Raw genomic sequence first — 72,089 nt, 5'->3', positions numbered from 1 at the left:
TGAGAGTACTGCGCTCGTATCGGTAGCTGAAAGCATAATCAATTGAAGCAGAATATTTAATAAAAGAACACGCGAGGGGCAGGAATGAGTAGAAGATGATTTGTGGTTGACAGGCGTTGTAATTCGGCAGTAATCCACAGGGCTTTCCTCTAGTTTTCACGTGGACCAGCTAATGAATGGACATATCACACAGCATTGCTTTGACATCGCTTTAGGTTCTGGAATAATGAGTTTATCCCAGTGCTGGGATAATCCAGAAGTGTGGCATGGTTCAAGCAAGTAGTCAAGCTGGTTTAGAAAGATAACCACTAAGACATCCAGCTGAGAATGTTGTTAACCTATTAGACCAGGAGTGCAGTCCTCCAACACCATATAGTAACAGAATGAATTGTCTGTCACTTGTTTTTTTTTTGTTATTCATGGAATAATGGAAATAAAAATGCTGTTCTAATGGAACTACAGGGCACTAGAGGGCGCTGGTCAGACAGCTGGAATGTACAATAGGTGAGTGGGTGAATGAAGAAGAGATTCAGTTGTGGTAGAGGGAACGCATGGATCCTTGGAGCTACTTCAAACTGTTTGTATTGTGAAGTCCTAGTTGGGAAACCTTGCCTTTTAAAATCAGCCTAAGGACTTCCTTATTGGCCAGATAATTGAATGTTTGGAAAATGTATTGGTATGCTGTCTGAATAAGATTTGACGTTTTGGATACCATCATTATGAAGGTTCATTCTTCAATTATCTGCAAGTTGTTAAATCAATGCAAAAGATCAACATATTTCAACGCACTCAATGTTTTTTTTTACTCCGAATCAGTGACCAGTTTTGTGTGTATATATATATATATAATTTCTTAGATGGAAAATATGTTGAATTCATAGACTATAAAATATATGGAATATAGTATATAGTATCCGTATATAGTATATAGTATAATTTATAGTATCCGTGATGTCACCCATAGGTTTCTGAACACTGCAAAAGAAGCTACAAGTAGGCGTGGCCAACCGTCGCCATTTTGTTCGCACGTCATCGCACCCACGGTGGGATACCAAACAAGGGCAAAGAGGCGGAGAGTGAGCGGAGCTACAGACGCCTGCTGGCACTGAGCTTAGACCTGGAAGACAGACTTTACTTTGGGAGAAACGCTTGATACTTTATTATCTGCGACTCGTTTGTGTTCTGACCACATGTGCTTGGCTGTACACTATATCAATAAAGTGTTTAGTCTTTTAAAAACACTGTAGTAATACATTGAGCCACTAAACATTGTTTTTATGACGTTTTTCTACAGGAGGAAAACGTGAAATACTTCCAAACACTTCAAACATAGTCTGTGTTAGTAAATGCAAGACTATTGATGAAATCCAGGCATAACACTGTATGATAACGCTTCAGATGACTGTTCTAGAGCCTACAGCTAATCAATCTGTCACATTCTGGAGTGCTTTACGGGTCTAAAGAACATTATAAATGATAAATGATCTTAAATAAAACAAATACATTTATAGAGATGGTATACAAGTATATAACTTTACTCACATGGGAAACGGAGGCCACATATATGGTTTGTGAACACAATTAAGTGCACACAGCATCCCATATCATCTGATAATTGTAAGTAATAAGTCAGAAAGGCAGCTGACTGTGTAAAGCCACATAAAACAGAACAAAAATACGATGAATATGCCGAGATCAGTGGCTAATCTGCCGGATTCAGCTGAGGTGAAGTGACGGCGACCAGCGAGACCTAGCTGTCACTCAAGTGGCCACGCCCTTAATTATGCAAACTTAATATAACATAATATAAAGGAAATGGATGAGTTATAAAAAAATTCACCCCCCTCACAGTTGTCATGGAGGGTAATAATAGCTATATGAACCAAAATCGTTCTTTGTACCAGGCTGTAAACACCTTTTTTTCTGCTGTAAAGTTGGCCATTCTAACAGTGGGCTCAATTGCAATTTGCTCTATTATGGAGCCAGGACTAGCGGAATTTTGATGAATTGCAGTTTCAGTTACTTCCGTATTGGCTTCCTGAGGGAGAGCGGGAGGTTGCCGCTTGGTTGAATTAAGGAATAATGTACCCAAAATAAAGTTAAGGAACCCCTGTTGAATAATGGTCTTTTCCTTAAGTTAAGCATCAAAACAACAACAACAACAAAAAACTGGCACTAAGTTGTACTAAGTTTGGTGAACTGAACAATTTAAGTATAGTCTACAAAACCGTCAAATTACATAAACCTAAATACGCAAGTTTTGGGAGACTCCATTACTCAATTAAATTGAGGCAACAAGTTTACTCAATTAATTTAGTTCAGTCAACTTATTAGGGTTTTCAGTGTAGATCAGGGGTGCCCAAACTCGGTCCTGAAGGGCCGGTGTCCTAGAGAGTTTAGCTCCAACCCTAATCAAACACACCTGAACAAGCTAATTAAGCTCTTACTAGATATACTAGAAACCTCCAGACAGGTGTGTTGAAACAAATTGAAGCGAAATTTTGCAGGGCACCGTCTCTCCAGGATCGAGTTTGTGCCCCCCTGCACTAGATATTGCATACGGACCCTGAGCTTGCGTCAACACTGCCACCACATTTGTACAGTGCTCCCAGGACAAATGTCTTTCAACCGCACTAGTCAAGACTAAAGCCAATCTAAAGATGCTGGACTTTAGCGCTGCGTACTGGTGTAGTAATGAGCAAACAAAGAAATCTAAGAATAAAGGCAGAACATTTCACAGGTAAGATTTTGTTTTTACGATATTGTGTTACAAACGTTTGTGCTCAACAAGTAACGTTATTAATGATAATAGTCACTTACTGCACTGACCATAAGGCAAAGTAGCACCAACTTGCACTAAATTCTAGGCTTACGCTAGTTTTGTTGAACAAAATCAGCAATTAAGCGTAAATGAAATATGACAACAAGATGCTGCGGTGCCAGAAACTTATTATTGTCGGCTAAGTGAAGTAACGGCTAGTTTTTGAAGTGGCTCTGGATGACCACAGTGCTCCACTGCCCCTTGGCCCCACATTTATTTCAAAGGAGCGCTACCTTGTACAGAAATGGCGGCTCTATTGACGCATTCCTTCAAAAAGACAACAACAGGGTAGGCGACATCTAATGTAAATATCCATGAGATGCTTGTGAAAGTTGAGATAATTGGCAGGGGACGTAACTAAGCAACAAAACAGTATGTTAACGAGGAAGTAGTATGTCCCAAAGCTTGCATACTCTTTGGGTACACATCAAAAGTATGTACAGTTTCTTCGCCAAAGAAAGTACATACTTTTAGGAAGTAGCATAACTTTTGCTTTCAGAACTGCCTTAATCCTTTATGGCATAGATTCAACAAGGTACTGGAAATATTCCTCTCATTTTGCTCCGTATTGACATGATAGCATCACGCATTTCCTGCAGATTTGTCGACTGCACATCCATGATGCAAATCTCCCGTTCCACCACATCCCAGGTGCTCTATTGGATTGAGTTATGGTGACTGTGAGGCCATTTGAGAACAGTGAACTCATTGTCATGTTCAAGAAACCAGTCTGAGATGATTCACGTTTTATGACATGATGTGTTATCCTGCTGGAAGTAGCCATCAGAAGATGGAGACACTGTGGTCATAAAGGGATGGACATGGTCAGCAACAATACTCAGGTAGGCTGTGGTGTTGACACGATGCTTAATTGGTTTTAATGGGCCCAAAGTGTACCAAGAAAATATCCCCCACACTATTATACCACCACCACCTGCCTGAACCGTTGATACAAGGCAGGATGGAGTCATGTTTTTCCAATCTTCTATTGTCCAGTTTTGGTGAGCCTGTGTGAATTGTAGCCTCAGTTTCCTGTTCTTAGCTGACAGGAGCGGCACCCGGTGTGGTCTTTTGCTGCTGTAGCCCATCAGCCTCAACGTTGGACGTGTTGTGTGTTCAGAGATGCTCTTCTGCAGACCTCAGTGGTAACGAGTGCTTATTTGAGTTACTGTTGGCTTTCTATCTGCTGGAACCAGTCTGGCCATTCTCCTCTGACCTCTGGCATCATCAAGGCATTTGCGCCCACAGAACTGCCGCTCACTGGATATTTACTTTTTCTCTCGGACCATTCTCTGTAAACCCTAGAGATGGTTGTGCGTGAAAATCCCAGCAGATCAGCAGTTTCTGAAACACTCAGACCAACAACCATGCGACGTTCAAAGGCACTTAAATCCCCTTTCGTCTCCATTCTGATGCTCTGTTTGACCTGCAGCAGATCTGCCTAAATGTGTTGAGTTGCTGCCATGTGATTGGCTGATTAGAAATTTGCATTAACAAGCAGTTGAACAAGCAAGTGGCCGATCTATCTATCTATCTATCTATCTATCTATCTATCTATCTATCTATCTATCTATCTATCTATCTATCTATCTATCTATCTATATAGTCATGGAAATGATTGTGGGAGAAAAATAAAATGCTCTCCTCTAATAAATGCACAGCATGTGCACTGTTGGACATCCTTACTAGCGAGACTGTGGAAAAAAGTTTGGATTTTAGAAGTCCACAGGGCAAAAAGTCCCCATAGTTGAAGAAACACCAGAGTCCCTCAAGTCCCAAAGCAGAAAAGCGCGAGGGCTGATGAAATTTTCCATTAACACACACAGAAAGGTAAACTTTGCGCCAATTGTTCTCCCACGGTTGTGCTCGGCTCATTAGCGAATCTGAACCACAGATGAGGTCGCGGAGCCGTGCCACGCAGAGCCGTTTGATCACATGACAGTTCCTCAACATTATCTTCATGGTCTTGGCAACAAACCAGGCAGGGACAGGCAGTAGGCATTCTCTTTTATCATCTCTCTCTTTCAGCGAAAGCCTCTGTAAAATTATGAACGGGGGGAAATAATGAAGCCAGAATGCACACAACAGTCAAGTTCAGCGAATCTGAAAGGTGCAGGAGTTTCCCTTCACTTCCTCCTTCCTTCATTTCCCAGTTTGCTGCATTCCCTTCATCTGCAGCTTTGATCACTGCCCCTTTTCTAGGAGACATCCTCTGTCTTTCGCTCTATCTCTCTTTCTCTCTCTCTCTTTCCCTTCCTCGACTTTGATCAGAATCAGGCAGTCTTTCTCATCTCTGCCCTCATTCGCTGGCTTCCATCTCTGAGGCTTTTACAGTCAGAAGCTTTGCTGCTCGTGTTTACGTAATGTTGAATATGTTGTTTTTTTTCTTGCCAGATGCTTTCTTACACAAACCGAAAGTGTGCATGGTCTCAGGTTATTTCGATGGACCATTAGTCCTGTTTCCGCATGCTATTAGCATATGAACTCGACAACTAGGAATACAAGATACTGATGCAATGCCACATCGAGACTTTTAGACCAAACATACAACACAAAGAGAAATTATGTAGAGTGGAAGTCAGAATTATTAGCCCTCCTGTATGTTTATTTCCCCAATTTCTGTTTACACATTTCTAAACATAATAATTTTAATAACTACTTTCTAATAACTGATTTCTTTAAGCTCTTAAAAAATAAATAAACCCCAAAGAATATTGCAACTGAAAAAGGTCTGTCTCGCAAAAGTCTCTCAAAATTAACTACCTTTAATATAACTTCAATTCAATGAAGAAAAGGCAAGTATTTTGGTCATGTGTGGACAATTATCAATGACAAGTAGAGTTTAGATTCTCTGCCCGAGCCCAAACTTGACCCAATCGGCGGGCCGGGTTAAGGTTTTCGTTCTTGTTGCATTATTCATTAAGATGAATCTAAACTAATTTCTGTAGTTCAAACAACTCGGAATTGTAGTCGAGGACGTCTGCTAATGACCCACATATTAAAGAATATTCGGGTTTAAATCAGACTCGGGCTTATAATTACAGTTAATGTGTCGGACTGGGTCGGCATGGGCTTGTGTAGGGTTGGGTTTTTGGGCCCGAGCTAAACTTTAATGACAAGCTAACATTTTTTTCAGTTACTTTACACTTAGTGTAGATAACAATAAAGAAATACAAATAAAAAAATCACTTAAGTGTATAAACAGCCTTTAATTGAAAAAAAAGGAAAGAAAAACGTGAAAAATTACATTAAAATGAACACAGGTGTCAAAAAATAAGTCAATAATAAATTTCAGGCCAGTCCTTTAATCGATAATTGACATGTTTTTTTAATGCCAATGGTAAATGTAAATTTGACGTCGTTTTGATAATGTTAAAACCCATTGTAGGGATACAAAATTATGTACAGTGCAAATTTGTATTTAAAGCTTTCAATTGAATAAAACTCTTCATATAACACTTTTGTGTCATTATTTTGCCGGTCGAATGGGGATCAGTGTGTGGATGTCAAATAGACATCAATGTTTTGGCATCAAAACAAATTCAAAATCACATCTAACATTGGCATCAAAGGGCCACGTCATTCATCGATTTCAGGCCAGACATATAATCAATTATATTTGTTATTTTAACGCCTATGTTAGATGTCAGTTTGAACTCAAAATGATATAAAATTGACGTCTAACATTGGCGTCCAAAAAATTTTAAATACAGTGCAAATTTGTAACTGAAGCTTTCCGATGAATAAAACTTTTCTTATATTATAATACTTTTGTGTCGTTATTTTGGTGGTCAGAAGGGCATCGGTGTGTGGATGTCAAATAGACGCCAAGGTTTTGACATCAAATCAATTTTTCACTTTAACCAGTGAAAACAAATGGTCTAATAATGTTGTCAATGACAGATGACAAGCACATGTCTTAAACATAATAAATCAACTATATAATTATGAATAGTTATATTCAGATGTCAACATTTTACTGTGAATTAACAAACAGGACATATTGAAAGTCTGTCAAGTCCACCATAATGACTGTACAAAATTTAGCATTTTAACCAACAGTAGACCTACACACAGGCCTACTATTATTATTGTTGATTTACCATATGTTTGAGAATTAACAATAATAATAGGCTAATCATATTAACCTTTATTTTACATTTACAGAATCCTGAGAAAGTCGTGATCTTGATTTTAAGCAAAAAAAAAAAACGTAATTGACATTTTTGCCAGTATTGTATAGCCCTGCTAAAGATCCTAATTAGCATTCATGTTATTAGATTAGCCTGTTAAACTAAACGTCCTAAATGTGTGAGCATACTGTGCGTTTACAAGGATTGTGAAGCAAGTTTCCGAGCAAATATGTGGAAACACTTGCAAACAGGTGATCATGTAAAGGCACCTTGGCTCCGAGCAGCCGGTCGTCATAGAAACGGTAAGGAGAAAAGAGAGCAGGTAGGCAGACGCTGAGCAGCGGTGACAGGTCATTTCTGTGCAGGGCGAACCCTTTACTAAACGACAGCTCTATACGGTTGAGTAAAGACATTGCTCTGGCGCGGAGAAGGACATTTTCAGTAGCCAACTCTCTGGGGGAGCCATTTCTGGTAATGCGCAACAACGTGAGAGCTCGTACCGGCCAAATATGCTTGTAGCACATCTCTACTGTTTACTTAGTTGTATCCATATCTTGGACTGTGTATTGAGTCGAACCCGCTTAAGGCACAAACTGAACTGTGATCCTAAAATGCACCTAGTGACTTAGAAATGTGGTGGAAACAATTACCAAACTAACTTGGCAAAAAAAAGTTGTAGATCATGAACTACTACGAATATTTCAAATATGAAGTATATTTCATTATTAATGATCTAGAATCAACAAGACACTCATTGTAGAAAATGTGAAATATAAGAGTTTAAAACACTGAAGTAGTATTTTGTTATAAACAACAACCTAATCCTCCTAATAATCCGATTTGTTTACAAATTTGATCCATTTCCATTGAAGCTACTTATTAAAATAGGTAAACGAACTACTTTTTTATTTTCAAATAAGGCAACACATTGAAAATATACTTTTATTTTGCTTTATTAAATTCAGAACAATGTATTATTGTTGACTCAAAACAATTACTGTTAATCTAATGAATTTTAAAATTGTGGAAAATTTTAGCTTTCCCCATATTTCTAGCATGTTTGTCACATTTTAATGTTTCAGATCATCCAACAAATTTAAATATTAGTCAAGGATAACACAAGTGAACACATCCTGCAGTTTTTAATTAAAGGTTTTTATTATTAACGGAAACAAAATACCAAACTACATAGCCCTGTTTGAAAAAAAAAAAAAAGTGTTAGGACTGGCCTAGTCAAAGTGCTGACCTGAATCCAATTGAGATGCTGTGGCATGACCCTTAAAAGACAGATCTGAAATATTACAGTGTGGCAAACATACAAACAATAAGAAATCAGAAAGGGGACAACACTTTTTAACACCGCTGTGTTCATTTATTTTTCCTCAGACAAAAAACAAAAAAATTATTTCATTAATTTTTATTATGATTTTTTTATAACTCAGTTTTATATATATATATATATATATATATATATATATATATATATATATATATATATATATATATAGATAGATAGATAGATAGACGGATAGACGGATAGATGGATAGATAGATAGATAGATAGATAGATAGATAGATAGATAGATAGACAGATAGATAGACAGATAGATAGATAGATAGATAGATAGATAGATAGATAGACAGACAGACAGACAGACAGACAGACAGACAGACAGACAGACAGACAGACAGACAGACAGACAGACAGACAGACAGATAGATAGATAGATAGATAGATAATAAATAAAATTGTTTTTATTTATTATAATATTTTTTTTATTTCAGTTCATTTTTGTTTTATACATGAACATTTCATGTTATATATATATATTTTTCTTAAATTACTGCAAAATTGACTTGTGAAAAGATTTCTACACATTTTTTGTGTGTTTGTGTGTGTGTATATATAAAACTCCCCAATTTAATCCCATTTAATGCCATACTTTTTTTTTTTCATTGTAAAAAGGCAATGAAAGGACATCAAAGGACATCAAACATCTCTGTACGACTGAGAAAATCTGGCCATTCAACCCGTTTTCAGATCTTTTACTAATTACCAAATTATCTACTCTGCTTTTAACAACTTGTAATTAGCTGTGGAAGATGTAATTAAGAGTTTAACTACAGGAGGAGGCAGCGCTGTGGAAAAAAAAAAGATCTGAAGCCAGAAGGATTACGCTCTAATCTCAGCACAATTCTACAACGTCAACTCTAAACTCTACACTTTACAAATATATATATATATATATATATATATCTTTAAACTAGCAGTTTTCTGTATTTTGTAATTCAGGTTTTATTTATTTATGCTTTTAAATTGCATTATGGGACCTTAATATTTCTTCCAACAACTTCCAACAACTTATTTTAATCATGAAAAGTTAAAAAAGTGACTTTTATGAACATTTTTAATAGTTTAAAGTGCTATATTTTCTGGGTTAGTGTTGGATATTACGCTACAAAAACCATATACAATATATTATTTCAACCTAGCCTCCTAAAAGGTAAGAAATTCTCCGTTTTAAGTATGTATAGGGTTTTAAATGGATTTTGATTGTGATTTATGTGATGACATTGAATGTATTTGTGTTCACTGTTGTTTTTTTTTTTTTGGGGGGGGGGGGGGGGGCATTATACATCCCATAATGCAATTTTCAACCGTAAATAAATGGAAAACATACAAAATACGAAAATGGTTTAGTAACATTTTTCACGGTGTACTTTTAGTAAACGATGATATTAATAACAGTATTTTGTGAAATAATCGCCTAAAATAATTGTTTACATATTAGTTATCCGTAAATAAATGGAAAACATCACAATATACGAAAACTGTTAAAGGTGCAGTATGTAAGTTTGACACCCAGTGGTTGAACTAGGTATTGCACACCAGGTTCAAAACACACAAGCGCAGGTTGCCAGATTGACGACACCAACAGTAATGAGCCTGACTGTCGAGCCTAAAGGCTGATTTAAGGCTGGTTTAATTTGCGTTCCAAATAAAAGCAACGGCACGCGATTGAAGGAATATTTTCCATGTTAAAAGGAGTTTTTGTTCTTACCAACTCCTCGAATTGACATGTGAGAAACAGCATTTATTTCTTACAAGTGAACAACAGAAAACTGACAATGATCACCTTTTGTAAACCCCATGTGCTTTATTCAGTGTTAAATGCTAATAATGTGAGTCTGGATGCCATTTTACGTGACATTTATTGCCATACTACTGAAAGCAGCAGCAGATAGTTCACCTAAGATCTTGAAAATAAAATAAACCCTTTGTAATTAAACTTCAGAGCTGAGACTCAGTGCAAACCAACACATATCAGTGATTCAGCATCTACATTTAATAATGTTAAAGAGGTTTAATTGTATTAATTACATTATAAATCATACCAATTCGCTGGAGTGCAGTGAGTGCACTATTCTGTGCTTCTGAATGGCTGTATTTACATTTCTGTGGTGTTTTGTCTGGTGCAAACAGCCAAATTGCTTATCACTGCGTATCTCCTCACATAGCATGTTGTTATGACACAGATTTACAATGTAACCTGCTCAACTAATGTTTACTCTCGTAATATTTATATTATTTGCTGATTAATAACCAACTTATGTGGAACTCTGAATCTGCGTCTCATTTCGGAGTCTCCTACTGTCCACCAGAGGTCGCATTTCGGTCATGGACGAATGCTTTGAGAGCCTTTGTGATTGATGGAATGAAATATGCTGTTTCTCACCAATGCAACCTGAGGTGCTGAAATATAATAGGCTAAACTGGCACTGGGCGGGTTAAATAACCAAAACAAAGACAGACGTTCCAGCTCGTAACGCACATTTTCAAAGCAGAATATCAGACTTTGTTTTTTAGATAAACAAGTATGTTCTCTTAGCATGTTTCTTAAGTATCTGCAAACATCTTTTGGTATGTTTATGTTTTATAAGAGTCAAAAGCTTACATACAGCACCTTTAATTAACGGATATTTTTTAGATTGTAGAGCTACTGCCAATAACTGAACAATGTCCGACTTTCTCTCTTCACTTTAATATGAAAGCTCCAAACTCCAACTCAAGAGCAGAGAAGAGAAAGTAAAAGTTGTAGTTTTTAACGGAAGAGAAAACTTCCTAAGAGAGGAACACAGAAAGCGGTAAATGAGCGGTGAGATTTGCAGGGCAAAGCTAACTAGCTGTCAGCCGAGAGCCGCTTTGTGGTTTTGCTGTCCAAAATCCAGGCACAAGTTGGAGAGAATGGAGAAAGCTTCTATAGCGCCCAGGCCTTAATTATTTTCGCTTTACCTGAGCACTGGGGATTTTCAAGTAAACAACAGAAAACCGACTTTGTTGACACCAATTAGTGTAAAATCTTTCAAATGCCTGAGGTGTTTTTTTGTCATTGTTTTTCCCTTTAGTAATGATCATCAGTGCTCCTGAATTCATATTTCAGGTAATTATGCTCTTGCTGAGTAAATATTCACTAGATGATGTGATCTAAAAAGGAGCGTGCTTGATTTTATTTATTTTTTAAAGAAATAATGTAATCTTCATGTCATTGGGTAACATTGTAGTTTAATAGTGACAATTGTACATCAAAAATAAAAGATATTTTGACCAAAATAATTAATTTATAGATAATGTTTAATACCTTAATAACATTCATTCTTTCAACTTCCATCGGCTTAGTCCCTTTATTCATCAGAGGTCACCACAGCGGAATGAACCGCCAACCTATCCAGCATATGTTTTACACAGCAGATTGCTTTCCAGCTTCAACCCAGTAATGTGCATATACATATATATATATATATATATATATATATATATATATATATATATATATATATATATATATATATATATATATATATATACACACACACACACACACACTTTAAATGAATGTTTCGTTAATGTTTATGTATTTACTAACGTGATCATTCAATGAACAATACATTTACAGTATTTATTTATCTTTGCTAATATGAATGAAAATGAAGAACAGTGCATTAGTTGATGTTAAAAAACACAATGTAGGTTTTATTCATGTTGTAAATGTTAAACTATGATGAATAAACGTAGTGTACAAATGCATAAAAGTATTGTCTAAAATGAAGTAAACGTAAAAGTAAATTGTTGTTATTTTGTATTACTAAATGTATTAACTAACAATTACTCGGGCAACCTTATTATAAATGGTCAACAATAAGTGTTTATTTTCTTGTTTACTAAAAAAAAACTAATACATTTATTTATATGTATAAGGTATATTTATTTATTTGTGTGTTGGTTTGTGTGTTTATTTATTTAATTACTAAGTAATAAATTCATTTATTTAAAACTATATGCGTATGTCGTTTATTTATTTGTGTTCTTTTATTTAATAATTAATAAATACCTTTTTTTATTTAAAAATAGTATTCGGTACATGGTTTTGTCTTTGAAAATGTCAAAAGTAAATCACATGCCGGAAACATCTAGACTTTTGAGGGGGGAAAATCAGCAGTGCATTATATAGTTACTCATTGGAAGATGAATTTGTAAATCATGGACTTGCCATTTTATTTATTTTCTTATTTACAAAAAATAAAAAATAAAATACATTTATTATTTTTTTTTAAATGTATGGTATATTTCTTATGCGTGTTAGTTTGTGTGTTTATTTCTTTACTAAATTATTAATTAATTAATTAATTTAAAACTATATATGTATGCGTTTTATTTATTTGTGTATTTGTTTTTTTATTTAACAAATAATAAAAACCTTTATTTATTTAAAAATAGTATTCGGTACATGGTTTTGTCTTGGAAAAACGAATGTCAAAGTAAATCACATGGCGGAAACATCTAAACTTTCGAGGGGGGAAAATTCAGCAGTGCATTATATCGTTACTCATAGGAAGATGAATGTGTGAATCATGCACTTGCCATTATACACTGTACAAACTCTTATTTCTTTGAAGTACACTGGACGGTCCGGAAAGTTCAGTTGAGCGTTGAATGAATCACTGACTCAGATCTTTGTTTTGTCTTGCTGGTGATTCACTTTTCACCTGACTTCATAAACCAAAAGCACACAGCTGATCTGAAGCCTGTGACTAAATTCACTATAAAAACTATGCAGTCTGTGTGTCATTTCACTTCAGTAAAGGTTTTGGAGGAAGTGAGATCACGGTAATTGATGTAACGTGTGACGAGTCATGATGAAAATAAGTCAGACGTTAACACTGTGTTTGTTTTTATTAAAAATACCAAAAAACACCTGAAATACGGATTCATCAGAGTACAATACACGTTGCCACTATGTGATGGTCCATCCCAGATTCCTCAAAAACCAGAGAAGTCGATGACGCTTCAGGACACTGTTAACATAGGGCTTTCTTTAGGCACAGTACGGTTTTAACTGACATTTAAACAACTCGTAGATGTCAACACGGTGTGTGTTTTTATTAAAAATACCCGAAACAATGATTCATCTGACCACAGTACATGTTTCCACTGTGTGATCCCAAATGCCTCTAAGCCCATAGAAGTTGACAGTGCTTTTGGACACTGTTAACATAGGGCTTCATTTTTGCACAGTACAGTTTTAACTGGCATCCTCAACTACATATTATGGTACTACACAGCTGATCTGGAGCTTGTGACTAAATCCACAATAAAAGCTACGCAGTCTGTGTGTCATTTCACTTCAGTAAAGGTTTTGGAGGAAGTGAGATCACAGTAAATGATATAAAAACGTGGTGCGTCATGATGAAAACAACTCATAGATGTCAACACGGTGTGTGTTTTTATTAAAAACACCCAAAAAAATTACCAAAATACTGATTCATCTGACTACAGTACACATTTCCACTGTGTGTAGGTCCATCCCAGATGCCTCCGAGCCCAAAGTCAATGGCACTTCTGGACACTGTTAACATAGGGCTTCATTTTTGCACAGTACAGTTTTAACTGTCATTTGTAACAACAAATTGTGGTACTACACAGCTGATCTGAAGCCTGTGACTAACGCCACTATAAAAACTATGCAGTGTGTGTGTCATTTTCAGTAAAGGTTTTGGAGGAAGTGAGATCATGGTAAATGATATAATGTGTGACGAGTCATGATGAAAACAACTCGGTGTGTGTTTTTATTAAGAATACCAAAAAATACCTAAAATACTGATTCATCTGACTACAGTACACATTTGAACTGTGTGATGGTCCATCTCAGATGCCTCCGAGCCCAGACAAGTTGATGGCACTACTGGACACTGTTAACATATGGCTTCCTTTTTGCACAGTACAGATTTAACTGGCATTTCTGGCTATAACTACATATTGTGGTACTACTACACAGCTTATCTGAAGCCTCTGACTAAATCCACAATAAAAACTATGCAGTCAGAAGTGAAATCATGGTAACTGATATAATGTGTAATGAGTCATGATGAAAACAACTCACAGACGTCAACATGGTATGTGTTTTTATTAAAACGTGAACACAATTGAGACTATAGTTTTGTTATTTATTCACTCTCAAGTCATTGCAGACCTAAATTAATTTATTTCTTGCGTGGAGAGCAAAAATAGACATTTCGTAGAATGTTCATGCTGCTCTTTTCTTAACTTTTATGTTGTTAATTTATTAATTTATTAATGCTTTCATAACTTGAATAACAGGCTCATTCCAAACATTTCGTCACAAGATCCGTTGAATCACACTGAAAATATATTTCAGATTATTTGTGAGTGAGATGTATTGTATAATGCCATTGTGTACATTGTTTTAAACAAAAATAACATACCTTCACATACATTAAACACCATCATACCATGCAATCAGTAGGCCACGCTGATTGCAGGTATCCATTTAAGATCAGATATCAGGAGATAAATGTTAAACCAAACCAGAGTCAGTGAACTCTAAACGAAAGTTTGTTTCCTGTTATGACTGACTGTTCAAAACTAGTCACCATCTTGTGTTAACAGATCCGAAACCTGCCTGATGTTTAATGTCGTTTTTTTTTCTCGACTGTCTGGTGATCAGCCATGCTGTCATGACCTGCGGCGGAGCAGTGAATAATGACAGATCGAGCGGACTGACAGATATAGAGGCGTAAACTCTGAGACTCAAGCCAAAATACACACAGGTGAAGCACGCAAACACCAATACACATCTCAGAGATTCAACACATAATTTAATGTAAAACTTGCACTACAGATGAATCATATATATATATATATATATATATATATATATATATATATATATATATATATATATATATATATATATATATATATATATATATATATATATATATATATTAATATTATTTTTTTTTTCCAAATAAAAGCGTATAAAAATAGCATTTACATATTTAATCAAACATATGTCCAATAAATTTTCTAATAAAATGTCAAAATACGTAAATTGGAATTGACTCTAGTCTATTTAATTATTAGAAAATAACACACTCAAACACAAACATACACACAATTAAAAAATAAAGTATATAAATAAATAAATAAATAAAGTAAAGTAAATGTAGTATTTTTATATTGTATTATAAAATTATATTAGAATACCAAAATATATTTATATTATACAATAAAGCTTTTCATATTTTGAAATAGAAGTATTTACATATATTATTATATTATACTGTATTTCTATTTAATATAAAATACACATTTTCATAATTTTAACATTGTAGTGTTTATATTTCATTATATTATATTTATATTATATTATATTATATTTATATTTGTATTGATCATAAAATAAAACTTTTCACAATTGTAAAATTATATTATATTATATCATAAAAATATTCATATTTTATATTACATTATATTAATATTCCCCAAACCAGACAATATCACTTTAAACTATTGTAAATGTTTATACATGTAACTTTTTCAAATCACAACATATGGAAAACTGCTAATTTACATGATATAGTAAAACATGCCATTTTCTTCTAAATGGTTCCATTAATCGAGTTTGTTAAATATATCATTAAAGAGGGATCCAATTTACAAAATAATGCAAACTTGAGTGCTTCATTTCCCCTTTAAACTTCCTGCATCTTCTTTCATTCCCACTCTTATTCTTTTGTCAGGAGTGACGGCTCCCGGGGGACGTGTACTGCTTTAGGCTCTACAACATCAGATTTACTCTCTCTCTCTCTCTCTCCCTCTCTTTTTCTCTCTCTCTCTCTCTGTTTTTTTTTTTTTTTCTCTATGAATCGTTTTATTCACAGACCAAAATATAGCTGGGTTAGAAATAAGTTCATGTCTGAATCTGAATTGTCTATTTGGACAAGCTAAAATGGCGGCTTGATTACAATGTAAAAGTAAAATCATTGGTGTGGGGTCAAATGATGCTGAATTGACTTTAAAAGGTCTAATGCAATCAAGATTGAAAATTGAATTTGCCTTCTATAAATTAGAAGAGGATTTTGGAAACATTAACTAATACAGTATATGGTAAATTGATTATAGATCTCTTAAGATACTGTATACACTATAAAAAGAATGTTAAATTGTTTATTTAACCCAGTGGTTGATGTAAACATATTGAGTTGGGTAATTTTTAACCTCAATGGTCAACTACATCAACTGACAAAAAAACAGTTTGAAAGGGTTATACTAATATTGTTTAAAAAAGTATTCAATTCTCTTTTATTTTTTTAAATTGATATTTGTTTTTGATTTATCTATTTATATTTCCTTAAATCTTGTGATAATAATTATTGTGTGGGTTATTTTAAAACTTTATTGGCTTATTTATAATAACTCAACCAATTGGGTTTAAAATATTTGAATTTCAACGTTTACCTAATTTAACTGACCGTTTGAAAGTGTTCCGTTAATGTGGTTGAAATTATCCTTTTCGATTTTTTAAACACATGTATTGTTTTTGATTGATTTATTCATTTGTCCTGAAATTAATCATGTGATAATAATTAATGTTTGGGTTATTTTTAACCTTTATTGGCTTATACTAACACAAACAATTGAATTAAAATATTTGAATTTCAACGGTCATCTGATTTAACTGACAGAGCAGTTATTATGAGCAGTTAACATAAGCAGATAATATGGGGGAAAGTATATGATTTTCTTCCATTTTTTTTAGATTGATATTTGTTTTTGACTTATTAATTTGTCTTAAAGTAATTTTTGAATCTTTTGAAGAAAATTTTGAATTGTGTTTAAATATTTGAATTTCAACTGATTTAACTGACAGAGCAGTTTGAAGAATTCTGTTAATATGGTTAACAGTATACAATTCTCTTTCATTTTCTTTTAAATTGGCATTTATTTATTTATTTAGTTAGTTAGTTAGTTAGTTAGTTATTTGTCTTAAAAGTTGTGATCATTATTGTTTGGTTATTTTTTACTTTTATTGGCTTATAATAACTCAACCATTTGGATTAAAATATTTGAATTCGCACGATCAACTGATTCAACTGACACAGAGCAGTTTGAAAGTGTTCTGTTAACGATTCTTTTTCATTTTTTTAATTGGTATTTGTCTTTGATTTATTTGTTCTGAAGTTAACCTTGTGGCGATAATTATTGTTTGGGTTGTTTTTAACCTTTATTAGCTTATTTATAATAACTTAACCAACTGGGATACATTTTTTTTTTATTCATTCAAAGGTTTAACTGATACAAAGCAGTTTGAAAAAGTTTCGTTAATATGGTTGAAACTATACGATTCTTTGTCGGTTTTAACTGGCATTTTGTTTTTAATTAATTTTCACTGAAGGTATTGTGATGAGATAATTATTGTTTGTGCTTTCATATTTTTGTAATTGAAGTGACTGGGAAAAGTCAACGTCTCACACACACACACACGCAATGCTTTAATCAGTCTGACTGACGCGCTTTCAGTTTATTTCCGGTCGGCACAGAAAGTCCCTCAGTTAATATTTGATCAATTCGCTCACCTGTGATTCCTCATTTATTACTTCATCTGTCTCTGGTATTTTGCAAACAGCTTTTGTCGTCGCAACAGTAAAGCTTGTGAGTCTGGCAGCAGTGACAGAAACACACTAAAAATAGATCTGCCTTATTTCTGCTTTGAGCGTAAAAGATTCACTTCATGACAAGCGGATCAAACGAGCTGCTTTCTTTCTTAAAATCCCGACTCTCTCATGTTGTTCTTGCACAAAAGGAGAGTTTTAAAGGGACAATGTGTAAGGTTTACTCGTATAAATATTCAAAAACAACTAGAAATGTTATATACATGCAGCAACTCAATGCATTTAATCATGTAGACATGGTCAAGACGATCTGCTGCAGTTCAAACTGAGCATCAGAATGGAGATGAAAGGTGATTTAAGAGACTTTGAATGTGTTATGGTTGATGGTTGCAGAAATTTTGCCTCACCAAAATTGGACAATAAGATTGGAAAAAAGTTGCCTGATCTGATGAGTCTCAATTTCTGCTGCCACATTCGTACGGTAGGGTAAACAACATGAAAACATGGATCCATCCTTATTATTTTTTATTAATTAACATAAGCATATGCCAACTTCACATCAGATGCTATTTGTTATATAGTTATGTACCTATAGTATAGCCAACATTGAATTACATGTCATTTACTCTCTTAAATGTAATTTATTTGCATCTTAAATGTGTCATGTTTCATATTAAACGTATATTTATTTGCACTTTAAAGTGCACAGATAAAGAAACAGTGCTACAGGCACATGACTCTAGAGTTTTAATTTTATGCAAAAGTCAAACGATTACATTTTATTTAAATGATTAATAACTTACTTAGTAGGATAAATTATTACAAAAGCGGTGCAATGACATTTTTAAGCAGTTTTCAACAACTTTATCTAAAAATTGAAGCATTTTTCAAATAGTTGATTAAAATTCAATAATTATTTGAATTATTTCCAACACTTGTACAAACCCTATTAATGACATGTTTTCATTTCTATTAATTTAAAAAATCATTTTATTTTTATGAAAAAAAAAAGAAAAGAAAAACAAAACAAAACAATAAAATAAAATGAATAAATAAAAAACAATAAATAAAAACAACAATAAACAAATAAATAAAAACAACAATAAATGAAAAAAAATAAGAATAAACAAATAAATAAAAATAAAATCAAAACAACAATAAATAAAATATAATAAAAATAAGGCATAAATAAAATATAACAACAATGAATATAATAAAAATAACAACAATAATAAACAAATTAAATAAAAATAACAATAAACAAAAACAATAAAAAATTTTATAAAAATAATAATAAATAAATAAAATAAAAAGCGTCAATAAATAAATATAAATAAATATAAACAACAATAAATAAAAAAATAACAGTAAATTAATAAACAAAAAACAATAAAAATAAAAAAAACAATAAAAAAATTACAATAAATAAAAATAAAGAAAATTAACAATAAATACATATAAACAAAAAACAACAGTAAATAAATAAAATAAAAACAATAAAATAAAAATAACAATAAATAAATTACTTAAAAACAACAAATAATATAAGTAAAGATAAATAAATAAAAACAACAATAAATATAAATAAAAAACAACACGAAATATATATAAATAAATAAAAAACAATAAATAAATAAAAACAACAATAAATAATTTCAAAATGTTTTAATATATATTTATATGGTTTATAAATTAAATATAAATAATAATAATATTTCTATATAAAATACACAATTTTTACTTTTTTTGGTGTGAACTCTTCAAGCTGTAGCAAGAAACAACCAACTTAAAACTACCATAGTAATATAACCAGTTAAGCATCTACAATTCATACACTGTAAAAATGCAGGGTTCCACTTCATTTCTTAATGTTGTCCCAACACAAAGTGATTAAGTTCACATAATTAAGTTGCATGAACATAAAACTAATATGCAAATACCCCAAAAAACCTAATGAATCGTGTTAAATCAGCTGTTCATTAAATAAGTAGTTTAAACAAGCAGCAAAAATAACTCTTTTAGTGTATCTTCTCCCCTTTTCATTTTACAAGGACATTTTGTGGCTACAATAAAAAAAAGCTAGTAAAAAGCACACAAAACAGCAAGAGAAAGGTATAAATATATCAGACACCATTCCAGCAGAATCCTCTTCCTAGCATGAAAACATCTCTTTGCATGTGACATTTAACCGACCAGACAGAAAGAAACGGAGAGAAAACGTGTGGGCTGATATGAATCTTGCTACAAATGTAATGCAGGTATGTTTCATATCACCTCCGATCACACAAACACGTCTGAGTTCAGCAGAAAACGCTCTGATGAAAGCAACTACGGGCGGCGCTTTGACATCTCGGAACAGCCAGTTTCCCTCCATAATCTCCAGCCATTCATCCCAAACCAAAACACAATCTCACGCTGGACAACGCAACACTCTGGCCAGCTGTCTGCAAGTGCTGATAATGGTCATCCATAAAGTTTATTTGTGTGTGTATCATTATATTATTTAGGAGTAAAGTCTGTGCTAAAATTACATTTCTATACAACTGGAATAAAATATGAGAAAATTGCATCATTTTTAAAATATATTTCCAAATAAAATTGAGACTTTTAATCGACAAATTCGGAAATTTCACACTTCAGAGACAAAAGTGTGAGATATGTGGTACAAACGTGAAAACAGGTCAGTTCCAAATGCAGAGGATGGTCAGACAATAGAGGAAAATCAAAAGTGTAGTCTAAATTACAGGCGAAAGGAAGTCTTGACAGGTGAAAACCGATTAAAACAATATGAACACAGGTTCAAAACACAGAAGGCAAAACACAAAAGGCAGAGGGAGAACATCATTTAACAACTTCCCTAATCATTACCTAAACGATTAAACCCATTGATTTTAAAGCGATTAGTTAACTTTACTTTAAAAAAGTGAGTAAACCTGTTGCTTTAAAAGCGATTAGTTGACTTTAAAAAAGTGAGTAAACCTGTTGATTTTGAAGCGATTAGTTGACTTTACTTTTAAAAGGTGAGTAAACCTGTTGCTTTTGAAGCGATTAGTTGACTTTACTTAAAAAAAGTGAGTAGACCTGTTGCTTTAAAAGCGATTAGTTGACTTTAAAAAAGTGAGTAAACCTGTTGATTTTGAAGCGATTAGTTGACTTTACTTTAAAAAGGTGAGTAAACCTGTTGATTTTGAAGCGATTAGTTGACTTTACTTAAAAAAAGTGAGTAGACCTGTTGCTTTTGAAGCGATTAGTTGACTTTACTTTTAAAAGGTGAGTAAACCTGTTGCTTTTGAAGCGATTAGTTGACTTTACTTTAAAAAAAGTTAGTAAACCTGTTGATTTTGAAGCGATTAGTTGACTTTACTTTAAAAAAGTGAGTAAACCTGTTGATTTTGAAGCGATTAGTTGACTTTACTTTTAAAAGGTGAGTAAACCTGTTGCTTTTGAAGCGATTAGTTGACTTTACTTTAAAAAGGTGAGTAAACCTGTTGATTTTGAAGCGATTAGTTGACTTTACTTTAAAAAGGTGAGTAAACCTGTTGATTTTTAAGCGATTAGTTGACTTTACTTTAAAAAAGTGAGTAAACTTGTTGCTTTAAAAGCGATTAGTTGACTTTACTTAAAAAAGTGAGTAAACCTGTTGCTTTTAATGCGATTAGTTGACTTTACTTAAAAAAGTGAGTAAACCTGTTGCTTTTGAAGCGATTAGTTGACTTTACTTTAAAAAAGTGAGTAAACCTGTTGCTTTTGAAGCGATTAGTTGACTTTACTTTAAAAAAGTGAGTAAACCTGTTGATTTTGAAGCGGTTAGTTGACTTTACTTCAAAAGCAACAGGTTTACTCACTTTTTTAAAGCGATTAGTTCACTTTACTTAAAAACGTGAGTAAAGCTGTTATTTTTAAAACAATTAGTTGACCACTTTGACATTCATTATTTAGAGTATATTTTGTGTAATGTTTCAGATACAGATCTTTTTTCCTTCGGCTTACTCCCTTATTTATCAGGGGTCACAACAGCTGAATGAACCGCCAACTATTCAGTCATTTGTTTTGCGCAGCGGATGCCCTTCCAGCCGAAACCCAGAGGAAACCCACGCGATCAATAGGAGAACATGCAAACTACACACAGAAATGCCAACTGGCCTAGCCGGGGCTTGAACCAGCTAACTTCTTGCTGTGAGACGACAGTGCTAACCACTGAGCCACCGTGTCGCTTACGTTTTTATTATTAATAAATCAGATCAAAGAAAATGATATACGGCGCATTACTTTAACATGGACATGACCTTAAGAGGCAAGTTCTTTGAGCAAATGCAAAACTGAAACTTGAGACGTTCAAACACATAAATAATGTGCTTGATGGAAACCCAGCTCGTAAATACTTCTGGCTTTAACACTCATGTAGTCGTACTGTAGATATCTATCTATCTATCACTGCATGAAAAGATGCAGTCAGATGTAGTCAACAGTCATTTAGCTGTTGCTCCTTTCACCGGAATGCTAAATGTGCAGACATTATGGGGCGTAGTATAGACTTCACAGCGTGAATAGCTTTTCATCCTTGTTTAGGAGGACATAAAATGCCAGGCCGCCTTTGCGGAGACCCCATCAAAATGCTGCACAAACATAAGTCAGATTACTTTCCTCTCAAAAGGATGGATTGCTCGGCGTAGCAACTGAGTGTTTGTGCGCTAAGTGAACAACAAGGCATTTGGAACGGTGTCAGGGAAAGGACATGGTGTGATTAATACTTGATGTTGTTCTGGCAGCATTTCTTCCAAAAGACGGCAACTCCAGCTGGTAACGTTATGGGTGCGAAAGGGAGCATCGCTTTATTCGCCAACAGGGACACATAAATTACTCTTCTAAGAGACATTTTGATTTAGTATTTTTTTAGATAAACTCCTTGCAACCTTTCACAAATTTGACCCATTGCATTGTGAATGAATGCACCGTATATGAGCGTTTAGAGAAAAACGTTTCACAGTTTTGATCCACTTTGATTGACGACATTGCAGATAAATTTCAAATAAATGCAATTAAATATATACAAATATTTGATTATCATGAATTAAAAAGTGACCCCAATGGGTTTGGTAATATATGGTCTCGTGATGTATTTTGTTAAAATGATATTGCATATAAATAGTATTATTATTACAAAAACAACAACAACAAACACACTGGAAACATGTGCCTTAGCCTACATTCATGTAACACTTAAAATACATTGCTCCGGGTTTGTTTTGTTGCACGTTTCAGACAAGTCCACTAGAGGGCGCTGTTTACATTTTAGCGAATATGAAATTTATAATTTAGGGTATATTTTTGTATAATGCTTCAGATACACGTCTTTCTTGTACACATTCACTGACCTAAACTCTTGCCTAAACCCAACCAATCGTGTTTTCAGAAATAAACGTCAGAAAAACGTGTGTTTACACAACAACATTTTCAGGAGATTTTAATCTTCAAACAAACGCTTGAAAATTAGTTTCACAGTGTAGGATTTTGTAAAGCAATTAGTTGACTTTACCTAAAAGTGTGATTAAACCCATTTATTTTATAGCGATTAGTTGACTTTACTTAAAAACATGAGTAAAGCCATTGATTTTGAAATGATTAGTTGACTATTTAAAAAGGCGAGTAAACCTGTTGTTTTTAAAACAAGTAGTTGACCACTTTGAAATTCATTATTTAGAGTATATTTTGTGTAATGTTTCAGATACACGTCTTTCTTGTATACATCCACAGACCTAAACCCAACCAATAGTGTTTACTTTACCTAAAAGTGTTATTAAACTCATTTATTTTATAGCGATTGGTTGACTTTACCTAAAAATGTGAGTAAATCCATTGATTTTAAAGCGATTAGTTGACTTTACTTAAAGTGAGTAAACTTGTTTCTTTTGAAGCGATTAGTTGACTTAAAAATGTGAGTAAACTCATTGATTTTTAAAGTGATTAGCTGACTTTAAAAAAGTGAGTAAACCTGTTGGTTTTAAAGCAATTAGTTGACTTAACGTGAGTAAAGCCACTGATTTTAAAGCGAATAGTTGACTACCTAAAAAGGTGAGTAAAGCCGTTGTTTTTAAAGCGATTAGCCTCCAATTCCAGACTGTTTTGAAATCGGTTGCTGTAAATGTTCTAACTAGTCTAAATTTGATGATAAAAGCTTAAAGTCAGCATGAAATGGAAATTATGATTTCTTCTTCTCTATCGTGTCATACATCTACTTGAAACAATCCTAAAGGGAGAAAAAAAAAAGTAGGATGCTGCATGATTTCATTCTTTGGTAACTAATTGGATTGTTGGAAGAAGGGCATTGCTAACAAATGGTGAAAGATTGACAAATGGATGAAGGCAGGGCAGAAATGAGATACGCCCTGATAGCCCGACTGATGGTACACCCTAAATGACTGATAGCCCCGCCCTAAAGGACTGTTAGTCCCACCCAAATGCATTCCATGTGACCAGAAGTGAAGAAAAGTTGTTTCGATAGGGAGGGAAGTTCAAGGCATTTGATTTAAGGGTATTTGATTCTGAGGGCAAATAATTTTTTACAAAACAATCAAGTGCACAGATACATTGTTTATAACAAACCCTAATATATGAATATAAAAATAAAAAGAGTAAATTTTCAGACTTAATAAAAAAGCCTGTAAAAGCCTGGGTAGTTTCATAATACATGTTAACAGTTTGCTATAAGATGCTAACAATATGCGAATTCTACTAGCAATGAGCTAAAGCAATCTAACAATGATACACAATTAATTAATGTTCTAAAACCAGTCAGAAAATGTAAGAAATGTTAAAATTGTACCAATATGTTAGAAACTTGGTAGTATATGGTAATATGGTAGTATTGTGCTAAAATGTGTTGTTAACGTTCTAAAACATGCTAACAGCAAGCAAAAAGCACTTTCTTACAAACATTATTATTATTATTATCATTGTAATTTGTAATTATTATAATTATTATTAAATCAGGTCAAATAAAATATTATATGCTGAAATATTTTAACATAACATTGAAGAAAAACACGTCCCCATGTATCTAATATAATGTAATATAATATAATATAGTAATGTAATGTAATGTAATGTAATGTATTATAATATAATATAATATAATATAATATAATATAATATAATATAATATAATATAATATAATATAATATAATATAATATAATATAATATAATATAATATAATATAATAATAAAAGTGTGATATGTAGGTTATTAATGTAGAGAGTAGCAAAATCCTTTTTAGGCTCAAAACATTTAGCCCAGCAATATGCTACAGTACAATAAACTAGCAACATTTACTGTATATCATACAACCAATACACTAACAACGAAGTAAAATATGTCAGAAAAAGCCTAAAACTAAATGTTATCAGTAAGATCAATATGAAAGCAAAGTGCTAAAACATTAATATAACATAATATAATATAATATAATATAATATAATATAATATAATATAATATAATATAATATAATATAATATAATATAATATAAAGTAAAAATATGGACACTAACTTATATTCACATCTTCCCCAAAACTGATCTGCAGAGATAAAAATACAAAACTATCAAAGTCCATTTCTGTCAACAAGACCTGACCGTAGAGAGGTTATTCAGCTCAGTATTAAGAGTGTAAAATTAAGGGCAGCTCCCTCTCCAAGCATGTGCTCTAATGGATGGTGCGAGATGTTTTCGTCAGGTACGGGGAGGTGAGGTGCGCAGATGTGCCTGTTGGCTCCGGCAAGTGAAGGTAAAACTGAGCCAAAACAAACAGCTTCTAATAGGAATGAACCTTGTCTTTGGCAATACTGAACAACTCCTCCCTTGAGTGATAGGACACTCCATTTCCCTCCTTATTTGGCTCGGAGAGAGGTTTTGGATGAGGTTATCAATTTTAAACAAGGAGATAAACTCAAAACATACCAGGCACCTTCTGGTCAGGATCTGTCGAGTGGTTTTTCCAGCCAGCCATTTTCATTCAACCGACTTCGACTTGCATCTGGGAGGATCCTGGAGAAACTTGTTTTAGGACTGTGAAAAAACCTAAGAGAGGAAGACATTGTGTTCTTTTGGTGGGGCGTTTATGTGATACCATTTTCAAATAAAAACTGTAATGTATCATGCGATTTGGCTGTTCATTTACACAACAACATTAGAGGCTAAATGATTGAAAATTAGTTTCATAGTGCAGGATTTTGAAAAGCGATTAGATGACTTAAACACATTTTTTTAAAACTGATTAGTTGACTTTACTTTAAAAAGGTGAGTAAAATCGATTTAAAAGCAACTGGTTTACTCACTTTTTACAGTAATGACAACTAACCGCTTCAATAGTATCTGGATGCAGCCTTTATGATGCAAGCTGGGATTGCGTCACTCAGCGATGCAATGTCAGACACAGTGCACTCAATGGAGCGAGTGAGCCAATTAAAAAGAATTGGATTCAGCTCAGATTGCACTGCATCACGTCTGCATCCAGACCCCTCTCAATTGATTTGAAAGCAACAGGTTATTTTAGAGTAAAGTCAACTAATTGATTTAAAGCAACAGATTTACTTACTTTTTTTAAAGTCAAGTCAACTAATCGCTTCAAAATCAACAGGTTTACTCACTTTTTTAAAGTAAAGTCAACTAATCGCTTCAAAAGCAACAGGTTTACTCACTTTTTTAAAGTAAAGTCAACTAATCGCTTCAAAAGCGACAGATTTACTCACCTTTTTAAAGTAAAGTCAACTAATCGCTTCAAAAGCAACAGGTTTACTCAATTTTTAAAGTAAAGTCAACTAATCGCTTTAAAAGCAACAGATTTACTCACTTTTTTAAAGTAAAGTCAACTAATCGCTTCAAAAGCAACAGGTTTACTCACTTTTTTAAAGTAAAGTCAACTAATCGCTTCAAAAGCAACAGGTTTACTCACTTTTTTAAAGTAAAGTCAACTAATCGCTTTAAAAGCAACAGATTTACTCACCTTTTTAAAGTAAAGTCAACTAATCGCTTCAAAAGCAACAGGTTTACTCAATTTTTAAAGTAAAGTCAACTAATCGCTTTAAAAGCAACAGATTTACTCACTTTTTTAAAGTAAAGTCAACTAATCGCTTCAAAAGCAACAGGTTTACTCACTTTTTTAAAGTAAAGTCAACTAATCGCTTCAAAAGCAACAGGTTTACTCACTTTTTTAAAGTAAAGTCAACTAATCGCTTCAAAAGCAACAGGTTTACTCACTTATTTAAAGTAAAGTCAACTAATCACTTTAAAAGCAACAGGTTTACTCACTTTTTTAAGTAAAGTCAACTAATCGCTTCAAAAGCAACAGATTTACTCACCTTTTTAAAGTAAAGTCAACTAATCGCTTCAAAAGCAACAGGTTTACTCACTTTTTTAAAGTAAAGTCAACTAATCGCTTTAAAAGCAACAGATTTACTCACCTTTTTAAAGTAAAGTCAACTAATCGCTTTAAAAGCAACAGATTTACTCACCTTTTTAAAGTAAAGTCAACTAATCGCTTTAAAAGCAACAGATTTACTCACCTTTTTAAAGTCAACTAATCGCTTCAAAAGCAACAGGTTTACTCACCTTTTTAAAGTAAAGTCAACTAATCGCTTCAAAAGCAACAGGTTTACTCACCTTTTTAAAGTAAAGTCAACTAATCGCTTTAAAAGCAACAGGTTTCCTCACCTATTTAAAGTCAACTAATCGCTTTAAAAGCAACAGGTTTACTCACTTATTTAAAGTAAAGTCAACTAATCGCTTTAAAAGCAACAGGTTTACTCACTTATTTAAAGTAAAGTCAACTAATCGCTTCAAAAGCAACAGGTTTACTCACTTTTTTAAAAGTCAACTGATCACTTAAGAAAAGAAACTTTTTACATCGTCTTTTCATTGATGATTTTGACAACATTAATCATCTGTACGCTAAACGTATGTCAGTGGCATGTAAATGTACCCTTAGACTAAAAACAAGGACCCACTTTTATCCGTCTCTGATTTCTAGCAAGTGCAAATGTCTATCAGTCAGTCTTACGGCGGACGGGCTCTGACAGCTGTGGGCTGAAGATGAATATGGTTGTTTGACACGCCGCAGGCCATTACAGGGGAAAAGATAAGGTGAGAAACGCACCTTTGAAGACTGATGCGCTGCTTAAGAGTGATTAATTGGCCGTGTCGGAGAAAATGTACACAGAAAGAACAACAGCTGTTTTCATTTACATAACTGAAACTGGAATGTGGGCTTCGCCTGACAGCCAGAGTCTCTCCAAGAGATAACGCTCAAAAAAAAACTATACAAAAAAGGTTGAACTTTGATTTGTAGTAAACATTTTGATTTGAATTGCTATGATTATGCTTTTAAAAGAACCAATTTGAAAGTGTCCTAATATTGTGTTGGAGTAGCATAACACAGGTAGAAATGCATCCAAGATCAGAAAATATTGTAATTTATTTTCAGGTTATGCATTTAGTGTTACAATTATTTTTACACTGACTTTGATAGGATTTGTTTGAATCTGTTTGGGCCTTAAACTTCAGTATGATGGTGTATTTGACCCTGAAATGAATTACGCGATGGGGTTTACATCATGCTCCTCATTACGTCTTTCACTTTCAGCAAACTAATGGTTGGAGGGGTGTGGCTAAACATAATGATCAGTCAAACTGACATCATCAGAAAAAGCCATTCCAGAACAAAAGCAGATATACACAAGTCTATATACACTCACAGGCCCCTTTGTTAGGTTCACCTGTCCAACTGCTTGTTAATGCAAATTTCTAATCAGCCAATCACATGCCAGCAACTCAATGCATTTAGGCATGGTCAAGACCTGCTACAGTTCAAACAGAGCATCAGAATGGGGAAGAAAGGGGATTTAAGTGACTTTGAACGTGGCATGGTTGTTGGTGCCAGACGGGCTGGTCTGAGTATTTCAGAAACTGCTGATCTACTGGGATTTTCACGCACAACCATCTCTAGGGTTTACAGAAAATGGTCCGAAAGAGAAAATATCCAGTGAGCGGCAGTTCTGTGGGTGCAAATGCCTTGTTGATGTCAGAGGTCAGAGGAGAATGGCCAGACTGGTTCCAGCAGATAGAAAGGCAACAGTAACTCAAATAAGCACTCGTTACAACTGAGGTCTGCAGAAGAGCATCTCTGAACACACAACACGTCCAACCTCTCTTCTCCTCAGAAGAGCACACCGGGTGCCACTCCTGTCAGCTAAGAACAGGAAACTGAGGCTACAATTCACACAGGCTCACCAAAACTGGACAATAGAAGATTGGAGAAACGTTTCCCGGTCTGATGAGTCTCGATTTCTGCTGCTACATTCAGATGGTAGGGTCAGAATTTGGCATCAACAACATGAAAACATGGATACATTATGCCTTGTTTCAACTTTTCAGGCTGGTGGTGGTGGTGTAATAGTGGCTGGTGGTGGTGGTGTATTTTTGTGGCACACTTTGGGCCCATTAGTACCAATTGAGCATCGTGTCAACGCCACATCATCTTCTGATGTGCCATAAAGTCCAAATCATCTGACTGGATTCTTGAACATGACAATGAGTTCACTGTACTCAAATGGCCTCCACAGTCACCATATCTCAATCCAAACGAGCATCTTTGCGATGTGGTAGAATGGGAGATTCACATCATGGATGTGCAGCCGACAAATCTGCAGCAACTATGTGATGCTATCATGTCAAAATGGACCAAGATTTCTGAGGAATATTTCTGGTACCTTGTTGATTAGTGTGAATAAATTATTTAAAATAAATAATAGTTTCACGTATTTGTCCATGTTTAATATTTCAAGCAAAATGCAAATGTAGTTTTCTTGGTGCGGGGCACAATAAACCATTTCACTGCAAACATATTTAATTTCAAAAAGCTTTTTTTTCCAGTAGTAAATGATTTCTGAAACATTTCTCAAGTTACAGCACAGCTCTTGCTGAATCCAGAACTCCATTATTCTCTAGAAAAACTGATCAACTTTGAGTTTTGAAGCTGATCTTCCCCACAGAAACAGGCTGTTATTTTGCCCAGGCGTGCAGCAAAACACCATTCATTCAAGTGTCATCCGGAGCAGAAATATTGACTTAGTGACCAAATATAAGACAAAGACTGCGCTGAGCATTGATCTTATGTCCTGCTCTGAGGAACAAGCTTACCACTGGTTTCAGCATTTCCAGAGCGCTCGTACGTCACTAACGCCTCAGGAAGACCTGCAAAAATACCCCCTGCTTTACTGGGAGATTACAGGCGTCTGATTGTGGTTCGTGTTATTGGTGTAATTGTGCTGTCGTTTCACAGATCAAATATTATTAATTGGGTACTGTATTTTTCTTCCTAATGTCTCATTACTGAATACAGATTGACTGGAAATATTTAGGACTCAGTTTTAGGCAATGGTTTTCACTAGAAAGCAGCATCTCGCGGCAATTGAGAACGACAAACGTTTTTGATTTAGTAGCTAATTCGTATGAATTTGCATGATCTAATTCGTACATTATAGTATGATTTGCTCATCCCCCAATGATGGTTGGGTTTAGGGGCGGGGTTAGGTGCCACGCCTCCTTTTTAAAAATCGTACAATTTCGTACGACTGAACTCTAGTAAACTGACAAAACGTAAAATACTTACGTTTTCTAGTGTGATCAGGCTGAAGCAGCAAATTCAGGACTTCAGGACAGTCTAATCTAGGATTCACAATACTTAGTTTTTTTGTTGTTGCTGTCTTTTCACGTTATCAATTCATTCAATCCATTCATTTATTCGATTCACATCTGTATATTCAGTAACAATACAGATTTAAGGTAAATTTCTTCAAATTAGTACTTTTCTTAAGTCATAAAGTTCTATTTCAGCAGCTCTTACAGGCACCAATCTGTACGGTCTTATTAATATCTGTATTCTGAAGGCGTGTACTTAGGGATGTGTTCCAATGTAATATGCTCAGTGGTGTAAAGTAACAAACTACAAATACTCAAATACTAATTCTAGAGTAGTTTTTCTCAGGAATTGTAATTTACTAAGTAGTTTTACAAAGGTGTACTTTTACTTTCCCTCAAATACATTTTCAGTGCAGTGTTGGTACTTTTACTCCACTACCTTCCTTCAACCTGCAGTCACTACTTAATTTTTTTCTTGTCTATGTAAGTTAGAAAACTCCTGTGATTCCTGTCCAATCAAATCAAATCTGACATTAAAATAATGTTGTCTGTAGATGCAGGCTAGACGTTACATTTTGGCCACCTGACATCTAGACATGGGACGATAACCATTTTCAAGGAATACGGCGGTTTGGAAAAGTCAAGGTTTTAAAACCGCCAACATTTTCTGTAATATTAATTTCTGTAATATGTTTTAAATTGTAGAGAAATCTGTGCTTTTAGAACTAACAAAGATGGCAGAAGTCAATGATTCATTTGAATTATATAGCCTGACATGTTTCCTGCTCCAAAATATTATAAATCTTTCAAAAAATGAAATATATTGTTTTCAAAGGGAAACAAAGTTCTTCTTTTTCACCAAGACATTTAAAAGGAATATATTTTAGAGCAGTGAGCACAATACTGTAAAATCGTGATATTTTCATTCAAGGTTATCATATCGCCACAATCTTACACTGAAAAAAAAATTCAAAGATGATTCCTTGGCTTTACTAATTTTAAGTGGCTGTAAACAATTTATTTAAGCTGAATTTAATCAAACAAATTAAATTGAGCATTACTAAATTTAATAGTTTAAATTCAACACATAAATTGTTTGCAGCAATTTTGCAGACGTAATTTTTTTTTCAGTGTATACCGGCCCATGCCTACTGACATCACAACCTAAATCTAACCTAATATGAACATCTTTTGACGTTGTGTGCCTGCTGGGCAATAACTAAATGCACTACAGAATGTTACGTTTACACACATCCACAAATTAGATGTAATACAGCGTAATACTCAGCTAGCGGGCTATCAGTACTTTGGGCGGGGTTATAAGTCCTTTAGGGTGAGACTATCAGTGCTTTGGGTGGGGCTATCAGTTATCTTGGTAGGGTTATAAGTCATTTATGAAACCATTTCAAAAACCATTTTAATCGGATGCACACGATTTCAGGAAAAAAGAAAAAAAAATACCTTTGTTTTCTCGTTTATTAACTTTAAATGTAACATTTTAGAAAATGTGTAATTAGTGTTGGGGAAGTTACTTAATAACACTAGTACTAATTACAAAATTAAAGTTGTATTTGAATAATTTTTCTAATTTAAAGTTAAGATACTCAATAAATAACTCAATTACTAGACTTTGTTCTACTTGAAATGTATATAAATGTCAGTACAGACAATATAAATTAAACTTTTAATTTGTTAAATCTGAGTCAAACAGGAACTTTTTATTAACTACAATAAACATTTCAAACATTGCATGTATCAACTAAACACAGTTTAATTAAAATTATTAGCAATATATTTTATGCATAGCATAGATTAAGAAATTTCTAGCAAATATTATATATATATATATATATATATATATATATATATATTAGCAAATATTAACCATTCGATTTAGCAGAAATAATTTTATTACAGTATCTAATTGCATCCAACATTGCTTATATTACATAAAAAATGTCTACAATTTTTTAAGTTAATCAACTGAGGAATTATGATGAGAACTGTCTTCACCTGTCTTAAGCTCAAGAGAAATTTCCAAAAAATAGTTGAGACTTGAGTGATTATTATAATAGATTTTGGTTTCTAACAGCTAGACTGTTTTTTTGGATTGCATGACACTTTCGTCTGAAGTGATGTTATGTATTTATAATGAATCTTTACACTTTTATGACATTGCTAGTAGGACAATTATCCAATTAGAGTGAATTCATTATTTAGTTTTGGTTCTCATATTAAATGCGAGGACAGATGCTGCGTGCTGAGTGTTCTTCACTTGACTTTGGCAAAAGTCTTCGCAGTTTCAGCGAGCTTTTAACACCCTTAAAAATCAGCTACAAAATTTAGTTTTTAATGATGATTAAATGATAAGTAGTTTTTAATGATGATTAAATTTGATCAAGTTAGTGTTGTATAACTAACTTCAGGATTCTGTTTCAACTAGTTGATTTGAATAGCCCTATTTGAAAAGATTTCATTAATTTAGATCGACTGAGATGATCAAGTCTTTTTCTTTGCAGTGCATTAGCATAAAATATAATAAATTACAAGCATATATAAATATGACAGGACACAAATAAAATATATATATTTTTTTTGTCTGTTTATTAATCTATTAATTTATTATTATATATTATTATTTATATTATATCTTTGTCTTTTCATAGAAAATTTAAAACAACAAATATATATATATATATATATATATATATATATATATATATAAATATATATATATATATATATATATATATATATATATATATATATATATATATATATATATATATATATATATATATATATATATATATATATATATACACACACAAATAACTGTTTTATAATATATTTTGAAATGTAAATTTTCAGCTTCAATAATCCTAGTTCAGTGTCAGATGATCTGTCTAAAGCAGGGGTCTCAAACTCAATTTACCTGGGGGCCGCTGAAGGCAGAGTCTGAGTGAGGCTGCGCTGCATCAGGTTTTCCACAAGAAATTAATTACATTATTAATTATTCATTTCAAATTTGTTTATTTTTTTCATCTTATTTTGTTAAAAAAATTATAAAAATAAAGAGATTTGAGAAGATTGGATTTTTTAAACAGAAAATAAGATGTAAAAAATAAACAAATTTAATTTTTTTATTAAATCAATCAGTAATAAATATATAAATAGTAGTAGTAATAATAATAAAAATAATAATTAGATTTACTGTTATCCGCTGTGCTGTTGTTACAGGAAAAAAAGCAACACTGTGTTGTTGTCATTTGTTTTGACTACTTTTACATCATATAGAAATAAATGTAATGTTTATTGTGCAATGCAAATGCAATGCAAGTAGCGCGATGCAAATGACCCACAAATACCGGTGTGACCCTATAACTGGCCTGGGTTACCGGGGACTCTTATTGCTGATGGACAGGTGTCGATATGTGACTGCAGACGATTTCATTAGGCTGCATTGAGTTTCTTACTTTTCTTTTATCCCGCCGTGTACACATCACTTTGATTTCTTTTGTCAGAGAGAGAGAAAGAGAGAGAGAGAATGAGAAAGACCTCACATTAACTCTCAAAGTGGCATTTCAGCTCACTTCCAAGAGAAAAATCATAATTAAATCCCTCACTCTGTCCAGTCGTCAAGAGGAGCCCACAGTTACCTCTTCCGTCATGTTCTGTGGCTGACTTGGCTCACGTTGCTTCCAACTATCCTGATGCAGGGACGCAGTTCCACCTTCTCGGGATCTCTTTTGATCAGGCTCATTATCAGATTTACTAGTGGTTTAATAAAATGAAAATAAGCTTGATTGCCTCTTTGCTATTTTGATAATACAGATATTATTTAGGTCGGCCTTGCTCACTGTGTGCGAAACATTAACCACCAACGAATGAGAGTGATTGTAAACGCAAGAAAGATTGGTTGAAAATATTGCTCATGGCCAAAAGTTAAACATGACTTTTGCTTTAACTTGCGCATGGTGACCATATACCTCACCATGTTTGGTAGGTTCATTCAGTTCGCGGGCCGCACTAACATTAAACATTCGAATTAAGGCGGGGGCCACAAACTATCATCCTGCAAGCCGCATTTGGCCTGCGGACCACGAATTTGAGAGCCCTGGTCTAAAGCCTGGTTTATACTTCACGTGCTTGCAAGTTCGATTGCGTGCGAATGTGAATTTTATTAAATGATATGACGTAGTTCTGGAAACATCCTACTTCTCTGTTCATCCATCTGATTTTATGGTGGGTTTCTTTTGACCGCCCCTTGTCATTTTAAACAATATCACAACGGCAAATGCATTGTGAGGTGTGCACCAGGTGAAAGTGTAAATCAGCCTTGATATGTCAAAAGAATTTGAATGTAATTCCAATATTTTAATTATGTTATACTTTAACATATTGTTTTTGCTAAATTTGGAACTGAAAAAAAATTCACCCCATTGAAGCATGACCATTTACTGCAGGTTTGAACAATTCCCTGTGCCGTAATCTTCCCCAAAACAGCACAATCACAATAAACAGTCAGCAGACGAGCACAAACAATGCAGATCTGTGGCACATCAGGTGAGAGGTGTGCTCAACTAGTTTATCCTGTGGCCGTCTGAAGCGTTGACAGATGACAGCAAACCGCAGCGAAATATTCATTAAGAGAGAGTGGAAAGAGCGTCCTGAAATGCAGATCAAAGCAGCTCCTCTACTGTCACATGCAGAAAGACTTTAATCTTGAATTAATTAGTCTGGCGGTCTCGCGTGAGAACTGGAGACTAGTCTCGGCACGTCTGAGATGGAGGAAGAGCGTTTATGAATTTCTCCATAATTACAGGAGTGCGGTTTTGTCATCTGGTTATAACAGGAACCCCCGAATTGATGCATGTCCAAGTTTTGTTGGAAGCAAAATGCGGATTATGTTAAAGGTGCTCTGAGCAACTTTTTAACAAGCATGAAATGTCTCTATTACCTAAAAAATATCACTGTTTGTGAGGAGTCTGCGACAGGCCCGGGGCTCGGTAAACACACCAAATTGGAGAGGTCTGTTTTTAGCCAATCAGGGAGCAGCTATTTAGAAGCACTCACTCTGCATGCCAGTTATTTTGAGTGGTCATTTTTAGGGGATCTGAGTTAGGAGGGATACAGGGAAAGTTGTTGGAAATACAAAAGTAGCACAACCAGAGGTTTTATAAAGGAGCAGCACATTTGTGTTTGACACTACTTACTCCTAAATTAGTTAATACTAATAATTAGGGATGCCGAAAATGATCAGAATGAGGAGAGATTATCTTATGAGGGGAGGGTGGAGGCTCTGGATGAGATGAAGTTCGGGTACTGGAAGATGGCGAAATGAACTAGGATGGTGATAAAGGGAGGAACAAGGAGCCGGAGGAATCAGATGAAGAACCAGAAAGCAGCCAGAGTTGGGAGTCATGGGAGGGTGGAGATGTGGAACGTCATGTGGCCAAGTATGGTGAGCCATACTCTGAATGTGTGCTCTGCATTTAACCCATCCATGAGCACACACCAGCAGTGAACACACATCCAGAACAGTGGGAAGTCATTTCTGCGATGCCTGGGGAGCAGTTGGGGGATTGGTTCCTTGATCAAGGGATTCACTTGAGCCATGGTATTGATGGTGATGAGAGCACTGATTATACACTTCCAACACCTAAAATCCCTGCTAGAGCCAGGTCTTGGACCTGAGACCTTTCAATCACAAGTCCATCTCTCTTACATTAGGCTATGGCTGCCCCTGGCTAGAGATAATTGATGATTGGTGGAGATTGGGCAGATCTAGAGACTAGTAAGTAATGCACTACATGCCATATGCCCAATTTGCCTTACAATTGTGTGAGAGGGTCTCTCCTCACCACCACTAGTGTGCAGCTCCACCTGGATAATGCGACGGCTACCACAGGACACTGACATTAGTACTTTACCATACACCAAGTGGCAGAGAGACAGTGATACAGTCAATTCAGTGGATTGGGATGATTGGGAGGCCATGATGGAGGGAATGTGGCCAGGACAACAGGTTTACACCTCTACACTTTACGTGAAGCACTGTGGGATGTTTGATGACCACAAGGTTCAGGACTTCTATCTAAAGTAAAGGTTGGAGGTCCAGAAGACAGTGGTGCAGCCAATGGGACAGATGAGCCAAATGGAGGTAGAGGAATGGATTTTGGAGGTTTAAGAAGGTAAGAATGCTAGATCAAGGTGGAGCCATGGTAAAGATGGGGAATGATTGATAGAGATGGATCTGATGTATGTCGAGACTTGGGATATGCTTACACTAAGTACAGTTGCCTTGAACTTTCCCAAAGCATGATTGCCCCCCTTCCCCTCTCCCCCAATGGCCTACACTCTATCCTGCCGTTTGCCTTCCGAACCCAAGCACGCTTACATCATCAATGATGCGCCTGTTCAGTTTAACAGGAAGAGAAGTGCTCTCGCTCAGCACAGTGGATATTGCTTTAGTTATATTGTTTTAGTGGTTTGGAATGCAGTAACACAGTCAAATAATTTGCCGAACAGATCCACCATAAATAATCATAAAAGTCCTCGTGCTGCAGATATTAGGAGGTTTGCTGAAGGTGCAGCTGTTGTGCAGTGAGGGGTTTGAGTCTTTAATGAACTATGACAGCTTGTGTATGAATGATTAATAAATCCATATGAAACAATTCCTTAAAAGAGATGTCATGTCTTCAGTGTTGGGCTCAGGCACGCTTTGCACTACAAGCGTATCACACCAAACCCCAACCGAACTGCTCGAACTCGAGACATAGCTGAGTTGGAGAAAGGTAAACCGAGACATCATCCTCCTTTATATAATCAAAATAGTCAAGAGTCCAGAGGAAGCTCACAGTCAGCAGCATGAGTGTGGACTGTTCTTCCATCCATACCTCCACATTCCACCAGTATTCCAACAATGACAATGACATACATTCAGCACATTTAATTTATGCCCCAGCAACAAACTCAGCAAGATAACAAAATGAAGACAGATGTTTATCATTTTAAAGGAATGTGATACTGCATGAAATTTATGCATTTCCTGGACAGCATTTGTTAAATTTTGTTTGGGGATAGAGGGTGTGATGAGTCTTCAGGAGATCACTGTGCATCCTTAGAGATGCAGGTGTCTGTGGTCCTGTACTGACTCTGCAGGGAATACAGTGTCAAACAGCAGTGTGTGTGCGCCGAAAAGTCCACACGACGATAATAGTTTGATTAATATGTTGACGTGTCTGTAGTGTTCAGTCAAACTAATATTATTCTAAAAGGAATATGGGTCTATCTACATATAAAGCCACATTTTGTATGTAGATAAGACCCAAATTCTTTTTATAATAATAATACATCTTTGATTACAAAACTGGTCTTAATTTGCCATAACTTTAAATAACTTATTTTTGATTAGTAATATGCATTGCTAAGAATGGAATTTGGACAACTTCAATCCTTGTGTATTGTTCAAACTTACTACTCTTTCATTATGTTAGTGGATGTTTTTGCCTTATTGACTTCCATTGTAACAACTTTAAATTACACGGCTTTGACACCAAATAATCATTCTTGAGGTTTCCCTGTTAGGAAGGGGTAAAATTGGGCAAAAACAGCCACAAACATAATAAAAGTGTAGTACATTTTGTTGAAAGTGAAGTAATATTTGTTGAAAGCGTAGTTTATTGTTTTTGAACATTTGCTTTTTTTTTATTACTTTTAGGGGGTTTTCACCTTTAATTTGCATAGGACAGTGAAGGTTACAGACAGGAAAGTATTGGGAACAGAGAGAAGGGAAGGGTCGGCAAATGACCTCGAGCCGGGAATCGAACTCGGGTCACCGTGAGCACCATGGTGCTATATGTCCAGGCACTAGACCACTAGACTACTGGCACCAACGTTTTTGTACATTTTCAAAGCATTTCCCTAAAATATGTGTCACAATAAGAGGTCACTAAAAATCATTCCATTTGCTGAAACACAGAGAAAGTTGTGGCCAAATTTAAACTCAAAGTCATCCCAGAGTGAACGAAAACATCCCCAACAGCACATAAGGATTAAATGGGATTTTCTCAATATTTGGTTTTTTAAATAGTTGTATTTGCTTACTTACTTCCAGGCCGTTTATATCGAAGTTGATTTTTAGCTGCATCATATTGGTGTTTCGTATTGGTATTTTGTTACATTTTTAAATGAGGTGTGTCGTTCCAGTGCTCAACCCCCAACATGGAGGACCAGGACATACAAACATACACTAAGGACAATTTAGCTTACTCGGTTTACCTATAGCGCATGCCTTTGGACTGTGGGGCAAACCGGAGCACCCGGAGGACACCCACACCAACACAAGGAGAACATGCAAACTCCACACAGAAATGCCAACTGACCCAGCCGGAGCTCAAAACAGAGACCTTCTAGCTGTGAGACGACACCACCGTGCCCCCCTTAAATAGTTGTATCTTGACCAAATATTACTCTATGCTAACAAACCATTAACAAAAAGCATTTTTATTTAGCTTTACTGTCACTTATGAATCTCTATTTCCAAAAATGCATGACTTATGACTGGTTTTATTATTCAGGGTCACACATAGATATAAAATAAATGATAAAGTGAACAGTTAAAACCAACAGTGTTTTTGTGTATGATTTTGATTAAAAGCTACACGTCATATCTGTGCCTTGAAGCGTACAAACATGTTGAAACAATCACAGACATCAGTGAATGATTCCTCATTTGCGTGTTTATGAGCTTGTTTACTGTGATCCTGCAATAATTCATGAGTCTGTATACCTGTGAGCGGTTATGGGTTACATTTAAAGCAGATCTCGCCATCGACTCTCTCAGCCGGGTTTGTTAGTGCCGCTGGCCTGACAGCAGTTTACACAATCCGACTTTCTGGTAAGACGACAAGCTTTACATTTTACACATTGCACAACAACCCATTTGCATGTTTTGAGGGAAAGCTAAATTAGTGTGTAATTACTGCTGACTTCCCAAGCTACAAGCCATACAGAAATGAAAGCGTTTACGGCAAGAACTAAAGAGATAGAACTAAAATTGCAATGGACTTGGTTTTAAAATCTGACTTGATTTAGTTTGGATGTCATTTGAAAATTAAACCGCTACTGCTATTTTCAATGACTTTTATGAACATTATTTAAGAAACTCAAGGTTGTGTTCAAAACAAAAACAAACAAAAGTTGTTTATGTATATTTTAGAAAGAATTATAATGTTGCTAGCATGTTTCTGTCATTTTTGAACAATTGACTAATGTGTTAGCAAGTTTCTAGCACAAAAACAAACTAGAAAACTAAAGCTGTTTATGCTTATTTTAGCAAGTTGTAACATGTTTTAGGTCGTTGCTTGAAAGCACTATGTTGCTAGCATGTTTCTATCATGTTTTTAACAAATGACTAATGTTTTTGCAAGTTTCTAGCATGTAGTTATCAATCAACTAGCATGAATTACCACATTGCTTTAGCACGTTTAAACACTCAAATAAATAACTAAACGTTTACCTACTGTAACTAGCATAAGTTATGCTGCTACCTTTGTTAGCATATGGCTAACATGTTTAAGCTAGTACCATCTTTTAACACATTGTTAGCATGCATTAGCATTCTGCTGCCATGTTTAACACAGTGCTACTATCTAATAAGATGTTTTAAAGTAATTCAACAATTGCTAGTTTCTAGGCATTGTTAATGATAGCTAGTCTTTTGGGTGTTCATTGTTTTGGTCAAAAATAACAACCAAAAAAAGCTGTTAATGCATATTTTAACAACTTGTTTTAGGTCATAGCTAGAAAATGTTATGTTGCTAGCATGTTTCTATCATGTTTTTAACAAATGACTAATGTTTTTGCAAGTTTCTAGCATGTAGTTAGCATTTCGTACAGAAAACTAGCATATATTACCACATTGCCATAATTGCTTAAGTACACGGCCAAGGTTATTATAGTTAACGAAAACTAAAATTGAAAATAATTGTCGTTGACTGAAATAAAAGTAAAAACGAGAGTTTTTCTTTAAACTAGAACTAACTGAAACTGTATTGTCTACATACAAAACTAACTGAAACTAACTAAAATTATAGCAAAAACCTCCTTCGTTTTCGTATTTGTGAATGTATTTAATACATAATCTTACCGTAAGACTTTTAGAAGTAAATATAATCCGCGCTGTAGGTGTTTGACCCCTTCGCACCTCAGAGTCTGTAATCCTGCTGCCATTGGTCAGATCGAGCCGCTTCTCCTCCAGTAAATCCTCGCTGTTGCTCCCGCGACAAAAACAACGAGTGGACATGACAGCTGCACGCTGACCGCATTAAAGGGGCTTAAAACTATTACTTTAACACATTTGTGCCCAATAATAGGTTTTATTTCTGTATCGCGATCGCAAACGAATATTTTTAACCGGATCTTCTAAGTGAACCGGTTGAACTAGTTCACCAAAACGAACTGAATCATTTGAAACGATTCGCGTCTCCAGTAGGCACTTGTCCACTAACTACTTACATTTTAACAAGCCTAATAACCACCTCCGACTCGAAATAATCCAATACATACTCTCATTCGGTTATTAGAACAGTAACGTTACACTGAGGCCAAATTTGAAAGCGGTGAATCGATAATAGTGCGCATGCGTGATTCAGTGAACCAAACACAGTATATGACAGCCTGCTGTGACTGAACTAAACTTGAACAACAGCACCGCGGGTAAACCGAGGGTTTAAATGAGAGGATCTGGTGAAAAAAAAAAAAAAACATAAGTTTATTTCAAAACAGAGAATCGTAATGGAATTTAAATAAGGAAATCATGCTTCAGTTGGGTTGCAAAACTTTACATCCCTGCTGAAAAATCCAGCTTAAACTAGCCTAGGCTGGTTGGCTGGTTTTAACTGGTTGACAAGCCTGGTTTTAGAGGGGTTTTGGCCATTTGGTTTAAGCTGGACATAGCTGGTTTTGGCTGGTCAAGCTGGTTTTAGCTGGTCATTTTCCAGCTTGACCAGCTAAGACCAGGCTGGGAATGACTGGAAATAGCCAAAACCCCTCTAAAACCAGGCTGGTTAACCAGCTAAAACCAGCCAACCAGCCTAGGCTGGTTTAAGCTGCTTTTTTTCAGTAGGGATTACATACCTTTACATTTTTCAGATCGTAGTGATGTTTTAACTGACTGAAATTACACTTGCTGACTACATCATTTTGGTATGTTGAGTCCAAACATCCGCGTTAAATATCTGAACTTCCCTTTACTACTGTTTATCTAACCTCAGAGCAGCCTTGCACACATACTTAAGGCTGCTATATCTTGTGGGCTGTTGTATTTGAAGTTGAGGATGGGTATGGTATTAGTAAACGATCATGTATGTTCATGTATAAATACAGGTTTCAAAAAATGTATGGCCAAGTTTTTATTATTATACAACATTTATTCTATTGATTTTGAATCTTGCACCTAACAAATATCCTTATTTAGAAAAAAACAAACTAATAATGAAACTAATAAAAACTAAACTAAAACTTAGTCATTTCAAAATATAGAAACTAATAAAAACTAGTAAATCTACTTCTAAAAACTAATTAAAACTAACTGAATTTGAAAACAAAAATTCAAAATGAAATAAAAACTAAAACTAATAACAAATCCAAAACTATTATAACCTTGTACACGGCTAAATGTTTAGCCAATGCTACCATGTTTTTAATGTTTTAATGGTTTTTAATGGTTAATGGTGCTAGCGTGTTCAAATAAATGGCTAATGTTTTAACAAGTTTCTAAGTTAGCATTTTGTACAGTATAATAGCATGAATTACTGCATTGCTATACTTGTTTTAGCACAATGTTTTAATTTAACATTTTTTATTACATTTTGATAGTATCTGGATGCAGCCTTTATGATGCAAGCTGAGATTGCATCATTTAGCGATGCAACGTCAGACACAATGCACTCAAATGGAGCGAGTGACGTCACTGTGAGGGGTAGGGTTAGGTGAGCCCATTAAAAAGCATTGGATGCAGGCCAGAGTGCACTGCACCAGGTCTGCATCCAGACCCATCTCTTACATTTTAACACATTATTAGCATATTTATAGCAGGCTTTAATATTAAATTAAATAATTAATTAAATGTTTCCCTTGTAACTAGCATAAGTTATGCTGCTACCATTGTTAGCACATGGCTATATGTTTAAGCTGGTACCCTATTTTGACACATTGTTAGCATGCATTAACATTTTGCTACCATGTTTAGCACAATTCTAGTAAATATTATGACGTTTCAAGCTAATTTCCATGTCACCAACTGCTAGAATGTTTCCAGCACGATTTAAAATGTTAGCATGCCCTTTGCTATTTGGTAGGCATTGCTAATGATAATTAAATGATAGCTAGTATTTGGGATTTTCATTGTTTTGGTCATACAAAAACAGCCAAACAAAAGCTGTCAATGCATATTTTGCCAATTTGTAACTTGTTTTAGGACAAAACCAGAATGTATTTATACGTTGCTAGCGTGTGTCTATCATGTATTATCAAATTGCTAATGTTTTAATAAGTTTCTAATATGTAGTTAACATTATGTACAGTATACTAGCATGAATTACAGCATTGCTATAATTATTTTAGCACATGGCTAAAATGTTTTACCTGTTGCCTACCATGTTTTTAATGTTTTAGCAGATTAATGAATTAGATAAAATAAATACATAAATAAAATGTTTACCTTGTAACTAGCAAAAGTTATACTGCTACCATGGGTAACACATGACTATCATGTTTAAGCTGGTACATTCTTTTAACACATTGCTAACATGCATTAGCATTCTGCTGCTATGTTCAACACAATGCTAGTACATGTTAAGTTGTTTCAAGCTAATACAACGTTAACAGCTATTTGAATGTTTCCAGCATAATTTGCAATGTTGTTAGCATGTCCTTTGCTAGTTACTAGGTAGCAAGATAGCTGAAGGTTTTAAGGTGGATGTTGTTTAAGAACTCTGAAGCTAATAGTTTATACTTGAAAGTTTTGAGACCCTCACTGAATGTCTTTGGGTTTCATTGTTTTGATTATTCCATTTATGAAAACCATGAAGATCTGTTACCAAACTAACAGAAATTTTAATAAATTTGGGCTCAGAAGAAAAAGACGATCAGTTTTTGAATGCATAATTAAAGCAGACATTTAAAAAATGTAGTTTAACCAAAATATTTCATGTGATGTTCTGGAAAAGCCTTTATTGGGAAGTTTCTGTAATGCAAACTTTCATGATGAACACTTGACTGTAAATCTTAAGGGAGCTTCCAAGAGCACAGTATCCTAAAAGCTTTCTCTGCCTCCCTTATGTGGGAGTAGACGACATTACCAGTCTGTAAGTCATAAATTAGTGATTAAGCAATGATTAGAGGAGTACAAAGCAACCAAAAGTGGAGGGATAGAGATGGGACATGACCATTCGCTGTGGTCGAATCCAGCGCCCGTGGCGTTATGCGTCACAATGAGCTGTAGCAAGGGTTAAACAAATAAACAAACCAACCTTCAACTATTAAAACCTAATCAAATGATGATTTGTACGGACGGAAACTGGCAGATATTAAGAAGAAGCAGCTGGCAGTGAGTTTGAGAACCGTCACAAACAGCATCAACTGAGGTCATCCCAAATGTCTGTTTAATGTTGGAGGTTTGCTTGGAGGGAAGCGAACAAAACATTTCAATCCCAGGTCAAAGCGATTGCTCCTGGGTTTAGCGGCCAAACAAAGCAGTCAACTTTAGTCTTTAAGCTTTATTAAAAAGACAAAAACAAGCAGAAAAAAACATAGTCATCGTTCGGACTGATGTTCGTTCCTTTTGGTTTGGAGATAATCACTTGATTAAATTCCTGGAAAATAAAGCCAGATTCAATTACAGTTAAGGCACACATAGTCAGAGCCGAAACTGGCTCTTAAACTATTATTGTATGGAAAAGAAAATAGACAAACTGTGAGACAAATGGCTCATTTATGAGAAGCATAAAATGGGATATCATTACGGCCTGCGAGTAAAACGACATTGAGTCGAATGATAGATTTCAAAACACTAACTGTAAGTTTTAAAGCAGATCTGAAAATAAACGGTGATCAGTCATCGCTGATATGATCCTTCCAGCGAATGTTTGTTTGTCTCCTGCTGCACTTTCTGAAAGCGTTGGCTTTGAAACGCTGTACCTTAAAAAAATCTCCATAAAACCCAGCTGAAACATTGTTCTCTTCACAACTGGTTTCAAAGGTTTCAGAGAAAATGACTGTTTGTTTTCATCCACTCAACAATTCCAGCTCATTTTTCCGGTTTTATCTCCCGCCGCGAGTCTCCCTGATCTTTTATCGCAGTCTCGCTAGTCTTACAAATGGAAATTTATACAAATGAAGCCCTCGACTTTGAGGGCCAAGCCTGAAGTGTGTCTAAATTGTAGAGTTTTTTTGTGCGTGAAGTAATCTGACATTTCAGCTTGTGACTTTTTTTACATAGATGAATGATAAAAAAACTGAAAAGTAAAAGTAGCGCCAGTTTAATCTGAAATGTGATCTGTTTTATTTCTGTGAGGAAGTCGTGTCAAATAGGAACAAAAAAATAGCAGCAAAAAATCTGAGCAAAATTTTATACAGTCTGTGTTTGAAATGGTGGATGGGTGGATGAGTGGAGAGATGGATGTGTGGATGAAAGGAGGCATGGATGATAAATGGTGGAAAGATAAATGGATGGATGTACAGTATAGATGGATGGAGGGATGAGTAAAGATATAGATGCATGGAGGGATAAGTGGAGAGGCAAATGGAATAATAGATTAATGAATGAATGTACAATATGGGTGGATGGAAGGAGGGAGGGATGAGTGAAGTGATGGATATATGGATGAAGGGAGGCATGGATAATAAATGTATGGATAGATTAATGGATTAATGAATGTACAACATGGATGGATGGATGAGAGAAGGCAGGGATGAGTGGAGAGATAGATGGATGTATAGATATAAGGAGGCATGGATACAATGGTGGATAGATAAATGGATGGATGCATGAACAGTATGGATGGATGGGTGGGTGGGAAGAGGATGGTTTTATGGAATGATGGCTGGATGGATATATGGCTGAATGGAAGGATGAGTGGAGAGATAGAAGGATGTATGGATGACAAAGAGGGATGTATACTTGGGTAGATAGATAAACAGATGGATGCATGTACAGTATGGATGGGTGGATAGAGAGAATGATGGTTGGATGAATGGAGAGTATAATGTTTGGATGCATGCATGGATGGACGGCGGGTGGCGCAGTGGGTAGCACAATTGCCTCACAGCAAGAAGGTCGCTGGTTCAAGCCTCGGCTGGGTCAGTTGCCGTTTCTGTGTGGAGTTTGCATGTTCTCCCCGTGTTCGTGTGGGTTTCCTCCGGGCGCTTCGGTTTCCCCCACAAGTCCAAAGACATGTGGTACAGGTGAATAGAATAAGCTATATTGTCCGTGGTGGATGAGTGTGAATGGATGTTTCCCAATGATGGGTTGCAGCTGGAAGGGCATCCGCTGCGTAAAACATATGCTGGATAAGTTGGCGGTTCATTCCACTGTGGCGATCCTAAATTAATAAAGGGACTAAGTCGAAAAGAAAATGAAGGAATGGATGGATGCATAGAGAGAATGGGTGTATTGATGAAGGGATGTGTGAAGAGATAGAATGATGTATGAATGAAAGGAGGCATGGATAATAAATGGGTGGATAGATGGATAGATGGATGTAAAGAATGATAGATGGATGGATGGATGCATGAGAATGATGGTTGGTTGGATGGATAGATGAAGGGATGAGTGGACAGATAGATGGATGGACGTATAGATGAAAGAAGGCAAAGAGAAAATGGGTGGATAGATAAATAGATGGATGCTTGTACGGTATGAATGGATGGATATAGGGAATGATGGGTGGATGGTGGATAGATGGATGGATGGATGGATGGATGGATGGATAGAGTGATTATTGGTTGGATGTATAGACGAAGGGATGAGTGGACAGATAGATGGATGGACGTATAGATGAAAGAAGGCATAGAGAAAATGGGTGGATAGATAAATAGATGGATGCATGTACAGTATCGATGGATGGAAATAGGGAATCATGGATGAATAGGTGAATGGTGGATAGATGGATGGAAAGAATGATGGTTGGTTGGTTGGTTGGTTGGTTGGATGGATAGATGAAGGAATGAGTGAAAAGATGGATGTATGGATGAAAGGAGGCATGGATAATAAATGGGTGGATAGATAAATGGATGGATGTAGGCAATGATGGATGGATAGGTGGATGGATGAATGGATTCATGGATGGATAGAGAAAATGATAATTGGTTGGATGGATAGATAAAGCGTTGAGTGAATAGATAGATGGATGGATGAATGAAAGGAGGCATGGATAATAAATGGTTGGATAGATAAATTGATAGATGCATGTACAGTATGAATGGATGGATGTCGGGTATGGTGGATGGTATACAGATGGATGGATGAATGAATTGATGGGTGGATGGATGAATGCATAGAGAAAATGATAATTGGTTGGATGGATAGATGAAGGGATGAGTGAGGAGATAGATGGATGTATGGATGAAAGGAGGCACGGATAATAAATGGGTGGATAGATAAATGGATGGATGCATGCATGGAGAGAATGGTGGGTGTATGGTGGTTGATTGGATGGATGATGGTTGGTTGGATGGATCAGTGGATGGAAGAGGAGTATTATTCATGGATGGTGGTTGGTTGGATGGATGGATGGAGAGATAGAGACTATGATTGATAAGTGATGGTTGGTTGGTTGGATGGATGGTCAGATGTGTGTATGGATGCATGGATTATATAAAAACGTCTAGATCTAGCAAAATGGCCATAAACATATGCAAAAAATGCAGCAAACGAGATCAATCCTTTAAAATACACTAATATTAGAGGTCAAATTTTTGAAAATACCTTATGCTTCTCAAATAATATATAAATCCCTCACAATCGAGTGCATGAATGTCAGAAGTGTAAGATAAAAGGTGCCAAAATAACCTTTTTTTTTAATTCCATGGCTGAAACAAGCTTCCATAAGTTCATCATTTGTACATTTATTATTTGTGTGAGAAATTATTTATTAGGCCGTCTCGGTTCTTTCATGTGTTTAATGTGTGCAAAATCCACATACCTCACAGCCCATAATACACAAAGCAGATGATCACCGGCCGTTCATCTACAGCCAACACGGCTCCTTCAACACCACGTTCTGTGATCTGAATATGAGCAATGGAGGACTTTGAACATGAAACCAGGGCGACGCTTCCAAGACACACTCGCCGCAGTGAAACATGGAGTATAGAGTCATGGAAAGATCAACATCCATGATGATAATGAAAGAATCGAATCAAAAAGATAAACAAAAGGATCTGGCAGAGCATCAAGAATTAAACGTAACCTCTTTTGAACTCTCGCAACGCCCAATAGGGAAAGTACACAATCGTTTTCAGGGATGTTAATCAAACAAAGAGTTTTGATGTACATGATTTTTGAAAACTCTAATGGTGTCTCTGTGGCCAGGAATGTTTTCCCACCCTCTCACAGCTTTCCTCCTACATTTTTAAGTATAAAACTGAGCAGAAAACATATATTTGTTGAGTAAAATAATTGTATTTATTTATATTTTATTAGTTATATGGATGGATATAACCATATAAGGAGTTAGGTTTATTGGAGTTACTCACAAACTGATGGATAGGATGGATGGTCAGAAATATGATGGATAATTAAAGAGATTAATGGATGGATGGAGAAACTCATGTAATGGTGGATGGATTGTTGAACGAGTTATTGGATGGATGGAGAGACCGGGGTATCGGTGGATGGATGACTAAAGTACTGATCATGGATAAACTTATGTATTGGTGGATGAATTGATGAAGGGAATAACTGATAGATGGATTGTCGAATATGGATGGAAAAGTAGAGAGATTAATGGTTTGGAGGATGGATGGATGGATGGATGGATGGATGAATGGTCAGAAATATGAAGGGATAATTGGAGAGTTGAATGAATTGGTGGATGGATGGATGGATGGATGGATGGATGGATGGTCAGAAATATGAAGGGATAATTGGAGAGTTGAATGAATTGGTGGATGGATGGATGGATGGATGAATGGTCAGAAATATGAATGGATAATTGGAGAGTTGAATGGATTGGTGGATGGATGGATGGATGGTCAGAAATATGAAGGGATAATTGGAGAGTTGAATGGATTGGTGGATGGATGGATGGATGGTCAGAAATATGAAGGGATAATTGGAGAGTTAAATGGATTGGTGGGTGGATGGATGGATGGATGGATGGATGGATGGATGGATGGATGGATGGTCAGAAATATGAAGGGATAATTGGAGAGTTGAATGGATTGGTGAATGGATGGATGGATGGATGGTCAGAAATATGAAGGGATAATTGGAGAGTTGAATGGATTGGTGGATGGATGGATGGATGGATGGATGGTCAGAAATATGAAGGGATAATTGGAGAGTTGAATGGATTGGTTGATGGATGGATGGATGGATGGATGGATGGTCAGAAATATGAAGGGATAATTGGAGAGTTGAATGGATTGGTGGATGAATGGGCTATTGAATGGTTGATTGGTGTATTGGGTGAATGGATGAATGGATTGTCAGATATATGTATTGGTGGATGGACAGGAAGGCTGGTGGATGAATGTATGGTCAGATATATGGGTTGATGAATATAGGGATTTGTATAATAGATGGATGGAATGATTAATGGATGCATAAACTTATGTATTGATGGATGGATTGATAAGGAGAATAATGGATGGATGGATGGATGGATTAATTGATGGATGGAATGATTGATGGATGGATAAACTTATGTATTGGTGGATGGATTGATGAAGGGAATAATTGACAGATATGGATGGAAAATTAGAGAGACTAATGGTTTGGAGGATTGATGGATGGATGGATGGATGGATGGATGAATGGTCAGAAATATGAATGGATAATTGGAGAGTTGAATGGATTGGTGGATGGATGGATAGATGGTCAGAAATATGAAGGGATAATTGGAGAATTGAATGGATTGGTGGATGAATGGGCTATTGAATGGTTGATTGGTGTATTGGGTGAATGGATGAATGGATTGTCAGATATATGTATTGGTGGATGGACAGGAAGGCTGGTGGATGAATGAATGGTCAGGTATATGGGTTGATGGATATAGGGATTTGTATAATAGATGGATGGAATGATTCATGGATCCATAAACTTATGTATTGGTGGATGGATTGATAAGGAGAATAATGGATGGATGGATGGATTAATTGATGGATGGAATGATTGATGGATGGATAAACTTATGTATTGGTGGATAGATTGATGAAGGGAATAATTGACGGATGAATTGTCAGATATGGATGGAAAATTAGAGAGACTAATGGTTTGGAGGATAGATTGATGGATGGATGAATGGTCAGAAATATGAATGGATCATTGGAGAGTTGAATGGATTGGTGGATGGATGGACGGATGGATGGATGGATGGATGGATGGAGAAAATTATGCATTTGTGGATGGATTGATGAATGGGTTATTGAATGGATAGAAAGATTAATGTATTGGGTGGATGGATGAATGGATTATCAGATTTATGTATTGGTGGACGGACATGAACGCTGGGGGATGAATGAATATATGGGTGGATAATTGGGTTGATGGATATAGGGATTTGCAGATATATGGGATACAATGATCCAGATATAATGGATGGTTAAATTGATGGATGGAAAGATTAATGGATGGATAAACTTATGTATTGATGGGTGGATTGTCATATATGGGTGGAAAATTAGAGAGACTAATGGTATGGAGGATGGATGAATGGTCAGAAATATGATCGGATAATTGGAGAGTTGAATGGATTGGTGGATGGATGTATGGATAAAGAAAATGATGAATTTGTGGATGGATTGATGAATGGGTTATTGAATGGATAGTAAGATTGGTGTATTGGGTGGATGTATGAATGGATTGTCAGATATATGTATTGGTGGATAGACAGGAAGGCTGGTGGATGAATAAATGGTCAGATATATGGGTTGATGGATATAGGGATTTGCAGATATATGGGATACAATGATCCAGGTATAATGGATGGATTGATGAAGGGAATAATGGATGGATGAATTGTCAGATAAGGATGTAAAATTAGAAAGACTAATGGTTTGGAGGATGAATGGATGGATAGTCAGAAATATTAGGAATTGGAGAGATGAATGGATTGGTGAATGGATGGATTGATGGATGGAATGAACTGATAGATAGACAATATCAGACATACTGTATGTATGGATAAAGGGAGAGATGAATAGATTGGTGGGTGGGTGGATGGATGGATGGACAGTGAGACTGACAGATGAATGGATGAATGGTCAGACATATGTATAATAGGGAGGGATACATAGATTAGTGGATGAATGGATGGATTAATTGAGGGATGGGACTATTAATAATTAATGGACAAATGGACAAACTGTTGTATTGGTGGATGAATTGATGAAGGAATGAATGAATGGATGGAGAGATAGATGTATTGGATAAATGAATAGATTGTCAGAAATATAGATGGATGGACAGAGAGACTGATGACTAATATATGGATGGATGGATGGATGGATATATGGATTATCAGATGTATAGATAATGTTTGGAGATAGTGGTGGATTGGCAAATTGATGGATGGAATAATTAATGGCTGGATGGAGAAACGTATGTTTTGGTGGACGGATGGATCATGATTCATATTGATGGATAATTAGAAAGACTGATGGATTGGTTGATGGAGGGATAGATAGATGGATGGATGTACAGATATAAAGATGGATAATTGGAGAGACAGATGGATGGATCAATGGAGAAATGATTGGGTGGTTGGATGGATGGATGTACAGATATGTGGATAGATAATTGGAGAGACTGATAAATTGGTGGATGGATTAATGGATGAATGGACAAACTGATCAATTGATGGATTGATTAATAAAGGGATGAATGGATGGATAGAGAGTTTAGAGTATTGGATGGATGAATGGATCATCAGAAGTATAAATGGATAATTAGAACGATCGATGGAGGACAGATAAATGGATGGATGGATCAGTCTAATAATATAAATATAATTGTCAAATGAAATAATGTTAATTAATTGACTTTTTTATTTTATTTTATAATTTAATTGATCTAAAACTATTATTTTAATAGTTTATACACGCATGTAAAGTGGATTGCAAAAAGAATAGCTGGATGTTCTTACAGGCCAAAAGGAGAGTCAAAAAAAGGTGAGCCCTAAATAAGACCTCAATATATGTCTATTTTCTGCAGTTTTACTGTTCGCAAAACAAAAATTGCCAGCCTGATCATTTTCAAAAGGTATTCAGATGTGCATTCCACTGACGCTGTGATAAACAAGGATGCGCAGGAATTTGTGCAAGTACACAGAAAACGCATATGCTGACTGGGTCGGGTTCACTGGTTGTTAATGACAGAGCACAGAAAAAGCATCCAGGTGCCGTTCCTCTCTGTTTCTCACACAGACACACTCAGACTTGCAGAGCATTGTGGGAAAATGCCAGGCCATGTAGACTGACCCCCCACCACGAGTCCCAGCCTCCAGCTAAACATTAATTAAACCGTAATTCCACTTCCCCAGGAGTCCAGCACGTTTCTCAAGCCGACGCAACATTTTGTGGAGACTCAGATCTTCCTGTAGATGCTGAGGGTTAGTGATGTGACCCGTAACTATGACACGGCCCTGTTTCCACCTGCCATTAACATGCGTTTTCAGTGATTAAACATAAGTGGTCAGCTGAGGCTCATTACTTTTATCACTAGAGGACACATTCCCTATGGAGCCAGATCAGTCTCAAAAATAAAACATTTAGGAAATAAAGTTCATACATGCTCAGCACATCGCACATTTACAAAATCCAATTGTAAATTCAAAACACAATTCATAAATATAACACAAGTGAAAATCATGAATATTTTAGGATTTGTGTGTTTTTGAACTGCTTCGAATATATGAGCTGTATTTGTGTATTTCTGAATCGTGTTTTGAATTGACGAATTGGATTCGTGAATTTTTGAATCGTGTATTGAATTGACGATTTGTATTTGTGTATTTCTGAATCATTTTTGAATTGGCAATTTGTATTTGTGTACATATGAATCATGTTTTGAATTGGTGAATTGGATTTGTGCATTTCTGAATCGTGTTTTGAATTGACGAATTGGATTTGTGTATTTATGAATCCTGTTTTGAATTGACGAATTGGATTTGTGTATTTATGAATCATGTTTTGAATTGACGAATTGGATTTGTGTATTTATGAATCATGTTTTGAATTGACGAATTGGATTCGTGAATTTTTGAATCGTGTATTGAATTGACGATTTGTATTTGTGTATTTCTGAATCATTTTTGAATTGGCAATTTGTATTTGTGTATGTATGAATCGTGTTTTGAATTGGTGAATTGGATTTGTGCATTTCTGAATCGTGTTTTGAATTGACGAATTGGATTCGTGAATTTTTGAATCCTGTTTTGAATTGACGAATTGGATTTGTGTATTTATGAATCATGTTTTGAATTGACGAATTGGATTTGTGTATTTATGAATCATGTTTTGAATTGACGAATTGGATTTGTGAATTTTTTAATCGTGTTTTGAATTGATGAATTGGATTCGTGAATTTTTGAATCCTGTTTTGAATTGACGAATTGGATTCGTGAATTTTTGAATCATGTTTTGAATTGACGAATTGGATTTGTGTATTTCTGAATCGTGTTTTGAATTGGTGAATTGGATTCGTGTATTTCTGAATCATGTTTTGAATTGGTGAATTGGATTTGTGCATTTCTGAATCGTGTTTTGAATTGGTGAATTGGATTTGTGCATTTCTGAATCGTGTTTTGAATTGGTGAATTGGATTCCTGCATTTCTGAATCGTGTTTTGAATTGGTGAATTGGATTCCTGCATTTCTGAATCGTGTTTTGAATTGGTGAATTGGATTCCTGCATTTCTGAATCGTGTTTTGAATTGGTGAATTGGATTCCTGCATTTCTGAATCGTGTTTTGAATTGGTGAATTGGATTTGTGCATTTCTGAATCGTGTTTTGAATTGGTGAATTGGATTCCTGCATTTCTGAATCGTGTTTTGAATTGGTGAATTGGATTCCTGCATTTCTGAATCGTGTTTTGAATTGGTGAATTGGATTCCTGCATTTCTGAATCGTGTTTTGTATTGATGAATTGGATTCGTGAATTTTTGAATTTTTGAAATATATATATATATATATATATAATTTTTTTAATTAATAATCAATTACAAAAAATAATAATTGAGCAAGTTTACCAAAAAAAAAAAAAACCTCACGTTGAGGTGTCAATATTTCCTCTTTTCAGAATGAGTTTACTCACTTTTTCAACGAATCACTTTTTAACATGTAGGACAACAGAAAGTACACAAAAAAACGTGGTGCGCTGCAGTACATAACGGGCAGTCGCTGGTTTGTGCGTCATTCAGTATATGATCAGATTAATCAGCAGATGAAGCAGCATGACGACAAACAAATAGTTTGAGATAAGTGCTTTATGACGAAGTGTGTGTGTTTGTGTGTGTGTGTGTTATGCCTCCAGGTTCAAGCTGAATACTCCACATTCCTCCAGCATTGATCTTATCCTTATCTCTTCTCCTCAAAACCCTCCTTCTGGATCACTCAGAAGAAGACGAGGCCGGTTTTTACATGCCTGTACACGTGTGTGTTTGTGTGTGTGTGTGTGTGTGTGCTCTTTACTGGAGGATGCAGCCAAGACAGTGCTGACATCAAAGCTTGTTTTCAATGTAATATCGTGTCTGGAGACTCTGTTTTGCACCCAAACATTAAAGAAAGACGCTGGCGATGATAAAGGTGTGAAGGAAGCACACATCAGTTGTGCTGATCGACACTCGTCTCGTGTGTCCCGGATGATGGCTGGGTTAAAAAATCTGTTAAGCGGTCTATCTAGGCATTGTGTAAGGTAATATTAGGGTGATCCAATAGACGTGCATCTTTTGCTTTGGCGAAACTATGAAGAAGCGACGTCTTAGTGTTCTTAGGGGTGAGGGTTAAACTTTACATAGATAGATAGATAGATAGATGTAGATAGATAGATAGATAGATAGATAGATAGATAGATAGATAGATAGATAGATAGATAGATAGATAGATAGATAGATAGATAGATAGATAGATAGATAGATAGATAGATAGATAGATAGATTTCAAACATTAATTCATTAATTAATTATACAAAAAAATTAATTAATAAATTTCTGAAATGTGAATAATTGTGACAAAGTGTAATGTAAACAAAGCAAACGTCTGGATAGTAATAATTCATACAAAACTAAACCAAATAAACAAACAAATAAATAACTAAAATCTGAAGTTTGAATAATTGATACAAAGTGTAGATTAAACAAAGCAAATATATGGATAGTAGTATTCAAGACAAAACAAACAAACATAAATAAATAAATAAATAAATAAATAAATAAATAAATATAAAGTCTGAATAATTGAGACAAAGCTCAATGTAAATAAAGTATAAAATACATAATATATAATAAAAATTTCTGGAGAGTTAAAACAAAAGTTGATAACCCAGACAAACAACAAACAAACAAACAAAAATAATTAAAAAACATCTGAACAACAGAGTAATACAAATGTCTGAATAATTCAGACAAAATAAAAACAAACAAGCTAATTAAATAATTAATTCAAAACATGTGAGAGAAAACCACACATCCGAATAGTCCAGACAAAACAAAAACAAAAAACCAAATAAACAAATAAATTAAATCTGAAGTTTGAACAATTGAAACAAACCACAATGTAAACAAAGTAAAGGTCTGGAGAGTTAAATAAATGATAATCCAGGCAACACAAAACAGAAAAGTGGAAATCCCAGACAAAAAAACAAGCAAGCAAACAAGCAAGCAAACAAACAAACAAACAAACAAACTAATTTGAAAACATGTCTGAACAATTGAGAGAAATACAAGTGTTGAGACAAAAAAATAAACAAGCAAATAAATAAATAAAATTAATGACTAATATAAATGTATTACTAATAATAAAATAAAATAAAAAAACATTAATAAAAAAAAATTGAAGTTTGAATAATTGAGACAAAGTGAAATGTAAACAAAGCAAATGTCTGGATAGCTAAATAAATGATAATCCAGGCAACACACAACAGAAATGTGGAAAACTCAGACCAAAAAAAACCAACAAACAAACGAATTAATCAATTAGTTAATTAAAAATGAATTACTTAATTAAAAAATTGTACAATTGAGAGAAACCCAAATGTCTGAATAATACAAACAAACAAATACAAAATAAATGGATGAATAAAGGAACTAATTAATATCTGAATTCTGAATAATTGAGACAGTGCGCAATGAAAACAAAGCAAATAATAATGATAATCCAGGCAACACAAAACAGGAAGCTGAAAACTCAGACAAAAAAAAACTAATAAACAAATAATAATAACAATAAAAAATGTCTAAACAACTGAGAATAAGCAAACAAACTTCAGAATAATCCAAAACAAACAGACAAACAAACACAAAAATAAATAAAATCTGACTAATTGAGACAAAGCAAAATGTAAACAAAGCAAATTTGTCGGGACAGTTAAATAAATAATAATCCAGGCAAAATGAAGCAAAAAAAAAAACTGGATAACATAGACAAAACAAATAACAACAAATAAATAATAAAAAAAAAACATGTCTGAACAATGAGAAAACCAATAACCGAATAATCCAGACAAAACAAAAACAAAAAAACCTACAAACAAATAAATAAAATCTGAAGTCTAAACAATTGAGACAAATCACAATGTAAACAAAGCAAATTTTTTCTGGACAGTTAAATAAATGATAATCCAGGCAACACAAAACAGAAAAGTGGATAACCCAAACAAACAACAACAAAACAAATAAACAAACAAACATTAATTATTTAAAAACATGCCTGAACAATTTAGAGAAATACAAACGTCCAGAAAAATCATCAATAGACAAAGACAACGAATAATAAATAAATCCAGACAAAACAAATAAAAAAACAAACATACAAACAAACAAACAAGTTAATTAATTAATAGAATCTGATATCTGGAATGTCGAATCTCAAATGTCTGGATAGCTAAATACCACACAAAACAGAAAAGTGGATAACAGAGAAAACAAACAATCAAAGATAAATAATAATATAATAAAAAACATGTCTGAACAACTGAGACAAAACAAAACAAAACAAAACAAAGCTAATTGTTGAAAATTTAAGATAGAAAATGGCTAGATAACTCGGACAACATAAATATCCCTGCAATAAAACACACTTCTGTTTTTAACTCATCCAATTTAATGGTATCCAGAATTTCAGTCTATTTTTGGTCCATTAATATACATCTTCAGCAGACACTCAGGCAGCTCACTAAGTTTCAGAAAGTAAGTTTTGGGGCCTGTGACTCACATTAGCAGAGTCATTTTTACCTGTCTTGCCCCAGGACAGTCTACTCAGCTACAGCTAACAGGAACTACATCAGACAGACACCTCTGGCGGGACAGACCTAACAATAAACTTGCTTTTAGGGAATTTTACAGCTTGTTTTTTCTGCAGAAAAGCAAATTTGCAGTCTTGAAATTCTTCCTGAAATGCAGATTTCAGAGTCTCCAGCATTTGCATGTGTTATCAGCAGGAACTCTTTATTTTTATCAGCAGGAGACTTTAAAGGAAATACATTTCATTTAATGTGAGTCCTTGAAAAATGCTAGAACTTTTTTTTAATCAAGCGTAATTCTTAAGAAACTGTTTTAGATCTGTATCTTGCTTTATTGTGTATTGCTGTTGATGACTTGTTATTGTTATACATCCTTATAGTTATTTCCTTACAGAAAATGGGTCACACTTTATATGATGTACATTTCATGCTATTAACTAAAACTTTCACTCAAGAAACTACTAACTAGCTGCTTCTCAATAGTCTCTAATAGGCTAGGTCATACTTTAAGATCATAATAAGGTCAGACTTTATGGTGCTGCTTATTAATAGTTAGTAAGGTAGCAGTTGGTTTTAGATTTAGGTATTGGCTAGGTCACATTTTAAGATCATAATAAGATCTTACCTTATAATGTTGCTTATTAATAGTAAGGTAGTAATTGGGTTTAGGTTTGGGTATTGGCTAGGTCACACTTTGTATAGTGCTGCTTATTAATAGTTAGTAAGGTAGTAGTTGGGTTTAGGGTTGGGTATTTAATAGGTCAAGCTTTAAGATCATAATAAGATCTTACCTTATAGTGTTGCTTATTAATAGTAAGGTAGTAATTGGGTTTAGGTTTGGGTATTGGGTAGGTCATACTTTATATAGTGCTGCTTATTAATAGTTAGTGAGGTAGTAGTTGGTTTAGGGTTGGGTATTCAATAGGTCAAGCTTTAAGATCATAATAAGATCTTACCTTATAGTGTAGCTTATTAATATTAAGGTAGTAATTGGGTTTAGCTTTGGGTATTGGATAGGTCTTACTTTATATAATGCTGCTTATTAATAGTAAGGTAGAAGTTGGGTTTAGGGTTGGGTATTCAATAGGTCAAGCTTTAAGATTATAATAAGATCTTACCTTATAGTGTAGCTTATTAATAGTAAGGTAGTAATTGGGTTTAGGTTTGGGTATTCGGTAGGTCATACTTTATATAGTGCTGCCTATTAATAGTTAGTAAGGTAGTAGTTGGGTTTAGGGTTGGGTATTCAATAGGTCAAGCTTTAAGATTATAATAAGATCTTGCCCTATAGTGTTGCTTATTAATAGTAAGGTAATAGTTTGGTTTATGTTGGGGATTGGGTAGGTCATATTTTATGATCATAATAAGATCATACTTTATAGTGCTTATTATTAATATTTAGTAAGGTAGTAGTTGGGTTTGGGTATTGGGTAGGTCATACTTTATGATCATAATAAGATCATACTTTATAGTGCTGCTTATTAATATTTAGTTAGGTAATAGTTGGAAATAGGCATTAGGGAAGGATTATGGATATAAAATAATGCTTTACATTTAAAATAAAACTTTATAATTATTAATATACAGTTAATATTGGTAACACTTGTTTAAGTAACAATTTATGAAATAACAACTGGAAATAATGGCTTATTAATTGTCTATTAAGATATTAACTGTTCGCTAGTAGTTTATTTAATTTGTAAATGTATATAAGTATATTTATTCAGTTTTTATTTTCATTTCAGTAATATCGACCAATACGCAAATGTAATTATGATTTATATACAATACAATTCGTAAAGTGATATTCTTGTGAGACTTGCTTTGTTTACTAAACAAGTGGGACTAATAGGATTTACATTGTTAAGCTTAAACTGTATTGTTTTTTATTTACTATTCTTTTAAAATCGTTCCACATAAATCTGCAGATTTTTTATAGAAGAAATAAATAGCATACAATTGGTAATGTTATTCTGCATCCCTAATCCAACCCAATACTTAAGCTCAACTTCTACCTAACGAACCTTCTTCCTTTACCAAACAGCTAGTTAGTAGTCTATTAAGCTAGTAGTGTTATTTAGTAGTTTATTAATACTGTGAATTATAATGTAAACTAACCTGCTACCTTAATACAGTATCTTATTAATAGGCAGGTAATAAGCCAGTAGTAAATGGAGTGAATTAGTTCCTAAAGTGTTACTGAAAAGCGATATTTATGAAATGTTCATGAATCTGTTCTATTTTTGTCCTGACATAGTCCGAGAAGTTGATCAATAAACTCAAAACACACTCATCCATCACTTGTGAATGTAAAGGATAGACGGCGATCTCTCAAACAAACACTTCCGGATCTGCATGGAGGCTCTCCACAGGTCTGAGGTCGGAGATCCATCATGGTTTGAGAGTTTTGGAGATCATTACTCTGGATGTGTTGACCCAGAGGTTAAACTCAGCCCAACACTCCTGATCCATCAGCGTCTGTCTGTGGCCCCTGGAAGAGCCCCGGGGTGAAGAGAACACGCTATCTTTCAAGCTATCAAAACACTTTCAGGATGCTGGAAAATGTGTTAAAAGGTCAGCAATTTATGGAAAGGTATATGACACATTATGATTATGACATTATCATTTATAATGATAATAATTTAGGGTGTTCTTCAAAGGATCTATCTATCAATCTATCTATCTATCTATCTATCTATCTATCTATCTATCTATCTATCTATCTATCTATCTATCTATCTATCTATCTATCTATCTGTGCGTCTGTGTATCTATCTGTCTATCTATCTATCCGTCTGTGTATCTATCTGTCTATCTATCTATCCGTCTGTGTATCTATCTGTCTGTCTGTCTATCTATCTATCTATCTATCTATCTATCTATCTATCTATCTATCTATCTATCTATCTATCTATCTATCTATCTATCTATCTATCTATCTATCTATCTATCTATCTATCTATCTATCTATCTATCTATCTGTGTCTGTCAGTCAGTCAGTCTGTCTGTCTGTCTGTCTATGTTAATATCTATCTATCTATCTATCTATCTATCTATCTATCTATCTATCTATCTATCTATCTATCTATCTATCTATCTATCTATCTATCTATCTATCTATCTATCTATCTATCTATCTATCTATCTATCTATCTATCTATCTATCTGTGCGTCTGTGTATCTATCTGTCTATCTATCTATCCGTCTGTGTATCTATCTGTCTATCTATCTATCCGTCTGTGTATCTATCTGTCTATCTATCTATCTATCTATCTATCTATCTATTTGTGCGTCTGTGTATCTATCTGTCTATCTATCTATCCGTCTGTGTATCTATCTGTCTATCTATCTATCCGTCTGTGTATCTATCTGTCTATCTATCTATCTATCTATCTATCTATCTATCTATCTATCTATCTATCTATCTATCTATCTATCTATCTATCTATCTATCTATCTATCTATCTATCTATCTATCTATCTGTGTCTGTCAGTCAGTCAGTCAGTCAGTCTGTCTGTCTGTCTGTCTGTCTGTCTGTCTATGTGAATATCTATCTATCTATCTATCTATCTATCTATCTATCTATCTATCTATCTATCTATCTATCTATCTATCTATCTATCTATCTATCTATCTATCTATCTATCTATCTATCTATCTATCTATCTATCTATCTATCTGCCTGTCTGTCTGTCTGTCTGTCTGTCTGTCTGTCTATTCATCTATGGAATTGTCCAGATGTTTGTAGAAATTCTAAAAAATCCATCCGTTTATCCATCCATCTGATGCATTCCTTCATTTATTTATATATCAGGCCAGTTTATTTTCGCACAAGACTATAATGGGAAGAATCTATAAACATGGAAAGAAATTGAAACATGAGATAAAAAAAAGGTGTGATCATTTTTGTTAAACTTAATGCAGCGATCAACAGTGTCAATTTTGGATTGGGATAATCAGGATTGATTGGATAGGGTTAGAAACCAATCAATCAATCAATTTCTAAAAGCCGACTATGGTTGGAGTCCTATGCAAATGCTAATGGAAGAGACAAAGCTAAATATAATTGAAATCAGACCAACAAAACAAATGGTTAAATAATCAAGACCGGACAAAACATAACAACAATATAAAAATGGTAAACAATACAAATGGCTAATTAATCCATAGCAACAAAACAAAAACTATATAAATGGCTAAATAATCCAAAAGGGGACAAAACAAGTGTATGGATAAAAAATAACAATAATAATAATAAATAAAAATAAAAAGTCTGAATAAACCAGACCAGACAAATAAAAACAGAATAAAAAGCTAAATAATCAAGGCCAGACAAAACGAAGCAATAAATAAAAATTGATAAATAATATAAATGCTTAATTAATCCAGACCAGTCAAAACAAATGCATGGATAATCCAGACCAGACAAAGAAAAGACTAAATAATCAACACAATCTCACAGCAATTTGTAACTTTTTGATTTTGTGGCTAATTCATATAAATTCGTACAATGTAATTCGTACAATATAGTACGATTTGCTCATCACCCAATGACGGTTGGGTTTAGGGGTGGGGTTACATGCCACGCCTCCTTTTTAAAATCATACAATTTCGTACGACTGAACTCGTATGAATTGGCCATTAAACTGACAAAATGTAAAATACTTACGTTTTCTTGTGAGATCAGGGTGAAATAATCCATCCCAGACAAAACAAATGTATGGAAAATCAGCACCAGACCAGACAAAACAAAACAAATGTCTGAAAAAGAAAACAGACCAGACAAACAAAACAAATAGGTAAATATCCAAGACTAGACTAAGAACAAAATACAAATAAAAATGGCTAAATAATCCAAACAAAACAAAACAAATGCCTGAATAATCCAGTCCTGGTGTTCGTTCTTTATACGTTTATTACTCAATTAGCTGGATTTAGTTATTGACAATTTGATATGATCCAGGATCATTTCGTTCTTCAAAACTCCTCCGAGAGTTGTTGTCATAGCAACAGTTCTACACTGAAAAAAGTGTTGCATGAAAAACTGTTGCAAACAATTTATTTGTGTTGAATTTAAACAAACAAATTAAATTTAACAATGTTCAACTTAATTTGTTTGTTTAAATTCAGCCTAAATAAATTGTTTACAACCACTTAATTTAAAAAAATTGAGTAAATCCAAGGCATTATCTTTGAATAATTTTTTTTGTTGTAGTAGCTCTAACCTGCTGAAATAAAATTACCGCCGAAATAAAAATGCAAAAACCGTCATGAGGGTGTTCTCTCTCCAAGGGGTTCAAAGAGAACATTTATTAGGCTAATATGGAATTTTAGATACAAACACATTCTATTTTAAGGTACAGACCCAACTTTAGTATAATTTTCTGCATGAAAATAGACATGACCAATATTCTCTTTCTTTTTTTAAGTAATAATAATTTATGCAGTCTTGCACAGGTTTTGATAGCTGATATGCCAATGATTTGATTCATCGCAGAAGTTGCAGACACCTTTACCAATATCAAAATGATTTTAAATGTTAAAATAATTTAAGCCATTATAAATGATTCCTTAAGCCGATTAAGAAACTTGAATAGGCCTACTATGATAAAGAAAATCCGCTCTAAATGTAAAACTAAATAAATTGCTTAATGAAAGTGTAAAGCCTGCAGCCCACAACAGAAGTGTAAACTTATTGCGTATTTTATTTAGCAAATGTTTACTATGAATTTTTTGTCATTTAGCTCACATCGATAATTGAATATTGATCAAATGATGTCATTATGCTGCTGTGTCGTCAGCCAATCATTGCATTGCTGATCATGATTTTGTGGATCGATAGATCAGTCCTTCACAACACGCAGCGATCTCAGATCAGGTCATCCAGACATTTTAATCTGATTCATTTGAAGAACCAAATTAGCCAGAGATCAGTTATCAAGATTAAAAGAATCAGGATCTGCCAAATCATCTTAGATCATTAAAGCGAGGTACGGAGAATGGATCCCTGACTAAACAAATGTATGGATAATCAGGACAAAACTAAACAAATAATAATTCAGATCAGAAAAAATGTCAGAATAAACTAGTCCAGACTAACAAAACAAAACAAACAAAACACATGGCTAAATAATCAAGACCAGACGATTAAAAAAATACAAATATAAATGGCTAAATAATCCAGACCATAGACAATCTAGACGAAATAATACAAAAACAAACCAATTCTCATGGCTAATCCAGATGAGGCAAAACAAAACAAGAATTATCACGGCGAATGCCAAATATCACCAAAATCTGCCATTTCCCATCTGATGTTTCCAACACTATACAACATTATTCTCCTAAATTCAGCAAAATCCCATCAGTGTTGTCCTGCTAGATCCAATTTATTTATTCCTTCATTGGATGTATTCCTTTATTTATTTATTTATTTATATATCGTGCTGGTTTGTTTTCGTGCAGGACTATAATGGGAAAAGCCTATAAACAGGAAAAGAAATTGGAGCAGGAGAAATCATGATCCCATGAAAAAAAAAACACAGCGAATTCCACCGAGCAGGAGCCTCTAACATCTGGCCTGAAGACTGAATCGGTAATGAGTGATAAAGACAGCATTTCGGCTCTCTCAGGGATGTGATATATATATATATATATATATATATATATATATATATATATATATATATATATACACATACACACACACGTACAGGTGCACTAAAAGTCCACCGCATGACTAACTTGAGGAAACAAAGCCTTGCCGTCTCTTTGTCATTAGAAAGGTCATTTCGCTTCTTCTTTTCCCTCCTTAAATTACCCTCAAATTTATGGGCAACACAGAAAACATATTAACTTGTATCAGATGGCCTCAGGTAGGCATGTCTACTCTAATAAATACCAGACTACAACCAGCAATGGACCAGTAACGGCCTCATCATTCACAGCTTTACTGCGAGAAATGAATCATTCTCTCTCGCTTTCTGGCATCATATTAGATTTTTTTTGTCAATTGTCGAATTGCTTTTGAGTTGTTTGGGGTTTGGAGAAAAAAAAAGTGTTATATTAAAAAAATAATAAAGCACTATTCTGTCAAGTTACTGGTTAGACTTCAAACTGAATGCATTGGCTCAGATAATAAGCGACGTGTGGACTGATTTCGAAGAATTGTTAGAATTATTACAGGAAGACAGAAAACGTGCATATACGACAGTATTAACTAAATATGCGCGTCAGAAAAACAACACAGGCGCATTGTGAATATGTAGCCCTGTCAACATTTCTGGAGAGCTTAAACTATGTAGCCAGAGTTACGTATGTCTGCATTTCGTCTTTAAAATGAATGCTATGGGGTGGTTATATGTCACCGATGGCTTCTGTTTATTTTTTCGTGGTACCAGCTGACTGCTTACCTCAGTGTGGATGCCGTTTTCTCTGTTACCAGTTTGCCCAGTGGCTCACCACGTACGTCGGTCATGATAATCATGATAATGATAATGATTATAGTTATAAAATGGGATTGATTGATTGATTGATTGATTGATTGATTGATTGATTGATTGATTGATAAGCGTGATTACTTTTATTGCGAATCAATTTATTGATTAGCAAAAATCATAAAACTTTAGTCCTTAAATTGCAAGATGATTGGAGAAATCCCGCATATCCCCAGAGTAATGTATATAAATTATAGAAATTAAAAGAGGCCCTAAGAAAGTGTTACGGATTGGCCAGGCTCTTCCACCAGTATCACGCAACGAGCATCTTCACCTGAGTATTAACTACGCACAGCTGCACCCAATCACTCAGACTCACTATATAAGCACACACCTCACCTCACTCATTGTCCGGTCTCGTTCCTACGAAGCGGACTCTTAGTGAACACCTCCTGGTAATCACTATCCTTCGATCTCAGCAATTGTACTTACCTAAACTCTGTTTCTTCCAGTCTGTCCAGTGTTCCCGGTGTCCTGTCAGCTTTGTGTGTATCGTCAGTCTGTCTTCCCTGCAAGCCCTCTGGTGTGTGCATTCGGTCTTCCTCAGTGTCTGTTGTCCAACCTGCCACAAAGGATCATCAGATCAACTAAACTCCATTTACTTCTCCTAAGTTTTCCTTGTGTGCTCCACTGTTGGAAATAAACATCGTTAATAACTTGCTCACCTTGTTTGTCCGTCTGCTTCCGTAACAGAAAGAACCTTGAGGGACACCCTTCTCCATAAGTCTCCAGAGTAAAGTAGCCTACATTATTTCTATGAAAGATTTAAATATTTCCAAAGTGCTGTTTTTATCCCCATTTCCTATTTAACGCAAAGCTTTTTCGACACATTTCTAAAGTTTTGATAGCTAATTTCCAGTGGAGTGAAGTAACTAATTACAAATACTCAAATGACTGTAATTGAGCAGTTTTTCTCAGATGTAATTTACTAAGTCGTTTTATAAATGTGTACCATTACTTGCCCTTGAGTACATGTTTAGTGCAGTATCGGTACTTTTACTCCACTACTTTCCTTAAACCTGCAGTCACTACTTTATTTCTTGTCTATGGAGATTAGAAAAATCAGTCGTGTGATTCCTGTCCAATCGAATCGCACATAGAAGGTAAATCGCATCATAATGAACTACCTCAAGACATGTGTCATTTATAATTGCAGCAAACTGTTTGTAAGCATTGAAAGTGTCCAAAAAGATCTCCAAAATCTGTACACGCATTGACCGAGAGACTGTTTAGATGCATGTCACTGGTGACAAGATGTCGGATGTTTACTGTATGATGACCGAAATGGCCTTAAACACCCAGCAGGCACAAGACGTCAACATGACGTCAGATTGACATTGTACCCTAACGTTGTGGGGATGTTGCATTTTGTTTGGAAATGAAAATCAGGTAGTTGTCAGAACTCAATGTCAGGCAAACGTCAATGTCCAAAATCCAACCTAAAATCAACCAAATATCAACGTCTAATGATGTTACAGCTTGATGTTGTGTCGACGTTACCACTATGACGTCTATCAGATGTTGGATTTTGGTTGTCATACCTGATAAATGAATGTCAGTATTTGACGTTGTGATGTTGGTTTAAGATGTTGGCTCGACGCTGGATTTTGGTCAATTTTTAACAACCTAAAATCGACAAAATATCAACATCATTTGACATCGTTATTGGACATCAAAATAACGTTGTCCTTAGACGCTGACTAAACATTGAATTTTGGTCACCTGACATCACAACCTAAATCTAACCTAATATTAACGTCTTATGACGTTATGTGCCTGCTGGGCTATAACTAAATGCACTACAGAATGTTACGTTTACACACATCCACAAATTACATGCAAACGCATCAGCAACTCACTACTTACTACTCATGGGTACTTTTAAAAGGTCTACTTTTTAACTTTGAGTAATATTTACAACAGGTACTTTTACTCTACTCACACTACATTTTTAGGCAAGTAATGGTACTTTTACTTAAGTATGCTTTTTCTTTTTCTTAAAGATATATTTAGAAGCTTAACTAGGTTAATTAGGTTAACTAGGCAAGATCGAAAACTAATATTGTATAAGGGGGCTAATAATATTGATCATAAAATGATTTTTTTTCTATTAAAAACTGCTTTTCTTCTAGCCAAAATAAAAAAATAAGACTTTCTCCAGAAGAATAAATATTATCAGAAATACTGTTAAAAATTCCTGAATCTGTTAAACATCATTTGGGAAATATCTGAAAACTGCATATATATACATTTAAATTATTCACTATCAACACAACAACAACAACAACAATCCCCCATACTGGAGTTGTGTTGAATGAGAGTCGTCGTCTTGGTGCGACATTGCAATTTCCACACCTCAAAGAGTTAAAAGGCGACTGACTACCGCATGTCTCCTATCAGTTCCTGCCCTCGGGGTTGGTAGATATCAGAATGAAGATCACACAATGTGGAGGATCCTGGAACGTGTCCAGTGAAGTGCCCGGGGCTCCTTCACCCCTGATACGGCAGATCTCCGCTACTCGACACACACTGCTTTAATTGGATCCAGGTAAGATCTCTGTTTAGATGTGCTGCAAGGAATGTTTTTAAGAGAGGGGGAAATTAGACATCTTTTCTGGCACCTCCATAATTATTTCAAGACGCATTTCACACCCTTTGATTAGCTTTCATTTGCTTTTTCTGTCTTCTTGTGTGTTTTTAGTTTGGTAGACGCTTAATTCTGGAAATAGAGTGACTTTTCTTTAAATGTAACTTCATTCTGTTCACGTTTCTAGTTGGCATCCCAGCTAATAACACTGTACAAACTGCTGGGTTCCACACAATTCCTTAATGTTTTTCCTTGACAAATCTTTTAAGGTAACTAAGTTGTTTTTACACATTTAAGTGGACTGAACATGAAACTAGTAAGTTGTCCTAAAAACACCTTATGAATTGTGTTGTTTCAGCTCATTTTAAATAAGTTGTATAAACAAGCAGCAAAAGTATTTTTTTTCGGGGAAGGAACATTCCCAGAACTTTCAGCAACAAGGACAAAATGTTATTACAATAATGTTTCTAGAACATTCTGAAACGGCAGCATGGTGGCTCAGTGGTTAGCACTGTTGCCTCACAGCAAGAAGGTCGCTGGTTGGAGTCCAGGCTGGACAGAGTTGGCATTTCTGTGTGGAGTTTGTGTTTGGACGGTTCATTCCGCTGTGGCAGCCCAGATTAATAAAGGCACCAAGCCGAAAAGAGAATGAATGAATGAGATTCTGTTTGGCTGTGCTTATAAACAGAAATAACATTAAAGGGGAGCTATTACGCAAAAATCACTTTTTTAAGAGGTTTAAACACCGTTTTGTGTCAACAGTCTGTGAATATAATCAGCTTTTAATAGTAAAAAATAATAAATGTAATTTTTTTATAATCAGACTTGATAAAAACAGTCCGCAGAAACACTTTGATTGACATTTTCCTTTTGTACGTGTCATCAGAGGGGAAAGCCACGCCCATTACTGATGATCTCTCTCTCATTAGCACAGGATGTTAGTCTTGTTTTTGAATCTGCCACTATGCTGACACACAGGCATTTGCAGCTCCGGCCTCTTCTAAAAAGAGCTCAATCTCATTTGAATTTAAAGCGATGGTCACCAAAAATGGCACAATTAGGATCAAAGCCTAACAGAAACAGATTCAAAGAGATGTCAAACATTTTGTGTGTGGTATTTAGAGCTGAAACTTCACTAACACACTCAGAGACATCAGAGACTTATTTTACATCTCGTAAAAATGGTATGATATGTTTCCTTTAATACATCATCATTTAAAAACGTTTTTTTAATGTTTAAAGAATATAATTTTTTATAGATATCTCATTGGGAATGTTAAGGGAACATTTTAGAAACTTGTTAACTGATTGTTAACTAAACAAACCAAATTTTTACACATTTGTCCGTGTACGCATTTCATTTCTTAAACATAATAATCCACAGTAAGTGTCATAACTCTTTTTTTGGAGATTCTTTATAATAACTTATTCCAAATTTCTCCAATCACTAGTTGCGTTTCACACTAGGCCTTGTCCCGATGCCTTAATGCATTTAAATGATTAGCCTCCAAAATGAGAGTTTTGCATCATCCGTCACAAATGAGCAAAAACCGTCTAATACTTTTACCCTTCAACATACTTAATTCCAAAGGGCCCTTTGAAGTGGTCAACTTTAAGCACTTGCGGTTTGGAAAGAACGTTCACTATGGCAGCCAGGAGCGTTCTCAGGCCCAGGCCTAAATGTCCGTTAAGTCCGTAGAAAATCCCATTCATCATTTCATTAAAGTTTTCAACAGGCCCCTCATGAGAGGACTCATTTTAGGCCGGCATTCGACATTTGACATATACAAAGTCAAAATTATTCGCCCTCCTGGGAATTATCCAGTAAAATATTATGTATTGTAAAATGGCGAGGATAAAAGAAATCAGTTATTAGAAATGAGTTATTACCAATATTATGATTAGAAATGTGGTGTAAAAATCTTCCTTCCGTTAAACAGAAATTGGGGAAAAATATACAGGGGGCGAATAATTCAGACTTCAACTGTATATGTAACATACAAAGTGGGCTGTGTCCAATACAAGTATTCATGCTCGACCTCTATTCAGCAAACAATTCGATATTCGCTAGGCAGTCGGTAACGAATGAGCTTTGGATGTATAGTCTATGAATGAATGCATTAAATTGGCTCCGGAATCTTTGCAGCTCTTGTACGGCGCTCTAGTGTTTATCTTGGCACTTGAAATCTGCCCTTCGTAATAAACTCCCATCCTTAAGCTAATTTGAGTTAATTGCCACTTGAACTGTTTGTATAGAATGCAGCGCAAACAGTTGACTGTAATTCTGGGTTCAGAAGACATGTTGTTTTTGTTACTTGGTGTCAGATCATGCGATTTTTAACTCTTTAATCTATAAACATGCCAGACTACATGTAGCTTTCCGACCAATCATCGCTGGCCATTTTTGATGACATGGATGATGTCATTGAGAAGGTGGAAGCGAGAGTAAATGGCTGTCTGACTTTTTTTTTCTTCTATTGCGTAATGTCAATTACTGTAGGTAACCAATATTAATAGTGTTTTAATAGTAAATGTGTTTCCATCAAAAATGCGAATTAGACACAAAACTGGAATATTGCATAAAACATTTGGGAATAAAAGCAGCGTTTCCATTCAATGAGTCAAAGAGAACAAAAAAAGTGCAAAGAAATGAGCATAAACTACGATGGAAACACATTTGACGAATAAAGTCCAGAATGGGCTACGAAAAAGTAATGTGATTTTGTTTCAAGACATCATGTGATGACAAAAATGTGTGCGATTGAACGGTATTAATGGATAAACCAGTGGAGCGGGCGCATTGTAAAAGATCTGAAATGTTGTTTTGGTCTTTCTAAAATCCCTCAGCCAAAGTCTGTAATCACAGTGGGTCAGTATTTTTACTTTCAGAGTTCTTGCATCAGCTTTTCTGTTGAAACTGGAGCACAGAAAAATGGTGTTCCTTGTGGCAACAATGAGAATTTGGTTTAAACTTGTGTTGGACTTTGACAATATTAAAAATGCTTGAAATAAAGCTTACAGATCCAAATATGACTTAACTTTGACACAATTATTAGATATGTTCATATATATTTTTAAATATTTGCAAATTGATGCATTTACTATTATATTTTTATTCTGGAGAGCATCTTTTTTCTTGAAAAGTATATATATATATATATATATATATATATATATATATATATATATATATATATATATATATATATATATATATAGTTGAAGTCTGAATTATTAGCCCCCCTTTGAATTTTGTTTTATTTTTTAAATGTTTCTCAAATGATGTTGAACAGAGCAAGGAAATTTTCACAGTATGTCTGATAATGATTTTTCTTCTGGAGAAAGCCTATTTTGTTTTATTTCGGCTAGAATAAAAGCAGCTTTTAATTTTTAAAACCCATTTTAAGGTCAGTATTATTAGCCCCTTTAAGCTATATGTTTTTTCCATAGTCTACAGAACAAACCATCATTATACAATAACTTGCCTAATTACTGTAAGTTGCCTAATTAACCTAGTTAAGCCTTTAAATGTCACTATAAGCGGAATAAAAGTATCTTGAAAAATATCTAGTGAAATATTATGTGCTGCCATCATGGCGAAGATAAAAGAAATCAGCTATTAGAGATTTTTAGATGGTTATTTGAGATAGTATTAAAACTATTGTTTAGAAATGTGTTGAAAAAAATCTTCTCCATTAACCAGAAATTGGTTAAACAGAATATATATATATATATATATATATATATATATATATATATATATATAGTGTGTGTGTGTGTGTGTAAGATAATTTTATCAAAATATATCACTTTAAACCATGAAAATTGTTAATAAAAGTCCTTTTTCCCTAACTTTTTAAAGCTAAAAGTTTTTGGAAGAAAGATCAAGGTCCCATAATGCATAAATAAATGGCTGAAAAAATGTTATAAATACATGAATCACGAAATACATTAAAACTCATTTGGTTATTTTTACTGTATATATATATATATTTACTTAATGGCCACCACTTCATTGATGCTAGAGGTCAGAGGAGAATGGCCAGACTGTTTCTAGCTGATAGAAAAGCAACAGTAACTTAAATAACCACTCGTTACAACCGAGGTCTGCAGAAGAGCATCTCTGAACACACAACACGTCCAACCTTGAGGCGGATGGGCTACAGCAGCAAAAGACCACACCGGGTGCCGCTCCTGTCAGCTAAGAACAGGAAACTGAGGCTACAATTCACACAGGCTCACCAAAACTGGACAATAAAAGATTGGAAAAATGTTGTCTGGTCTGATGAGTCTCGAATTTGGTGTCAACAACATGAAAGCATGGATCTATCCTGCCTTGTATTAACAGTTCAGGCTGGTGGTGGTGGTGGTGTAATGGTGTGGGGGATATTTTCTTGGCACACTTCGGGTCCATCCCTTTGTGACCACAGTGTACCCATCTTCTGATGGCTACTTCCAGCAGGATAACACATCATGTCATAAAGCGTGAATCATCTCAGACTGGTTTCTTGAACATGACAACGAGTTCACTGTACTCAAATGGCCTCCACAGTCACCATAACTCAATCCAATTGAGCACCTTTGGGATGTGGTACAGGAGATTGGCATCATGGATGTGCAGCCGACAAATCTGCAGCAACTGAGTGATGTTATCATGTTATATGGAGCGAAATCTATGGGGAATTTTCCTGGTACTAGT

Source organism: Danio aesculapii, chromosome 22 (genome assembly GCF_903798145.1).
Source record: "Danio aesculapii chromosome 22, fDanAes4.1, whole genome shotgun sequence".
Lineage (NCBI taxonomy): Eukaryota > Metazoa > Chordata > Actinopteri > Cypriniformes > Danionidae > Danio > Danio aesculapii.
Note: the sequence above shows the minus strand (reverse complement) of the source record.